General features: G+C 35.3%; 2 protein-coding genes and 1 long non-coding RNA gene across 9 annotated transcripts in view; all 3 read right to left on the bottom strand.

Annotated features, from left to right (window-relative positions):
• Window positions 1-624, bottom strand: part of LOC111512194 (receptor-type guanylate cyclase Gyc76C) — a 343,637-nt gene extending 343,013 nt beyond the window's left edge. For all 5 annotated transcript variants that reach the window (XM_074170390.1, XM_074170389.1, XM_074170393.1 and 2 more), the window contains exon 1: window positions 23-624. Coding sequence is in view for 1 of the 5 variants with exons in the window: in XM_074170398.1 (XP_074026499.1) it covers window positions 23-25 (3 nt within the window). In the remaining 4 variants the exon portion in view is untranslated. The remainder of the gene's footprint in view (window positions 1-22) is intronic.
• A 36,081-nt stretch (window positions 625-36,705) lies between these two features.
• Window positions 36,706-65,136, bottom strand: srl (PGC-1 family member spargel). 3 transcript variants are annotated; one of them, XM_023168421.2, is made up of 11 exons: window positions 64,920-65,135; window positions 64,574-64,859; window positions 64,418-64,509; window positions 64,252-64,363; window positions 47,674-48,556; window positions 44,193-44,761; window positions 42,763-43,502; window positions 42,600-42,704; window positions 37,765-37,974; window positions 37,371-37,516; window positions 36,706-37,131 (listed from the first exon to the last, which is right to left on the bottom strand). In XM_023168421.2, exons 2-11 carry the CDS (start codon window positions 64,637-64,639, stop codon window positions 37,025-37,027), a joined length of 3,030 nt encoding a protein of 1,009 aa, XP_023024189.2. In that variant the 5' UTR covers window positions 64,640-64,859; window positions 64,920-65,135; the 3' UTR covers window positions 36,706-37,024. The 3 variants fall into 3 exon arrangements, with proteins under 3 accessions (XP_023024189.2, XP_023024188.2, XP_074026489.1); XM_023168420.2 differs by having other exon boundaries at window positions 64,574-65,135; XM_074170388.1 differs by lacking the exons at window positions 64,252-64,363; window positions 64,418-64,509 and having other exon boundaries at window positions 64,574-65,136.
• Window positions 50,155-55,565, bottom strand: LOC141480441 (uncharacterized). Its single transcript, XR_012464343.1, has 2 exons — window positions 50,355-55,565; window positions 50,155-50,299 (listed from the first exon to the last, which is right to left on the bottom strand). It is a non-coding gene; the product is annotated as an uncharacterized lncRNA (long non-coding RNA).
• Window positions 65,137-72,089: the final 6,953 nt, after the last annotated feature.

The raw sequence follows: 72,089 nt of genomic DNA, 5'->3' as shown, positions 1-72,089 counted from the left end.
ATTTACAAAATGAAAAACTTACCATGTGTTGAAAAATGCAAATTTGCAAATTTTTGGTTTGGTGTAACTTTTCAAATTATACACAGTTAGGTATGACAATAAACTGTTAACTATCCTTTGTATATTCACGTGATCACCACTTACGAATATAGGCTATTTTTAGCTCTGTTATTTGTACAAGCGATAAAAAACTTTAATGTTTTATTTACCACTCTGTTAACTGCAATACTACAGACATGTATTTCTGAAGTCAGTATTATTTACTATTTCTTAGTTTCTTATTTTTTCTTCGAACACAATACACAATGAAGACAGTCGATGGAACACTTTCAAAACTGTGAAGAATGTTTTTTGCAAAAAGTTCCACCAAGAAAACTGATTTTAATAACAATTATAATATTGGAGCACTCACGTTATCATTATGATATCAAACACATCTCTCACGAATTAATTTTCTGGGTAGATAAGTACAAATCCTACATTTTTTTGGACATTTGAATAACGCAGGAAAGACACTTATTTATTAATAAAATTTCAAATTTTCAATTCGAAAATGTAATACGATTTATGTCACCCGTCCGGCTTCGACAACCTCACACCAAACACTGATATGAATCTGACTGCTTTATGTTTTCAGTCAGTTCATCTAGCCTGTTGAATGTTGTCTTAAGATGTTAAAACGGCATTGAGTGTCTACATCTTTTTGAAAGAAATGAAAACAGATAGAATCGAAACGAAGCTTATATCGACACCTATCAGTCGATAGCCATACCAACACATCTGAAATTGACATGAAGGAATTATTATAAATTTTATTATTTCTATTTACCACATGATACAACTCGTTAGGTAAGCTGGCAGCACTCACTTTCGTCAGTTTTGATCTAATGGAAAAACACTAGATACAGATAAACAGGGTGTTCCAAATTAAGTCGGCACCATTGCCAACTCTTATTATTGATGCTACGAATTCGGTTAAATGAGCAAACTAGTAGCAATTTAAATGGCCTTCTCGATGCCGAAAACAAAAAAAAATGACATTCGCGTTTTCAAAATTTTTCATAAAATGATGGAACACCCTTTATTTTATCATGCATTTCGATTTGTAATAACAGGCTCAAGAACAAAGCTCATATCCTTAGAAATACAAGGCGGAATGTGCCTCAATGTTTGCGTATAACCTCAAATTTGTTTTTGCATAAAAGTGTGTGGATGTGTGTGGAGCGAGAGGATGGGTTTTCATAAGAGCGTGTGTGTAGAAGTGGAGGGGTCGGTTTGTCATATGAGTGCGAGAGAGATGGAAATGGTATCGAGCTGATCCGCTGATAGCAGCGCAAACAGTTCGGTGTTGTCGGATGTAAAATAAAGCGTTGTTTATGGGGGCGATGATTAGCAGGGTCTAATGTTTCAACGTGCGATCCGACATGTTAGAAGGGTAGTAAGAGCTGTCCAAGTTGTCGCGTAAAAAATTAAGCGTGATAGCGACACGGTCGAATTATAAAAATAATGGTATAATAATAATAATGAAGGAAAAATCGGCTTGAAGAAAAAACATGACGGCAGGCATTCAGTACAGCGTTAAAGAAAAAAAAACATGGCTACCAACGTAAAAAATGGCTGCCATCGAGGTATACAGAGTGTATCCTTTAAGAAAAAACATGTCAGTTTAACGGGGCTCTTTCGTTTTAGCGTGCGATCCAACATGCCAGAAGGACACTGAGCTGCATTTTCGTTAACCAAGTTAGCATCATCAGGAGAAGTTAATCAAAACGAATATAACGGAAAAATTCTACAGGGTGCCTCAAAACATATCGTTTGATAAAAAAAGAACGGTAACGAGGGTCTAACGTTTCAACGTGTGATCCAACATGTCAGAAAAACACTGAGCAGCATCTTCGTTAACCAAGTTGACATCATCAGGAGAAGTGGATCAAGAAGATTTTAATTTTGCTTACATACAGTGTCACCGATAAAGTCCGCATCAAATGGGAAACTTTTTCATTTATCGTTTTATGTGAAATTTGATTTTGGCAGTAGATTTTGCTTAAGAAATAATGTCAAATGGCGTCTACAAAATAGGTCACGTGATTTCCTTAACCTGTCAAAATTGACATTTAAAAAAAGAAACATCGAAAAATGACATTATTCTTCAAAATATCCCAAAATATCAAAGGATAAAAACATTTTCTTTTGTAATTTTATACCCACACACCAAGTTTCAAACCCATAGTAAGTATTTTATATTTTCACTATTTTTCCACATTCCTGCTTTTTCTACTTATCAAAATTTAAGCACACCTGTACTAAATCATTTATTTCAACTAAAATCGTCACCGAATTTCTTTTTTTGTAATATAATAATATTTTAAGAGCCTCTTTGATGTTAAAAACAAATTTTGAAAAATAAAAGTTGTCAAACTTGATGCAAAGTTCATCTAGTTTCAACGGGGCTTTCCAAACTATACAGTACTTGAGTTTTTTAATGAGCAACTGGCCTCACAATATGAATTAGAACAAAACGGAACATTAGGAAATAATATCTTAGAGTGTTTATTGTTTTTTTAACAAAAAATACAGTGGAATTTAATCTTAATTAAAAGGAACTGAAAATAAACATGTACCTATACCTAATAGCAAAAAAACACGAAAAAAAGACTCACGACATTAAATACACTACATTTCTGTATGTCTTCCATCGCGTTCTATGCAGATAATTGTCCTTTTTGATACATCTTTTATTGAGTTGCTGATACTCACAGGGTTTATGTTTAAAATAGAGTTTCTAATAACAGTTTCTAGGTGATTCACGTCACGAAAAGGTCTTTGTTTAAAAACGATTTGTTTTAAGTAACCCCACAAGAAAAAATCTAGTGGGGTTAAATCTGGCGACCTAGGCGGCCATATTTGCTCCATATTTCGCCCAATAACTTTGCCCCTAAACATTTCTAATAGTTTCTCTTTGACTTGTCTTGAACTATGAATAGGAGCCCCGTCACATTGATACCACAGACTGTGTCTTATTTCAACCGGCATATTGTCCACTATATCACTGATCTCAGTATTTAGAAATTGCAAATAATCCTGAGAAGTTAAATTGTGTCTAAAAAAGAATGGTCCCATTACCTGATTATTTAAAACACCGCACCACACATTTGTTTTAAATGAATATTGGTCCCGACATTCTATCACAAAATGAGGATTTTCCTGAGCCCACCACCTACAATTCTGGGAACTGACTACGCCGTTCGATGTGAAGGTAGCTTCGTCGGTCCATAGGATTTTGTAAGGAAATTTTCTGTTTAATTCTACTTCTCCTTGGTACCAGGAAGAGAAATCTAGTCGAACATCGAAATCTCTTTCCTTTAAGGTATTTATAAATTTGGGTTTGTAGGGTTTGAATTTATTTTCATGTAAAATTGCTCTTACGCTTTCTCTTTTAACGCCAGTTCTATCTACAATATTGGTAATACTTGATTTTCCCTGTTCGATAACATCCAGGCAGACAGCCAACTGAACCTCATCATTATTGCGTGATGGATTATGACGTTTTTTAAAAGTATTTTCAACTGAACCAGTCAGTTTGAATTTTTTTAAAATCCTACTTACAGTGGATTGCTGTACATGTCTACCAGGATGTCTTGCGTTAAAAATATCAGCCACTTGTCGATGCAATGTGTTTTCACCACAAATTAGCACAATTTCAATTTTTTCTTGTGAAGATAACATATTATTTTAATTTTCATACATTACATTGAACTAACGGGCATTAATTTATTCAGTGACAGTGACGTTTTCTAAAACACATTATGTAGTTTCATATTGTAATGAATCTGAAGCCGGCCCTGACCGACGCATGACGGAATACCGCGAAAGAGCGGGAAGGATGCGGATGAGGGATCCGGAACGTTCGTTGACAATATAAAAACGTCGCTCATCGTCCCGAAGAGTAGTCTGTACCAAGAAAGCGATTCGAGCGGTTAACAAACGGTGAAGATAAATTAAGCGTTAGTTACTGAGTGGTGTAAATAAATTAGTTGTGATAATGAAGTATTGTTAAAATAAATTTGTTTAAGACAGGTAATTCTTTAATTCGTTACAATTGGTGATCAGAAGTGGATTTTTAAAATAAATTTGTGAGCGCTTGGTGGACAATTTTTGTATTACGGTGAAATTGACTATAAAACTTTCGCACTTTCGCGCAGATAGACTGGTGATTCATTGTGTTTCGCGAAGCGGACAGTACCGGACGACGGAAATATAAACTTATAGACCTTTCTCGCGAAAAAATAGACTTGTGAAAATAAATAAGTGTTTCGGACTCCATTAAATAAGTGGACATATTCAGTTTTGAGTAAAATAGACAGTAAGAGATAAAATGTGTTCAAGGAAAGTGCGCCTAGTGGACTTGAAAGTTGCCGAATTGAAGCAAGAATTGGAGGAGAGAGAACTGGATTCTTCCGGAAAAAAATCAGTACTCCAGAAGAGACTATGGGACAACTTGATTGAATCAGGAGAAGATCCCGAAACATATTTATTCGAAGTTTCTGGGGGTGATTGGAGTTCAATAATGAGCAAACTCGATGAATTTCAACAAAATTCGAAGTGCCTGGAGGAGAAGCTTCTGGAAAATTCTAAAAGTTTGGAAGATAAATTTCTAGAGAATTCGAATAGCTTGAAGGAAGAACTTCTTGAGAATGCAGAAGGCTTGAAAAAAGAGCTTTGTAGTGTGGCGAGCCTACTCGAAGAAAGAATAGGAACCATTGAGACAGAGATAGATAAAATCAGGAAGGAAATGAACACAGAAGTAGAAGAAATCAAAGGCGGAGTTCAGGCAGAAATCAGCGAGATAAAGAAAACAATTAGCAGGTTGCAAAACAAAATTGTTAATTCTGCCCACCCCACAGAAACGGTTACTGAAAACTCAATTCCGGAACTGAAAGATGTCAAACTCAGTTCTGAACCAGGAAAGCTCTCCATGAAGCCGCCCCAGTTCGACGGAAAAACTCCTTGGGCAAATTACCGCCGACAATTTGAAGCTGCGGCCAGAGCGAATGGATGGAATGCAGGAGAAAAGGCGGTAGCATTAACATTGGCGTTGCGTGGAGAAGCAACGAATATCCTGCAAACCCTCACGGCCCAGGAACAGGAAGACTATGACCAACTTGTAAAGCATCTTGAACTGCGGTATGGACAGGCCCATCTAGAGCACGTTTACCATTCACAGCTCAAGAACCGCTGCCAGAAATCAGGAGAATCCCTACAGGAGTTTGAAGCCGACATAGCTCGATTGGTCCGTCTGGCGTATCCTGCTACACCCGAAAATGTAATGGAGCGGTTAGCAGTTCAGACATTCTTGGATGGACTTCGCGACCAAGAAACGAAGCAGGCCTTGACGCTAGCTCGTCCCAAACATCTTGTGGATGCACTGGCAAGAGCTCTGGAGTTTGAGGCTATAAAACAATCCTGCAAAGGCCAGAGCAAAGTTCAAACTATGGAGGAAGATGGGCAGGGTTCTGCTGATATTGAGGCCACTATTAGAAAGGCGATAAAAGGAGTTTTGTCTGAAAGAAAACAAATAAGATGCCTGAACCGTGGAAAATTGGGCATGTGCGTAGCAAATGTCCAAGCATTCAAAAAACCAACACCAAATCAAAAAAACTAGAGAGGTTCCATGAGAAGGTGCAATCGTCAGCCGTTATCCAGCAAGCCCCCGTAATAAACGCAGATGCCCTGTCACGGAGACCATGCCCCGATGACTGCTCACATTGCCGACGAGCAGAAGAGAAGGAAGCAGCCATTTGTCGAACTAGAGCTGTAGACGACAACTGGGAGGATAATAAGATCAGGGAAGACCAAGAGAAAGACCCAGATCTTGGTTTAGTCATCGACTGGAAGAAAAGTAATCAAAGACCAACGTGGCAGGAGGTAGCAGGTTATTCGCCAGCGGTTAAGTCCTACTGGGCACAATGGAACTCCCTATACTTTGGAAAACGGAGTTCTGAAGCGGGTGTTGGAGTCTGAAGACGGTGCAGAAGAAAGGCACCAGACAGTGGTACCCAGGAGCAAACGACGGGAGGTGCTCAAAGAAATCCATGATGGAGTCACTGGAGGACATCTGGGAGTAACGAAGATCCTCCAGAAAGTAAGACAACGGTTTTACTGGGTTAATTGTCAAGCCGACGTCAAGGACTGGTGCAGAAAGTGTGCTGTATGCGCTGCCAGTAATGGACCTAGGATACGACCGAAAGCTCCAATGCGCCAGTATAACGTGGGTAGTCCTTTCGAGAGAATCGCCATCGATATCGTCGGCCCGTTCCCAGAGTCCCACCATGGGAACAAATACATACTGGTAGCCATGGACTACTTCAGCAAGTGGGCAGAAGCCTATGCCCTGCCCAACCAGGAAGCCTTTACCGTCGCTGACATCCTGGTAAAGGAATGGATATGTCGATTCGGTGTCCCATTGGAGCTGCATTCGGACCAGGGCAGAAATTTTGAGTCCAACCTGTTCCAAGAAATATGTAAACTGTTGGACATTCGAAAGACCAGAACCACAGCCTTACATCCACAGTCCGACGGAATGGTGGAACGAATGAATAGGACTATAAACCGCCACTTGTCCAAGGTAGTCTCTGACCATCAAAGAGACCGGGACCAATACCTCTACCTGTTCCTGCTGGCTTATCGTTCGGCAGTGCACGAGTCAACCGGCCAAACCCCTGCCAGTATTATAATGGGACGAGAGCTGCGGCTTCCTTGCGACCTAAAATTTGGGATGCCTCCAGAACAAGACACTGCGGGGGAAGACTATGTCAGCAAGCTTCGGCAGAGAATGGACGACATTCATGAACGAGTCCGTCTGAACATCCTGAGTGCCAGCGATAGAATGAAGGAGGCCTATGACATCAAGGCGAATGCTGGAGGATTCGAAATCGGCGACCTAGTTTGGCTGTACAATCCTAAGCGCCGCCGTGGTTTATCACCGAAGTTGCGGAACTCGTGGGAAGGTCCGTACAAAATCATGAAAAAGATTAATGACCTCGTCTACCGAATCCATAAGCCACCTCGAGGAAAGCCTAGGGTCGTCCATTTTAATAGACTGGCTCCTTATGCTGGAAATCACGACCAAGTTCGCGCCCTCAGACCACCAGAGGATGAAATGCCGTTCCAGCAATTCATGTCTTTATACTCGAACGGACAGAAGGTCGTACATGGGGTAACTCGAGAAGAGCCACGAGACCTTTTCAAGGTTCCAGTTGATTACGCCCTAGCGCACTGCGTGGCAGAGGATCTCCAAATGTCCAAGGGCATCGCTGTGGTATTCAACAAGAAATTTGGTCAGCTTCAAACGTTACGAGAACAGAATCCAGAAGTCGGAGGAGTGCTACAGTTGAAGAAGGGTCATAGAAACATCTTCTACTTGGTGACCAAAAAGCATTCTCGAGACAAACCATCCTATGAAGATGTCTGGAGGAGTCTTACTAGACTGAAGGAGACGATGCTCGACCAAAATCTCGTGGAGTTGGCGATCCCGAAATTATCCTCTGGGCTCGACAGGCTGGACTGGAGAATTGTGAGAAGCATGTTGGAAACGATCTTCAGATCCAGCGGCATCCAGATTCTGGTGTGTGGTAACCATCTTCCACGACCGAGCATAAAGACTGTGGAGTGTTACTTCCATCGAACTTCACAGTGCAAATATGGAGAGTTCTGCAGGTATCGACACACGCCAAGGATGACATTTCGGGGCGAAACGTCTTTAAGAAGGGGGCAATGTAATGAATCTGAAGCCAGCCTTGACCGACGCATGACGGAATACCGCGAAAGAGCGGGAAGGATGCGGATGAGTCCCGAAATCCGCAGAGGGATCCGGAACGTTCGTTGACAATATAAAAACGTCGCTCATCGTCCCGAAGAATAGTCTGTACCAAGAAAGCGATTCGAGCGGTTAACAAACGGTGAAGATAAATTAAGCGTTAGTTACTGAGTGGTGTAAATAAATTAGTTGTGATAGTGAAGTATTGTTAAAATAAATTTGTTTAAGACAGTTAATTCTTTAATTCGTTACAATATTTTTTCACAGCCTACCCAGTTTTTTTTAAATTAGTGTTGTTAGCGGAGTAGGTAAATGTAAATACTATGAGTTTTTTTCTTTTATTGAATGGGCTTCAAGAATCACGAAATGATGTTTCCTAATGTTCCGTTTTGTTCTAATTCATATTGTGAGGCCATTTGCTCATTAAAAAACTCAAGTACTGTATAGTTTTGAAAGCCCCGTTGAAACTAGATGAACTTTGCATCAAGTTTGACAACTTTTATTTTTCAAAATTTGTTTTTAACATCAAAGAGGCTCTTAAAATATTATTATATTACAAAAAAAAATTCGGTGACGAGTTTAGTTAAAATAAATGATTTAGTACAGGTGTGCTTAAATTTTGATAAGAAGAAAAAGCAGGAGTGCGGAAAAATAGTGAAAATATAAAATACTTATTATGGGTTTGAAACTTGGTGTGTGGGTATAAAATTACAAAAGAAAATGTTTTTATCCTTTGATATTTTTGGATATTTTGAAGAATAATGTCATTTTTCGATGTTTCTTTTTTTAAATGTCAATTTTGACAGGTTAAGGAAAGCACGTGACCTATTTTGTAGACGCCATTTGACATCATTTCTTAAGCAAAATCTACTGCCAAAATCAAATTTCACATAAAACGATAAATAAAAAAGTTTCCCATTTGATGCGGACTTTATCGGTGACACTGTATAAACACAGATGGCGTGACGTGCAGCACATCAAAAGGAGGAAAATTATTGTGTAGATGGAGAAGAAAAGTATATACAGGGTGTTTCAATAGAATTTTTTTTGATTGAAAATACAAATAGTCATACAGTTTTTCATAATATTCATAATAATAATAATAGTGTTGATTATAACATTTAAGCTTCTAATATATATCGAAATATGAATGCGCATTCACATGTATCAGGACCGCATTGGGTATTGGGATTCAACCAGGGGCAACTTTTGTAGTGTTCACCACATTTAGTTGTAGACGTTTCAGCAGTAGTTATGAAATTCATCAGTATCTTTTTCCGATTGGTCCATTTTTCTATAATCTCCGCATATATATCATAGCGATCGATGAGTTTATCGATGAAATCATCGATTTTTTTTCAAGCGGATAATATATCTGAAGCTGTCGGAAGCATATTGGTAACTAATGATTTTGCATAGTCTCTTCATGTCAAAAACCATTGGCGTAGACGTTCCACATTTCTTTCAGTACACGAAAATTGTCCAGTAGCATGACATGGATTCACATCTTTTTCAAAGTTTCCAGTTGTATAATGTGTTCCATCAAATTTGCAAACATCAATGATTATAGGAGAAGCTCCGGAAGTTATACATTCCTGTCGCAAAAATTCTGATTTTTGCTCACCACGAATGTAAATGTAGTCGGCAGCATTCAGCAACTTGGATTGAAGTATTTTGTTTAGTTTGAAATAGTCGAGTACCGAATACCATGGATAAGATAAGATGCGGTTTTCTTGTCTTGATTATTTAATGCGGCAAACGGTTGTGGAGGCATGAACATGTAATAGCTCCGTTTAAACCCAATTTCGATGGTGAGTTCCTTAGGGATGAACAGTCCATTTACAATAAATCCCTGAATATCTACGAATGCAACTCTCATGATGACAACTTGTACAGTACTAACACTCCATACAACTAATTTTGAAGTTTCAATATTTTTGATTGAGGTGTGGGAGAGGGAGTGTTATTTGGATTTCAGTTCCACTTTTTGATAATTTCGCTGAGTGGGAGGTGCTCGATGACAGTGTCGTGCACAATGATGCAATAGGCTCGTGTATTTTGTGGAAATCTCCCAGATGCTTCGATTTCAAGTTTTACATCAACACTGGAACTTTTGATGCTTTCGTCCCTTCCGGAACAATTGATGACAAAGAGAGTTTTTTGTATAAAGTCGGCGGTGTTGATGAGAGGATTATGTTGATTGGTCATTTTGTAGCTGAGACCGAATTGTGCGTAGTTGAAATATATTTGCAAAAAATTCATTTTCCCAAAATTCAGATGCATATTTTCTTTGGGGTAATTTTCACCGATCAGAGTCAACGTTATATTGGTGATATTTATATGGTTGGATTGTGTTGGATCATCTTTTACTTTGGTGTAATCACGATCTTACATACAATCACATAGCGAGGGCTTTCGAGAAACGAGGAAGTCTTGACGGCCCATATTTAATTTTTTGCACCTTGTGTGAGAGCAGGCAGCATATGGAGTTCCCATTTTCTGAACGGTATGAGAATAGGAGTGTCGGCTTGGATAGCTTTTAAAAGTTGCAATTTGATTTGATTATGAGGAAAAATTCGTTCAACTTTCAGTTCGATATTTTCAATTTCCAGCTCAACTTCAGTCTTTGATGCTACTGTACCAGTAGTCTCATCTATTTTGAAACAGTTGCTACCATCTCCAGCTCATACTAATCGGATGGTGTGTTTACCATAGGAAACACATTGAATCATTGAAAATATTCAAGAAATGCTTGATAGGTATAAGTATGTTGAACGTTAAAGATGTAATTTGAATGATGCCGAAGCTTGGGGTATGTCCATCCTGAGATTGCCAAGTGTTTGATATCTTCATCGGTGTAGGTGAGGAAGCCTCTGACAGTACTAACAATTCCAACTTCACGAACTGCTTCCATTTCGTACCATTCTGCTCATAGGTAGCAGATTGAAACATGAAACCACAAGCATTGTTCACGAAGATCACATGACCATGTTCCTTGGTCCTCTCAACTTTTCCGCTGATGAATAGCAAGCTATCGTACAGAGCATCATAGTCATCGAATTGATTAATGTTGATTTAAATGACGTTATTGTTGCGGAAAGATTTGACGTAAGGGTAGTAGGTCCGCCACACTACCTTTTGTATAGACTCATCGTTTTGCGGTTTTCGGAAAATGTTGAACACCTGATTGGATAACATGATCACTCAGAGATTTCAGAAATAATTTATTTTCTGTTGTTAATAGTTGTCGACTATTAAAAGTTTTGGTGAAGACTGGCGACGCGTATGGTGATGAGTTATTCTTATAGATAGTCAGTACCATACTTTCGTTTCAATTCCTTTCGAATTATTATTTCTTCGTTACGAAAATCAATGAGCCTGGAATGTTGGTCGAGCACTCGCAGCGTAATATTGTTTATTTCGTCTCTATGTGCAATAGGTAGGTATATGAGGTGATTAGGCGTTTCGTCAATTGCGTAACCTGGATCTACATCAATAGCAAATTCGTATATCGTATGAGACGGTGTGTCGTTGTAGAAGGCTCCAAACGTAATGTTGCTATCTACAGGTAGATCGGATGCGTAATGTAAGTTAGGTTTGAGAAGAGTAGATGAAAACCCCAAAATACGAGCCAAACTATTTGCAGGTCGGAAATCAATCGAATGATTCAGACAGAATATTTCACTTTTTAGCGTATTATGATTCGGTTTAAGATAAAAAATTTCTCAGGGTTTTCCTTATACGTTTTAGGTACAATATGTTTGCTTATCAAATTTTCGATATCATCAATTTCATAAGATCCAGCAGGAATATCGATACTTTTTCGTTTAGTCGTGTAACCGTTTTCGTAATAATAAAATTTTGTACCTTCTTCAATGTTTGGTATAGTGTTGTACGAATGGAAACTGGGCAAAGCTCAACCGTATTCGGAATCGGAATCCAATCGAATGGGCGGATTGAAATCGATGGAAAGCGTCGAAGAACGACTCGTTAGCGTTAATATCATAGACATGACTGATATAATGTCAATACGACATTTCCTTTGATAATGATTGAAACAAAAAAATTTTGAATGAAAATAATTTTTGTAGGTATTATGTAGCAGAAACTGTAGGCACAGATGTCCACAATTACTTTGATAGAAATTTTGATACCGATCATCGTTATATGTAATCGTTGCACCTTTTCCAAAATATCGTATCAATTCCATTGGAGGTTTGAGATTACCAAAGCTATCGAAATATTGTACAGCATTAACGTTTTTAATGTAAGAGCTTCCCAATGAATGCCTGTATTCAATTGAGAATCCAAGTTTACAATAGCACATTCTCGTTGCCAAGGACCACAAGTTGGCAACGTATCACGCATAAAGACTCCACGAAAATGCGGAATTTTCAATTGATAGGCATATTTTTGAATTTCCGAATCATATAATGCTCTATGGGGTAGCTTTAACAGAATTTTTTTTTGCTTTTTCAAGTAAAGACCTCTTCCTTTGCGTTGATGCTGTTTTTTTAGGAACAAACCATATTCTTGTGGTGTTTTGCGTAGGTACAAACCAGAACCCAAATGTTCCATATCTTTATTGTGACGTTGATCTTCTTCGAGTTTTTTTTGGCATTTTTTGCATCTATTACGTTTTTTGCGATAGCGCCTGCTCCACCTGCCAACGAACCCAAAGCTGAAAGGGCAGCGAATATAGGTATGAGTGGCAGGACTCCGCCAGATTTTGCTTCGATTGGAATTATCCTAGGTATCCGTATGTTTTTTCGTCCTCCAGCTTCATTCAATATGCCATTTTAGCAGCTCGCAAAGACGAAGCACTAGATTTTTTAATATTAGAAGAATGTGGCTTCCAATTTTTAGTAATTTTTTGAAGTATATAACGTCAAAAGGTCGCCCCCATACCAAGCTTACGTTTCGCCTTCATTGTTGTAGTGACGAGCCAAGCTGCAGCTTTTTCCCCAAATTTAGCGTCTTTCGATTTAACGCGTTCCCAAGCTTTATTTTCCAACACTTTATCAGCTCCGTGACGATGTTGTATAGAGCTGTTTTGAGAGTATGCAATATCGTGTTCTCTACAGGCCTCGTCTAATGGATTTACACCGGTTTCACCTCGTGCAAGACGTTCTTGTAGTTTCGTACCAGGACCGCAATATTGATAGCCTGGTAAGTGTAATTCGAATGGCAGCTTATTGATTAGCGTATTGACGACACCTTCTCCGCGATAAGTCAACATGAGGAATGATGGATGACGTCAATGCGCACGCTACATATTAAAGTGAATCCCTCAACCACCAATCAGAACATGGAGGTCGTTCCACAAGACAATACGTTACCCATAGACAACTTGGACTATTTGAATGATGGTGTCAAGTATCGGAAAAAACATGGCAAGTTATTACCCAATTCGTTTCGAGACATCATATGTGGTCCATCGGGGTGTAGAAAAACCAACGCAGCATTATCGATATTATTCCATCCGAATGGAGCCAAATTTGAAAATGTCTACGTGTACTCAAAGTCACTCTATCAACCCAAGTATCATCTGCTTCGAGAGATATTGGAAAAAACCAAAGGAGTCGGTTATTTTCCATTTCAAGACAACGAAATTCCATATTCATATTCGATGATGTAGCCTGCGATGGCCAGCAGAAAATTCGTGAATATCATTCGATGGGTCGTCATAAGGGCATTGATGCCATGTATTTGTGTTAGACGTATTCCAAGATACCTAAGCAACTGATACGTGACAATTGCAACATGACTGTATTGTTCAAGCAAGACGAAATGAATTTCAAACATGTATTCGACGAACACGTCTCTCCCGATATGTCTTTTGATGGATTCAAGAGAATGTGTGCCGAATGTTGGCGCGACAAGTATGGAACTTTTATCATTGTCAAGGAATGCGATTTAAATGAGGGGCGATATCGAAAAGGCTTCGACAAATACATAAATGTGCGTGAATAAAAATGAAAACGTTATTTGTCAATATGAAAACGCTCAGTAAAGAAGTTGATGTTGTGCGCAAGAACAAAATTAACAAAATTTCAAAAAGCATAAGAAAAAAGTATCTAGCTTTGAAATTGGAAAAGTTTGAAGAGGATGAGTCGTTGCAAAAGTTTTTTCAACCTATATCGAAGCCGCTGAAGGATATTTCTGAAATCTCTGAAAAATCTGGTAATATTACAACTGAAGTACTCTCCTTCAAAGGAACTCCAGGACTATATAATTTGATCTTTCTCGATGAAACTGAAGACTATAATAAAGAGGATCGAGCCTCTTTAAAAGTTTGTTGGAAGTAACACAAGCCCACCTGAATGCCAGAGGATCCATGACGGGAACACAAAAATGGAAATGGTTAGATGTAATAAGGCCCATGTTTCGTAATCAAACACTTGGTAAGGGTTACGATAATGTAGTGAGCAATGATGTAGTTGGTTCCAGCATTCTACAAACGAATGGCATCAACACTCATCGTTGGATATATAATGACAAGCCCTTCAAGTATGTATATTGGGATAATCCGAGTTATGCGATAGATTAAAGCTGCTTATAGCTTCGAAAAATGCTGGAAATACGTCACATAACAATTAAATTACAGCTATATTCAATGAACTCAGAGAAGCCAACATTATTCAGTAATCAATCATTCAAAATGACATGAATTTTACTCCAAAAGTTCGATGCGATAGTGCAAAATTTACAAGAAAATCGCAACGAAAAAATATCAAAAATTCAATGCGATAAAACGATCATTTCTGTCACTTTAATCACAACGAAAAAACCATCATTTCATGCAAAAACCCATATAATTCACATTGTAACATGCTACGAAAAATAATGCAAAATTAACAAGAAAATCGCGTCAAAAAATGTCAAAAATTTGATGCGATAAAACGTTCATTTTCGTCACAAAAAACGTATCAAAAATTCAACAAAAACTCAATGCGTTGAAACAACCATTCTCGGTCGCTTAGAAAAAACGCATATTATTAGAATCTTATCGATGTATGTCACATTTCCATCATGACTATCGACAAGTTTGGACGCAGCTCCAATAGAAAGCGAAAGCAATTTGCAACATCAGCAGTAGGCACTGGTGGAGGTTTGCTACACACACCCGACGGCAACATTGATTTCGATAATTTGAAATTGTGTAATGTGAAAAGACCTACGAACGCATCAGATGCAGTCAACATATAGTACATGGATAAAGTTGAGAAAAAAATTGATGCACCTATACAGAATCAAAGCGGTCGACATAAAAAACAAATGACCCAAGTAAATGAAAATCTAGCAAAAATGCGAGAGCAAGTCGATCAATGTCAACATTAAATAACTCAAGTTAATGATAAAGTAACAAACATGAGTAATGACATTCAAAAACAGGAGAATGTGAACAAACGATTAGACGCTAAATTTCAAAAACTTGATACCAATTTTATTCAAATGGTACAAACAGAGATGGTACGCAATAACGAGGCGGTGGCGCGTTACAAAAAATTCAATCAGCAATATGTAAGTAATATTGAAAATATTCAAGCAGATTTGTTAAAGAAAATAACAGAAATTACCTATTTGGTTCATTCGCATAACAAAACTTTGAAAATTGAACAAAACGACATGATGGAGCACTTTCAAGGTGATATCTCCAAACAAATTTCCAAAATAAATTCGGATTTAGCGAAGGTACAATCTGATATCAAGAAAATCAACAAAATGTAGTTCATAATAAAATAACAAGTTTAACATTCTCGACCATCAGTCCGTCACATGGCTTCCAAAGACAAGATTCAACTTGTTCATGAACTGCATAAACCTATTAGAAAAAAATTTCCACGACGTCATACCGTTATCAAAGGACTGGATGATCTGTGGCAGATGGACTTGGCTGAGATGAGATCATTCGCTCATCAAAATCGAAATTTCAATCTCATTTTAGTTGTCATCGATTGTTTTTCGAAATTCGTGTGGATACGGCCGCAAAAATTGAAAACAGGAGAAGAAATCGTCAAAACATTTTCAGATATTTTGGAAAATACGAAACGTTGCCAAAAAAATCTACAAACCGTTCAGAGGACGGAGTTTTACAATAATAAATTTCAAACTTTAATGAAAAAACATGGAATAAATCACTACAATACATATAGCATCATGAAAGCTTTGGCTGAACGTGTCATAAGAACGTTAAAAGAAAGACTTTTCAAATATTTCAGTTTGAATGGCACCTACAAATGGCTGAATGTTTTGCCTGAAATCACAAAATCTCACTCGCGGCACTCAAAGAGGGGCGCGAAACTTTCGGAAGTCAACAAAAACAACGAAAAACAAATTCTCAATTCAACATACTCCTACCTGAAAATAGCTGGGCCAAGAAAATTCAAAGTCGGTGATGTGCGAATCAGTAAGGTGAAACACGTTTTCGAAAAAGGCTACACACCCAATTGGACTACAGAATTATTCAAAATTATCAAGTCAACATTACTAACCCCGCCACTTTTATGCTTGAAGATATGCATGGTGCACCTATTAGAGGTACTTTCTATGGGGAAGAATTGCAAAAAACTGCAAATCCTGATATATATCTCGTGGAAAAAGTGCTGAGAAAAAAGGCAAAAGAATGTATGTGAAATGGCTCAGTTTAGATAGCAAGCATAACAGTTGGATAGAAAAAACAAATATTTTGTAACTACTTTTTCGATGTGCGCGTATGAATTCAATTCTGGAAAGCAGGTACATTTTGATGTCGAAGATTGGTGAGGGGTTATGTATGAATTGAATGTATATTGAAACAAGTTTGTACTTTTTCAACATCAGTGAGCAGTGTGAAGTCCGTCACATACACACATACATCAACATGAGTTCTGAATTTAGTGGTTATTTTAGTGATGATACCAATATGTCTGAATACAACAAAGAATTAGATAGAATTTTAATGAAATATGAAGTGTCTGCCAAAAATGAATGCCATTTACTGCTACAAACTGTGTTTTCACTTGGAGGTTATGAAATAGTGGTAGGATTATCTCCAGCTAGAACATTCAGTGCGACAATTGTTGTAAAGCAACCTTTCAAACCGAATAAAATATCGTTCAGCATATTCGAATGGGCTACTTTAATCGAGCTACTCATACAGAAGAAGACTGACTTTTTCGAAGAAGACCTTTTAACATTTCCAGATGAGTATGATCCTACGATATTCCCTTGTGGTGATTATTGTAAAGTCACAAAATTATTATATAATGATACGAAGTGCTTTGCGATTGCAAAACACGGTACCTATTGAATTCCTGTTTTCCGAAAAAGAAATATACCAAGTAATACAAGCTGATAAGAATTTGCTGTCACATCGAATGGACTTATTGGAAAACAGTAACTTTTGTGTTGATTATTATAGTATAATAGATAGTACTGAAAGATAAACCAGACTTTAATTCCGGAAAGTTAGAATTATTAGAAAGATCTTGTGAAATACCAAATACTTTATTTTGTAACTCTCTCAAAGAATATATTTTTTAGTTATTTTTTTACAACTTTGCTGCCCTCCCCTTTCTTTACGTCACTCTCAAATTGTCAGATTACTGGAATATACACTTTTTAGCAGGTAATTAACTCACCCTACCTTAATCTGACGCGCTCGAGAATTTCTGATAATCAATTTTTTTTTACTAATCTGATCCTTGATCCCTCACAGGCGGCCTTATATATGGGGCTCATATTTGGTGGAGGTACTTAACCGGGTACAAGGTATACTAATCTGCCGCGCTTTAGTAAATCCCGAAATCCCCGCTTGGGTTCCCTTATTATCATATCAGTGTGTAATATATGTTCTTAATACAAATATTCCAAATCTAACTTTAAATGAAAACATCAATTCACAAAGCTCATGATTGAATCACAGTACGATGTTTATGGATACGCCATGAATTGCCTCGATAAATAATCGGTACTTGCAGAATCATGATAAAAAAATTGTCGTTGGTCTTGTTTACTCCATATCACCTTGGGTATGAATGGAGAAGGTCAGTTAACAGCATAAAACATATATGTCCCTGGACAGAAGGAGGGGCGGACCGGTGGTGGGAGCGTGGGTGTGGTTGGTACTGTAGTGGTGAGGTGGATGTGAATTGCAGCAGCTTGGTTTGTAATATTGAGACAAAGGTTCGGTGATGTTCGACCAGTAATTATGGCAATGATTTCCATGAATGCTGTTATCTTTGTGATTCATTTAATTTTTTTTTGGTAGTTGGGACATTTTTCAATTTCAATGGTTTTGTGGATTGTCCTGGCCTGGAGAGAGTTTTTTCGCTGACAATAGTTTTGATGTTTCCAAGGCTTATTTTGTGACATGTTTCAAAATGGGGTTTGAAGAGTAATGGCGCTGCATCTGACTTACGGACAGTAAGCTCTTGTTCAAAGATTCTGTGTGTGTAATGTGAGATGTGCGGCGTAATATTTCCTCATATATGCGGTATTCTTTGAGAATAATCTCGATTGAGACAGTTAGGACATTTTTCAATTTCATTAGCCATTATCCGTTGTGCTCAGAAATACTCGAGGGTATAACTGTGGCACCCCCGGAAACCGGAGGCACAAGGTCACCTATCTGTTTTATATGGATGATGGAGAAAAGGATCTCCATTAGTCCTTGAGGGTGGCGAAAGAGTACACGCATGCTATCGGTATGAAATTCGGGATAGACAAATGTGCAATGGTCCATCTCAAAAGAGGACGATGCGGGGACTACGAAGAGGATGTGCAGATCATAGATGGAAGCATCCTACACCATCTTGATGCCGGAGAGACGTATACTTACCTCGGGGTGGAACGACACTCACAAGAGGTTACATCAGTGAAAAACTCTCTCCGCGGCAAGTATCAACACAAACTTCAACAGATCTGGTCATCGGAACTGTCGGGGAAGAACAAAGTTACTGCAACAAATATGCTTGCCGTTCCAATCTTACTCTACTCATTTGGAGTAGTGAAGTGGACTCAGGAGGAGCTGTATCAACTCGACGTAGAGACCCGAAAAATGATGCATCTCTATAGGAGTTTGCATCCCAAATCGTCCGTTCCACGGTTGTACTTCCCCCGACAACAGGGAGGCCGTGGACTTTTGAGTTTGGAGTGTCTACATGACAGAATGGTACTGGATACAGCCTGTAAAATCGTCAGGAGTTCGGATCCCCTTCTCTGCATGGTCTGTGGCCATGAGAGAGCAGGAATTGAACATTTCTCTTTAGGGCAGCTGCCCGAGCAGCTGATGAACTCGGTATAGTTTTCGACTCTGAACGAGGTGACCACAACTCTATCACCGAGTTGGAACTCGTTCAGCAAAAAGCTCAGATAAGAGCCGCAGAGATCACCTTACATCTGCGGAGACAGAAGGATAAGCGAATAATAACATTGGAGACCTTGGCTTATCAATGTGCCTGATGTTCGCTTTTCTCAGGTCGAGTGGGCTGGAGTCGGAAACTGAAGGCTTGCCAGGATGGTGTCTTCAACACCTTAGTCTACGGCAGTCGCGTGATGGGTTATAGAGATTCCTGACACAAGGTGCAGGGCCTGCCTCGAGGCGACCAAGACCCTAATGCACTTGCTATCAGCCTGATGTAGTCCTTCTCGACCACCAGAGCAAAACGATATTTGTCGTGGAGTTTTCAGCTCCTGGCGAGACGAATATCGTCAGAAAAGAGGAGAAAAAACGGATAAAATATCGAGATTTTCTCTTCGAACTCCGCGGACTCTATCCAGACAGAGTTGTCAAGATGGTTGTTATGATTATTGGAGTCATTGGTGAAATGATGTCCTCTCTACTCTCGAATCTTGAAATCATACCGGCTTGCCGCACTAAGGCAAAAATCTTAGCCACACAGATGCAGAAGGCTGTCATTCTTGACTCACTGCGCTTGCCCAGGGCACATGATTCTTGGACTCAATGATCACTAACCACACGGTGTGGGGAGTGGTCATTGGTTGATAATGCTGGCGCGCCCTCTCGAATGTATCGGGGCTTCGGGGGATAGGGCCTGACCGGCGCACACTACGGTGAAAAAAAAGAAGATCATTATTCAGTATTTAATATTACATAATAGACAAAGTTTAGCTATTAGCTACTCTTACACTTAACTTAATATGCATTGTAAGATAAAAAATTAAAAAGACTGGACCAAATAAAAATAGATTGTGTGATGAAACAAATTGTTAGGAGTATACAACAAGATCATAGTTTAATGTAAATATTCAATTATTCTGATCACATATTGAATTTTGCTTTCAGTTTCTTTTTTAATGTGGATTTCGAGAATTGCATGAGAAAATGATTTTCTGAACATGACTGACGAACGACGAGGGATGTGTAAGTTTTCATTAGTTCGAAGGTTGAAAGGATGGAGCTCTAAACTCTTTATCAATTTATTAAATAGAGAAACAGGTATTTTAGATTTCAGTACTGAATAGGTGATATTGCAGTAGTTATATTCCCTGAGAACGGACATTGGTACCCAACCAAGGTTGGCACGAGCTTGGTAAATATGTTCAAATTTACGTATTCCCAAAATGAAGCGAACACAAGAATTTTGCACACGTTGTTTTTTGTATTGATTAGCGGAATCCAAGAAGAGACCATAGACAGGGTCTCCATAATTGATTTTCGAAAGGATAAGCGATTGTGAAAGTAGCTTTTTTGTGCTAAAGGACAAGCTCTGTCTATATGGATAAAGAACTTTGAGAGTGGCATTGGATATGGTCATAAGCTGTTTTACATGTGCTTTGAATTTTAAATCTTGATCGAAAGTGATTCCCAAGTTTTTTGCAGAGTCAACCGATTTGAGTATTTGGTCACCTATCTTGAGTTCCATATGATCTTTAGCATATTGTCTTTGGTTTATGTTGCCGAAGAACATGATATGGTATTTGCTAGGATTCAGCTTCAAATTGTGTTTGCTCGACAGAGTTTTTATGACTTCAAGGTCATCATTTATTTGATTTAGGGAAACTAAGATGTTATTAGTTTCGATACTATGATATAACTGGGTGTCATCCGCAAATGCTTGTACCTGGTAGTCTGGAAGAATGTTTTCGGATATAATAAAGGCTGTTAGTTTAGTGTGAATAGCTCTTTCAAGAATTTTAGAAACGGCTGATAAGATACTAATTGGGTGTAAATCTGAGAGAGTAAGAGGATTTTTCAATTTAGGTAGCGGTTCAACAATGGCTTCTTTCCATACTTCGGGAAAATAAGCTTTTTCTAGGCAGTAATTGATAATATGAGTTAGGTAACAATCAATAAAGGGGCTGCAGTACTTAAGCATACATAAAGTAATACAGTCGGATCCACACGCAATGGATTTTAGACTATTGAGAATGTCGTTCACTTCAGAAATGGTGACAAATTGAAAATTGAACTTGCTTTCGATATTATTGAAGCGATTATTATCATAGTGATGAAGTAGGTCGCCGTCGGACTCTTTATCAACAAAGACAGAGCAGAAGTAATCATTGATTCCGTCTGGATTCTGGAGGTGACTGGGGATAGCGACTGGTGCTTTATTCAAAACGTGACGGTTGAGTTCTTTCCAAAGATGTTTGGAATTATTTGTGCTGAGGACTCGATCATGAAATGCCTTTTTCTCGCGGCGAATTGCGGCTAAAGTAAAATTCCTGAGCTCTTTATAACGCTCCCAATCAGATAAGTAGGTAGTTCTTTTGTATTTAGCCAACGCATCATCACGTTCTTTTATTATAACTCTTATAAATCAACCGACAACTGCGGTAGCAGAAATTTGGGAAGTTAACCTGAAATGCCATCGGAAAACGAATCCTCGTGTTTCTAGAAATGATATGGAATCTAGAAAGGTTAATGCAGTCAAGCTGATGGATAATAATTCCATGAAAATCAAAAATTAAGTACTTATCTATTTAATAATGCAATTGCTTTCCTTTTTGATGAAATTCCGTTATGAAATGGGTGGTGAACAAGTGGCTGTTGTTAAAAAACCGGGGATAACATCTACAATGAAAACTATGATCTCGTTTGGGCCATCGCATGCAAACACCTTATTGACAACTGGATGGGGGCTTTCCAATCAAAACACGATATCTTGGATACAACTAGTCACGTATTCAGTGGAAAATTACCACTGAAATATTTTATGGGTTTTGCTGAAGATTACACCATAAGTGTCTTGAATGCGTAACAAGAACTAATTCTAATAATTACTCGATCTTTCAAGAACTCATATATTGGTGAGATTGATGCTGATTTGGAAATTTATAAAATCGAATGGAAAATAAGACATATAGTACCAGATGATAAACATAAACTGAAACTTCTGAATAGAATCAACAAAAGCGGTTTCAATGCAAAAAATCAAGCTAGCTTATCGTATGTGGGACCTCTATGAACTTCCGTCATTACGTGGAACATCTTCAGATATATGGGCCATAAAAACAACCAACGCTTTGGAAACACCTCGTTTTGTCATCATCGGATTCCAAAGTACTACCACATCTGAAGATAGAACACAGGACATCACAAAATTCATAACTGCAGATATCAATAATTTTCGAGTATATTTGAATTCTGAAGTATATCCATATGAGCGTTGAAATTTAGATTTCGACAACGAACTCGATTGCTCAGCTTATTATGCTTATAAGAACTTTCAAAGAAGTTATTATGATAAGGACATCTGTTTAAAAAAATCTGTTTTTCCGTTAACCAGCTGTCGCACCCCTTCGAACGACAACCCTCAGAAGTCGAAACTTGTGCGAGCTAAGGATTAACGAGGTCTTACCTTTTAACGTGTGATTCCTAACATGAGTGAACCTTTAATGGATATCGGGCAATTTCGTGAGAATCCACTATTCATCATCGATTGTTCGCATCAACCAAATGCCACAAAATCATCAATTATCGATATAAAGGTTGAATTCGAAACCAGGAAGACCAAGTTTCCAGATAACACCAAAGTATATGCACTCATTTTGCATGACACATTTCTAACATACAATGCATTGGATGGCTCAGTTCACAGCAGATATTGACACTTTTTGATACTATTATATCATTGATTGTATTTTTTTCACTATATCTTATATTTATTTTTTATCTTTTCTTCATTTATATTTTGTAATCATATTTTTTTTAATATTATATAATGGGAATTAAAATAAACAAAACATGAAAATCATATCAATGTGTTTTATTTAATTTTTTGGTACATATAAATAATCCAAAATTATTTCTTCCTCATATTCATCATTTTCTCGACCGTCTTCAATTTCCTCACGATTTTCGTCACTCAATTGGAACTCTTGAATGATCCATTCTGATAGATGTGGTTGAAGACGGTAAAGGAATCTCCTCAGGTTCAATTCAATCATTGCTTCACAAAGATGATTCAGATCCAAATTCCTAGCTAGAAATTTGTCGCAAACTTCCGCACCACTGTTGTAGTTCTCAGCATCACGAAGACACAATTCAATATTTTCTTCATCATAGCACACACTCAGGTCATAATTGGTTGCATGCTCAGCATTCTCACTTCATGCTTTCAATTCGGAAGACAGTTTTTGGATGAATAAAGCGAGATCCTCAACTTTGATCAAATGTTCACTAGCATACTGCATCATCATCTTTGATGGATTGAACTGAAAACAAATGAGGAAAAAAACATTAGATCAACCATGAAGTCATCATTAATAATACTCACTTAAGACTTTATCATCTTTCGAAGAAGTGAGTGTGTTCAACAATGTATGAAAATGTTTGTTTCCTTACAATTGACATCCAAATAATCTTATGTACAAATAAAACACTAATACAAATGATTACTACTAATGCTATTCAATGCAATTGAATTCGAAGAGGGATTTCGTTTTCATGCCAGCAAAATTTTGTGGACTCTGACCTAAATATACCAGAGTATATTTACCACTGGATGAATTGATGTAAGTTATATATTCATCACCAAATTGCATTGAGATTCGTTTGGGTAGCCATGTTTTGAATAATTTATTCCATGGTTAATAAAATTGACTTACCAAACCGAGTGGAAAAAAGGGTCATATTTCTTATTATATATGCTTCATTTATTGTCAATGATGATAAGACCCTTTGCTCCAACAGTTCCACCTCCTGTATAATCACACTATTGATTTTTTGCAAGTCTACTTTTGGAACAGACATGATGAATAATTGAATGGAAGATATAAACAGTTTTCGAAAGAAAAACACACTCACACAACTAACAGTTGTAGATATGGCACTGAATAACTAACTCACGAACAATTTCTAACTGATGCAGCTTCTTCTAATGATTCCATATGAAAATATTCATTCCTTATATAGTGGATACCACCTCCCACCACAGGGCAACAAATGCGCGCCACTGGACACTCGACATGGACAACCCCACTACCAATGCATCGACAGAGACGATACGATGGGGGAAGTGGGGGATGGGGAAAGTGTGAGGGGAAGTGGGGAAAAGGGATGGGAGAAGTGTGGGGGGTGAGGGAAGTGTGGGGGGAAGTGTGGAAGTGTGGGGAGTTTTGGGTGCGGTACACATCTCACCTATGCACTAGACCTATTTTTCAAGGTCATATGCACCAGACATATTTTTCAAGGTCGCATGCACCAGACATATTTTTCAAGGTCGCATGCACCAGACATATTTTCCAAGGTCGAGTCGGTTCAGGTCATTCACCCCACGTGACGTCATAGTGGTGGGGGGAAGCCTAGATCCGGCTCAATCAAGAAGAAGAACTCGGGTAAAACCACAAAAATATCTATATAGTAGGAAGCAGATTGTAAATAGTAGGAAGCAGCACAGTCTACTTCCGAACACTCAACAGAAATCGCCAGAATATGACAAATGAAACTTTGTCGAAACGTCGTGAGATCAATCCCATTAAGGATAGTAGCACAGAACACAGATTAAAACCCGGAAATTAGATTCATAATTTCAAACCTTTACGGGAAGAAGAGGTCAATCAAGGAGAAGAACTCAGGTAAAAACCAACAACAATATCTATATAGTAGGAAGCAGATCGTGTAAGGACAGTCTACTTCCGAACACGTAACAAACATCCCTTTCCAGTAGGGAGCGGATCGAGTAAGGTCTGTCGACTTCCGAACACTATACAGAAATCGCCATGTTGAAACGTCGTGAGATGAATCCCATTGAGGATAGTAGCACACAGAACACGGATCAAAACCTGGAACTCAGTTCATGTGTATATATCCATGCATACATATACATATATATATATATATATATATATATATATATATATATATATATATATATATATATATATATATGTATATATATATGAAATCTGATAGATAATGACAAATGAGATTTTGTCGAAACGTCGGTGAAATTAGAGATAATATCACATACACGGATCAAATACCCGGAAAAACCAGTTCAGCATATTCCTATCCGTGAAAACTTCAGATTTCATATTCGATACCTTAACGGGGAGATGAGGTCAACTAAGAAGAAGAAGAACTCAGGTAAAACTCAACAACATGTAAGTAGTAGGTAGTAGAGAGTTTATGGACTACTCTATCTCTGAACACGTAACGAATACCATTTTACCAGTATAGTAAGAAGTGAGTTGAGAAAGGTCAACAAACTTCTGAACACGTAACAGCACACCTAGATAATGACAAATGAGATTTTGCCGAAACGTCGGTGAAATTAGAGATAATATCACATACACGGATCAAATACCCGGAAAAACCAGTTCAGCATATATATATATATATATATATATATATATATATATATATATATATATATATTCCTTTATTTTCAGTATTTTAATATTAATATATGTTACAAAAAGGATTTGAAGCTTTATACCTCTTATTTAATTATATGTGAGCGCTTTCGACAGCTGGTCGTGCTATCATCATCAAGGCTCTACTCAGTTTGAGTTTCAATTTACCTATTCCTCAGCGAGGACTGTCGGTCCCTAGAGTCTGGTCACAGTAACTTTTACTGGGGTACTGTGCTGCTGATCAAGTTTTTTTGAGGTTGTTTCAGTGATTTACAATGTACATTTATGTATAAGGGGCCGCACTACTACTGGCTTGTGCGTCTTCAGGGTTACAGTTATTTATGTTAGTGTTTGTGTGTTTTTCCTTTGTTTGTTAGGGTGTCCTGGTCCATAGCTGTGGTCGTTGTTCGAGGGGTATCGGTTTGTGTTAAGCCAGGGGTGATGTGGTTGAGTCTTCAGGGTGTTAGGCCGTGTACTGTCCGCTATCTGATAGCCAATAGATATTCCTATAGGATGTTCTGGATCCACTCCGAAGGATCTTTCACTAATTCCAGGAGTCTGATTGGGGGAACAGGAGCTTTTTCCGAGGTATCCTCTTGGCGCCTCCGCGGGGCATCCAGGGGGTGGTCAGGGTGCCGATGGCCGCGGTGTTGTGGCTTCTCATGGTTCACGATGCGGATCGGCCTTGGAGTTCCTGAAATCTCAAGTTGATTGGGGTAATATCTATTCGGTTATATGAATGGTGGCGGGTGAGTGAAGGACTGTGTCATCTGTTTATTGTAGATTAGGAATAGAGAGGGTGTTGAAATGAGCCCTGGGAACTCTGGCTTTGGGGGTGAGAGGAGAGGAGAGGGCTTCGGCAACTTTGAGCGGATTTGTCGGTTGGTAAGATAAGAGTCTACTACTCTGATGAAATGAGGAGGAAGTCGGATTTGAAGTTTTGAAGTTTCCAGATCAGGCCCGCCTATCAGTTGTTGTCGAATGCTTTTTCGATGTTTAGGAGGATAGCGACAGTACCGAAGGAAGAATTAATGTTTTGGGTAATGTGTGTATTTAGTTCAATTTGTGCGTTTCGGATGAAGTGTTAGCGTCTGAAGCCATGTTGGTGGGGAGGGATGATGTTGTCATGAATAAAGTTATATTTAATCTGTTACTGATTAGTCTTTCTATAAGTTTTCAGAGGACATTGACGAGACTGATGGGTCTATATGAGTCGGGTTCAGTGAGGTCTTTTTGGGGTTTGGGGATCAAATAGTATTTGCCTGTTTCCAGGGGCCAATGGGAAGTATGCATGATGTAAGCATGCGCTAGGACGTGTTTGAGGGGTATCAGGGCGGAGTCAGAGAATTTTTTTTTGGATTCGGTGTTTTATTAAGTTTTCATTTTCGATGATGTGATATGTGAAAAGCAGGATATTATTAGATCATATTTCTGTATGGGACGTCATAAGGATGTTGATTTTTTTATCTAGCACAGACATATTCACGGGTATCCAAAAAATTAGTGCGTGACAATACCAATTTCATCATAATGTTCAAACAAGATGAGACGAATTTACACCACATTTATTCAGATCATGTTTCACCCGATGTAACATTCAAACAGTTCCAATTGATGTGTGTTGAATGCTGGGAGGACCAATATGGATTTCTATTCATTGATAAGGATAGAAAAATAGATGAAGGTAGATATCGCAAAGGATTCGATAGTTTTATATACCCATGATCTTGTTTTTGAAACTTATTCGATCACTGAATATTGTAGAGGTAACTTTATCAGCGAATTGAGCTATAATTTAAAAAGGCCATTATGAATACAAAAAACGATTCTGAAAATAAAAACAATGAAATGAATTTGAAACATCAACTAGTAGAGACAACAGAAGTTGTCAGGCAGAAATTCAACTCTATCAAGAATGATAATATTGAAAATCGTACGACACTTGAAAGATTGTATGAGCCCATAATGAAACCATTGAATGTTTTATCATCAAACGCTACTTCTAAATCAGCAGTGTTATCATCAAACCGTGGAAATGTTCAATCTACTTCAAATTATCCCACGAGTACTCCAATAGGAAGAAAACAATATTTTGATAGTGTATCATCTGTGAAAAGTGACACGAGCACACTTCAAGACGATATGAGAACAATTCTATTCGAAACACCATCATCGTCCCACATCGATTCCCTCGGATCCTGACACCTCACCTGATATGAATGAAAGTGGTGAAGATGTTTTGGTGAAACATTTGAATAATGTAAAATCTAGAAATCCAGCATATGATGGAACATTTGGTGTACGTATGGATCCTATTACAAAAAAGCTGAAAATGGGAAGTCTAGTGGTACATTTCAAAGATGGAAACATTTCATTTCGGGATGCTAATAAAGTGAAAAAATATGAATGCGCAGGTAGTCCAGAATTGTATGATATGATCTTTTTGAAGAATCCACAAGATATTGATAATGAAGAAACTCGTCAAGTATATTCCAAAATATTGAAAATAACGAATGCTCCATATAAACAATATCATCTGAAGAATGGTTTAAAAAATACAAAGTCTAAAAAATTTCGTGAAGTTATCAAACCTCTATTAGACTCACGACAATATCCAATAAGAAGTAGAAGTAAAATTGCTGGAGCACTCAAACGAGTGAAAATGGAGAAAACATATATAATTCTAAACCCGTGAATTATGTGTACTGGAATTCACCGAAAGAGTTAGTTGCTCGCCTACGACTATTGGTAGATTCAAAGTCAGCTGGACATACCGGACATGATAATGAAATAATTTCAATAATTGAAGAATTACGTACGTGAAGAAGGTATAATATATTAATATATATCCACAAGTAATGATCACTGTAACATCATCATTCAGTGCAGTAACATTATCACTTTTTTTCTCTTTAATCATATTGAAATAGAATGACTTATGAAATAAGTGATATCAAACCACAAGTTGTTAATGAATTACATAGACATGCAAGACGTAATTTTCGCAGAAGAATAACCACCATCAAAGGTTTTGCAGATATATGGCAAATAGATCTAGCTGAACTACAACCTTATGCAAAAAGTAATAAAGGATATCGATATATACTTGTAGTGATTGATTGTTACTCAAGATATCTGTGGACTGTGCCAGTTGAAGATAAAACAGGTAGTACAATAACTAATGCAATGAAACATGTGCTGAAAGAAGCCAAATTTTCCCCCAAACATATACAAAGCGATCAAGGGAAAGAATTGTTTAATAGAAGCTTCTCATCTCTCATGCGAGAATATAATATTAATCATTATTCAACATCTAGCACAAAGAAGGCGGCTATAGTAGAAAGAGTGATTCGTACAATAAAGGCATGGCTCTACAAGGAATTTTCGATGAGAGGTCACCAAAAATGGCTTGATATTCTTCCAATTATAACTAGTAGATATAACAATAAAGTTCATCGTACAATAGGTATGGCACCCATCAATGTTGATTCAACAACAAAATTGAAACTCAAAGGTATCAATGGAATTGGAGGAAAAAAGTAAACCCAAAATCCAATTGAATGATATTGTACGTATAAGCAAGTACAAAAATATTTTTGAAAAGCCTTACACTGCGAACTTTACCACGGAGCTCTTCAAGATTGTTAAAATTAATAAAACTACCCCCACGACCTATAATCTTGAAGATATGAATGAACAACCTATTAAAGGATGTTTTTACGAAGAAGAGTTATTACGAACCAAAAATCCTGACGTATATCTGATTGAGAAGGTGTTGAAGAAAAGAAAAAATAAAGTATATGTAAAGTGGTTAGGCCTTTTTAGCGAACAAAATTCTTGGATTGATGAATCAAATATGATTTAAATGTATCTACTATTGTATTTATGAATAAAGTAATGTTAAAGTTCATTATTGTTTTCATTTCAATTATGAGTATGTGAATTGAAAAATATTGCAGCGGTAAACGTTGCCCCAGCCATTCGCAACGTTCTGTGTATACCAATCCAAATTAATTGTATACTCCATTCCCGCTTATATTTTTCAACTCACGATATTGAAAACACATTATCATTCCCAAAACTAATCGTCGTCACTTTGGAATGCATTCTCCAACTCTTTTCGCCAACTATCTCTCACTGATAATGCCGTCTCATAAAGTTGAGTCGACTCCTCAAGCTGAGCCTGAGCTTGAATTCTCGAACGTTGATTGAATTGATTAACTTCAACAATTTTTGAACGGAGTCCATTGCATCTTTATACATTTTATCCAATTCAACCTTCGTTAATGCAATCTTGGCATCTAATGCTTGAAGAGTTTCCTTATCAACATTAATAGCTCGCTCATCATTGTATGAATATTTAATCAAATAAGTAAATGAATAAGGCTCATGTTTGAATGTCTTGATCGAATACGAGTATTCAGGATTTGGCTTAGTGGTTTGAATCGGCTTAAGTACTAATTCAAAATCAGCATACACTACAAAAGATACCTTCATTGGTTTCTCGAAGTTTTCAAACGTTAGTATATTTTCAGGTACCATTTTCCCATATTTATTGACTTTGAAATTGGTTGATGGTGTTGTAGTACTCAAGTGATTACAATCATTTATCTTATGACGTAATAGTAATTGTTCATCACAAACATATTTCTTATGTTCATGAGCCGATAATTGGCTTGAAACTAATCTTGAAAGATCTTTGATCCAACAATAGTGACTATTACCGAAATCGTCTGTGATAAGTAACAAATTGACATGTCTCCTAAGTCTTCTCTAAGAGTAACGTAATAGTCCAATTATTTCATACATTATTTTACCCATCTCGAATTTACTTTCTAAACCGTACACATTTACTGAAATATCATTCTTGTCTTCAAATTTCACAATATCCTTCAAATTTACCGGAAAATTCATACCTGTTACATCTATGACTGTATTGAAATGTGGATATGATGAAACTTCTGACATTCTATCGATTGCAAGATGTAGTGCTGAAGTGATAGCCCATGCAAAACAATGCTGATCTTCATTACAGACATTAACCACGGCCTTCCTACGCTCGATACATTCAGGCAGCTTCACATATGAACATCCACTGAGCGGGTTGTATTTATTAATGTTCACCTCCAGAAACATAATTTTTTCACAAGTCCAACCTTAAATACAAAACAAAATTACTGATCCATCCAATTAATACTTGGTAGAAATGCTTACCTGAATCACTTTCCTGGAATTCTGTAGTTTGAGGGATAATCCCATTTCGAAATCCATCAAATAAGGAATTCAAATCAGTAGATTGGTCAACTGTTCTATACTGTGAGTTAAATGATTTGGTTTCCTTCAGGTCTTGTGTTTGCAGAATATAACTTCCAAATACTTCCATATTTACTTTGATGATTTTGTGAACCCTGATGGCTGATTCCAATAATTCTATAACTTTCTGCCTGATTTCATTAAAGAATAACATGTAATCGGTGGAAACAATGGAACTCTGCACCCTGTATGTAGCAATCCGACGTTTGAAGGCACTCTTTATAATTTCAACACCATCACTCAATTGAACACATGCATTATTCTTATGTTGCAGACTTCTATTGTGAGAATTCACTTGAGTCAATGGAATCATCACATTACAACAATTACATGTGTACATAGGTGCTGCAGCGTCATCTCATCTCACTCATTTCGCTGATGGACCTCCTTGGCAACTCTGGAGCTGATGACGACGAAGGTTGTCACTACGAGTAAAAGATTTACCACATTCACAAGAATACATTTTCTATGATATGTTCTTAGTAACTCACTCGATGAAAACTGACATAACCAACACTCACCCGCTTCTTAAATACCATAGTCCACGCCGCCTGCGCGTCACCGTCGAGAGTGAGGGTAGAGCCATGCGTTGCGTCATAGCCATCGCCACATCGAGGGAGGTAAGGGCACATCGATGAATACGCATTACTCAGCCAAACGCCGTGGAGTGCACATCTAGCTCTCCTACCGTTGAACGGTTGCTGCTGGGGATAGAGCGATGCGTTACGTCACAGCCTTCACCACATTGAGAGAGGTGAGGGCAGACCGATGAATACGCATTACTCAGCCACATGTCGTGGAGTGAACATGAACATGAATGAGTGAACTCTCTAGTCGTTGAACGGTAATTGCTGTGACGTCATACCACTACTAACTTAGTGACCTCACACCGATGGAGCATTCATTACTTGGAATATCTTCGAACTATGCAGACGTATGTTTGTACATAGACAAGCACATGATGAAATCCTGTACCGTGCATTCTCTCACACACACAAACAAAATCTCATATGAAAAAATTCTGAACGATCCATGCACCAGACACTTCAAGGTCACATCGCCTTGATTTCACTAAACAACAAAAAAAAGCAATTAATACGTCATAGTGGTGGGGGGAGGCTTAGAACCGGCTCAAATCTCCTACTACGATATGTTTAAAAATTCACAATAGAGATTACTTCGACTATACTTAGCTTGATTGAGTACCTGAATTTTGTTTACTAGTGACAATGTGGATATGCTAATTTGAAAACCGGTGAGTAAACTGAATCGATTTGATCATTTAACAGGTTGCACCCGCAATGTTTATGCTTGTTTTCAACCCTTCCTTGCATAGTGCAAAATTTTCTTATCGTTTAGATTCGGGAACTTGTGGTTGCATGCCAAGGAATGGTTTGAAAATGTCGAATCTTTTTTACCTAGTCTGAAGGACCTTTCATGTTCAGTATACCGTTTTTGTAAATTTCGACCACATTGTCCGATATAAATACTATTACACTCCGGAAACTTGAGCTTATAAACTCCAGATTTCTCCAACTTGTCCACTTTATCTTTGACATTGAAAAGAAAATCAGATAACCTGGCATGTGGTCTGAATGCCATTTCCGCATTGTTTTCTCTCAAGAAACCCGCAATAGGGAATGTTCCTCAATTTGGGTTATTACAGCAAATGCAAGTTTGAACAAAATAAAGTTGAGTTTAATTCATAAGTTTTTCAAATTCACTTTGAAAAGTATTAAAATTGATCTTTCAAATGTTGGGTTTTAATTTTTAAAGGGATTTGTTTCTAATTCACATATTGGCAATAGCGCCTATATCAGGTTGAAATAATGTATACGTACCTAGATATTCTACTTTAAAAAAGGAAAATTATCTTTATAAATTAACAATTAAGGCAAAATATAAATTATAGTTCAATACCACCTCCACAAGCCACATAAACAACAGTTGTTTTGTTATTTATTTATATAGAGGAAGAGAGGTTAGGTGCACAAAATGTCATATGTCACAGAATGGATCGGAACATAAGTAAACAGAATAGCACGCCTCTGAAATATGTCATCTTTGTTTGTCTCATACAGGAAACAGATTCATTGTCCTTTATTAGCTATAACCGATGTTGCCAAATGGTGAAATAGAAACGAATCCCTTTGAATGTTGAATGCATTATTTCATTCCTCTTTTTTAAGTATTTAAATATTTTTTTAAAGAAAAAGGTTGAAATGCGTTGTTTAAGACCTCTTTTATGAAAACTACTTGGTTTTCGTCAGGAGGAACATTCCCCAATATCTCTGTTCTTCAGGACAGCTTGGTTTCTCATATTATTGTCTTTTTTTCAGGTAGACCCGTCGCATTTCGAACAAGAGAAGCAGATAGCAGTTGAAAATAAAGTTATGAAGAAGCGAGGTGTCCTGGTATCCCTTAAAGAGAACCGTAAGAAGCTCATTCAAATTATTTGAAACGTTCATTTTATGTGGTGCCCAAAACATATCCTTGAGGGTACACAGAGATAATGGTATTATTGAGACAACGCTGGGAGCTCTTTCAGCAAAGGAAATTTCAGAACACTGCTAAAATTCAAAGTTGACGCTGGTGATGACGTTCTAGCTCAACATATAACAAAATATGGTTTAAAAAAACTGTGTGAAACAAGACGGATAGAAAGGCACGAAGCCGTTTTTATGTTCATGAAACACCTACCTGCACTCCCCACTGTCCTCGAAGCAATTGCTAGTTCACCAAAAGGTAGAGGCAGTAATGCATTTGCTTCCTTGCACTCTATTCGGTCGTCAGAGTTTCTAATTAGTGTAGTACCTAGAGTTGGCTGAGATACTTAGAGTAACTTTACCTTTAGCTCGCAAACTCCAAAGAGTATACATAGATGTGCTGCAAGCTTCGTAGCTTGTAGCAGCTACAATACAAAGCTTTATAACTAGGTGGCTAATTTGGCGAAAGAAATGGGCACAGTAATTCAAATGCCTAGGACAACAGATCGATAAAAAACCGACCTAATATACAAACGCACTCACTTGAGGTCTATTATTATCGCTTGTCAGTGTACATCCTTGATTTCATTATAAATGAACTGGCGGTAAGGTTACCCAAAAATAAGATGCAATCAAATGCAAAGAAAATTTACCATGCTTTTTGGTCTTGAAAGGTGAGTTGCAAATTTGGAAACAAATATGGAAATCAAATCTCGAAAATAAGTTGCCTAGACACCCGACGCAAAATTACAAGTTTGCCAATTCTTTCCCAAACTTCTGGATATTACTGCAGCTGTTGTGTACTCTTTCTGTGACTGCAACAGTACAGCAGCTATTTTTTTCAGCTTTGCGCAATTTAAATACATATCCAGGCAATACAAAAGAAAATCTCCAAGGACTCATTGCTTTGAGGAAGGGTTATGTACCCCATACTCTGAGTTTTAAACTGTGCCTCCCAAATGATTTTCTGGATCCGCAACTGGTCGTAGCCAAGGTTTTTCACATATGATTAGACTGGAAGGGTTTGAACATACAATCGTTATTCCAGAAAGATTAGGAGTGACTACCTTTCTAATGATTATACCATTGTTCTCCAGTATTAATAGAATCCTCAAAATTTTGAAATTCACATTTTTCAATATGTTATTTACAAAGTAGAAACCAACAAATAGCAAAATACTCTGACACCTATTTACTTGATCTTTTCAAAATATCAGCGAATAATATTCAGCCATACTCATACAATAGCAGAATTCTAAAAAGGGGAAAATATACCCTGTATTCATAAAACTGTGGAAGGTAGAAGGGTGATCCTAAGAAAGTGTCAATTGACGTTTCCTATATTACATAAAAAAGAAATTTGTGTAAAAAAAATCTGTTTAAAATCTGTTTTTCCGTTGATCATCTGTCGCCCCCATACGAACGACAACTTTCAGAAGTTGAGAAACTTGTTCGCGCTAAGGGCTAACGAGGTCTTACTTTTTAACGTGTGATTCCTAACACGGTAAAGGAATTGATAAAGAAATATTTCATCTGGACAAGTTCAAGAACATGTCAAAAAATTAATTTGACCTTGTACATAGTCGCATTTTTTAAATTAAAGTTTCATTATAGCCCCACTTTTTGAATTGTTTATATTTTATGTGAACTGCTGCATAATTTAAATCAGAGTATACAGATATTTGATGAAGGCTAGTTTCCATTAAAATACCATAGACTATACAGGGTAATTCAAATTCGACCCCCATCATTGGGATCTCATAAACTACAGGAGATGCTTCGAAGCTTAATTTGGTGCAAAGTTGCCTTTTTTGTGCTTAACAAAATATTGTTTTGGGACTTGAAATATCCGGAAAAACTGAAAATCGGTATGTTCGTTTTTATTTTTTTCTAGCGTTTTTTGACAACATAGCTCAAAACCAAAAACACATTTTCATTGATACTATTTTTCAGCTACACATTTTCATGTTCAGATTTACTATCCGACAATATGGAGACCATATTGTATTTTTATACAGAAAAATAGTGCTTCTCATTTTGATTTCATTGATGTATAATTAGCTATGATTTGCTCTTCTAAAACCACAGGTATTAAAAAAACAACTTCATCTGAGATGGTCATGACTCCATCGAATACCATAGACAACTATAACACCTATAGGTGTAATTGGAATCTTATTTGACATTTGCATTAGAGTTGCCTACTACACCCATGGTTCTAGTTCAATAAAACTGTATTTTAATAAAATTGGGTCCACTATACTTTATATAAGATAGTGGTACAGCTACAAAAATTTTAAATATAGGTAGACATTGAACATATTACAAGTGCTGAGAATTACTCCCAAGAAGCTTTCATGGAAATAGTAAAACGAAGGCAGTGGCAAACCCAATATTAATTATTGTATAAGTAATTTGACTGAAACTGATGTGAACTGGACAGAATAATGACAGTGTGGATTTTTAGAAGCTTCTCTATATGGGTCAAATAACTATGATGTCGGCAGTCATTGAAATAGTCTATTCATAATTGGGAAACAAAATTTCAACCTATGAAATTTTTTGGTTGTTGAATGTTAAGTTGTATAATAAAAAAAACGTGATACATAGATTCAGGCTTTTGTTCTCAGATTAATTTCTAATGTTTCTCAACATTTTGCCAATATAAATGTTAGTACCTATACAATATATTGGTTTTTCTTCTCCCGGAGATATATCTTTTCAAAAACTGCCTAATTGCTTCTGTCTATTGAATCTTAGAAATAAAGTAATTTCCATATTATTTGAGAAGACCCTGGTCAGAATTATTCAGCAAACAGCAATTGAGTGCCAGAAAATAGGTGTACTTGTTACTTCTGAAGAAACCAATTACTGGTGGTGGTGAAATGTTGAGAAACAGTTAATAATACCGAGAAACAACAAAATGAATTATTTTTATGGCTTTTATTAAATGAAGGAACTAGGAGAGTCATGAAAAATGAAACTTTCTATATCTCTTACTACGTAGTAACATTTACATCAATCAATTTATTGAAACTAGGAGAGTATCACTTGGAATAGTTATCTCTGTATAATTGTGAAACCTATGTACCCACTTTGATATACTTTATATAATTTGTAAGTTATATTTCTGTATCTGTGGTGTATTGACCTATGTAAAAACTTAATGTTTATTTTAACACCAATAAAATATTATATTCTATTCTATATTTTTTTTCAAAACATATTTTTTCATTCTTGGTAGGTAGATAGGATACGCAGAGGTGAATTTCAGAAAAAAAGTAATATCTGTTAATAACTTTACTGAATTTTCAACAAAAATATTTACATAATAATACAAAATACACAACCCCAATATGGGGTAACATCAAAGTAATAAAAAACACATTGATAGGACTAATAGTGAATATAATAATAATAATAATAATATTAATGAATGAAAAATTTCAAAATAATTGTCATGAATTAATTATACTATGATAAATAAGTAAATACATGATTCCAATACTGTTAAAACAAAAACAGTGAAATCAAATTTGAATCCCTAAAAATATAAAATTAAAATACAAATTTGGCCTAAAATTTGGGTAAAGCATAATAACCGTCAAGCTTTACGTTTTCGCAACTTCTCCTGAACATCTTTCAACAATGCATCGAAAGAATCTTCACTAGCTCTTGGAGCAAAATATCCACTTTCATCACGCATATTATCTGAAAAAGAAAATTTTTCAAGCAAAAAAACAATTGTTTGGCTGTCTTTTTAGATTATAACGGGTGTTTGTTTACAGTTTTTCCCAGGCACATTTTCAGATTAGTGAGAAATATTTGTAGCTTACACTTTTGACCATAAACACAGGTAAATTTGTCATCAAATCTCATCTGAAAGGCTTGACAGAGTATTTATTACCATGATTGAGTAAAGAAAATCAAAATGTTGAACGTAAACTTACCTAGATCTGAATATGTGGTTTGACAGAATATTCTACGACCTCCAAAGCTCAAGTCGTATTTAGGTTGCCATGGATCATCATTACCGTGCTCTATAGCCTCATATGCATCTAATTTATTGGCAAATGTAACAAAACCATAGTTGTCTCTAAAAAAAATATACAGTTAGCCAAAGATACTAATTTGTTTCTAAACAGTTCATAAATTTCTTTATGAGCAAATATTTTTTTCTTGCTGTTCTAATGAATGTCATAAAAACCAATAATTGAATATTCATTTCTTAAACTGAATAAGAATTTTTCTTGGTTTCCTTTATGCCAATTTTGGTTTCAATATATGATAGTTTTAGTTTCAATATAGTTCTAAAAACTAAAGAAATACTAAAAAGTCACTTACAGATACCCATGGTCACGTGCATGGAGACTTATATTCGTTATAGGGCCAAACCTGTGGAATCTCCTTCTCAAGTCATCTCTTGTCGTACCATGAGTAATACGCCCCACATATATTACACGACGCTCTTCAACTTCTAGTAAACGTTCTCTCTCTTTACGAGAGTATCTTGGTGACGGGGATCGCGATCTTGTTCTTGAACGGTTGGAAGATCTGTTAATTCATAAGAAATGCAAATGATTTAGGTAAAATATAGTTTTAAGGATATAGTTACACCATTCAAATTCATGAAGGATAATATGTTACCATTTTTTGAAAATGTTCTAGTTGAAATGTTAGTGGTCCTAATTTCTTTTGTGTGAATATTGAATGGGCGAAATCGTGCACTGTTAACTGAAAGAATGCTGCCGCTGGTAATGGATGCTCAAAATATGTATTTGTTTATTATTATTTGTTATTATATTATTATTCAACACATGAAACAATTGACACATTAAATAATTTTTCAACTCAGCCCTGCAAAATTTTATTGATGAAAAATATCTAGTGAAGCAATCATGCGCTTTTATGAACAATTAATATTTCATTTTCAAATTATCATGGTGGAAATTACTATTACAAAAAAATTGTAAAAATAACTGCCAAGAAGTCAGTGGCGGATTTACAAATTTTTAAGGTGAAGGCTGAACAGTTTTGCCGCCCTTGCCTCTACAATTGTCAATTGCCCTACATTATTTTGACAATCCCAACAATTTCGTTGAAATTGTAGGTAAAATAGTTTTGGGTATATTTTTGAGCTAATCAAAGCTCAATCATTTACGAGCGGGGTAATGTTTTCTACTCACACAATAAGATACATTCGGTAAACGTGAATAAATATTCTTTATTGCGCTTCCAAACAGTTAAAAAATCAACTGAGTCGAATTATAAAAGTCCGTTGCAATAACTTCTGTTGTCAAAATCATCGATGATATCGTCATAAGTAATCTTGTTCATTAATTCCGACTCTATGCAAAAAAGAGCAAAGGTGTACAATTAACCGTGTTACGAATCACACGTTAAAAGGTAATACCTCGTTCGTCCTTTGCTCACTCAAGTTTCTCAACTTCTGAGAGTTGCCGTTCGTATGGGGGCGACAGCTGATTAACGGAAAAACAGATGCTCAAGGTCGATCTCAGATAATTTTTTAGTCTTTTCAGACAAGCAAAGCTTCTCTCGCTCAAACAATTCGTGAGAGGAGGGAAGTCATCGGCAAAATTTGTTGCAGACTTTTATCTGCAAAACATCAGACAACCGTCATGCCAAAATATTTTTAATTTCCATGATGTAGCAAAAAAATCGTTCCCCAAATTTGCCGCCCTAGGCTCAAGCCTACTCAGCCTGCTGGTAAATCCGCCACTGCAAGAAGTGTTTTGATTATTGGGTGGTATGTAAAGTAGATCCTCCACTTCAAGAAGTGGTTGATGTGATAAAGTGTCTCAAGACATTAGTTCCTGCTATATATAAGACCTAAATAACCAGATGATAAAATCAGTGGTAGACATATTCGCAATCCGACTAATATAATTATCAAAACTTTTTTGAAGGGAATATTTCCCGATGTTTTTAAATTTGCTGAAGTGATACTTTTAATTGAAAAAGTTCTAAATATCCACAGGATAATTACCGACTACTAAGCATAATATATACAGTGCTTTTCAGATAAAAGTATCCACCTTTAATAACTTTTGTAATACTGGTATTTAGGAAAAATTCAAAAACACGTCAATTTATGTTGGAAGGGGCAAGCATTATGGCTTATTTAAACTTACTGGAAAAGCCACCCCCTCGCCCCTAGCATCATCATCCCTTTTTTTTTTTTAAATTACTTCTCATATTTTTTATGTAAAATTTGGATGCTCCTCTTTGAGCTGATTTCAAAAATGTATAATACTTGTAGGTTAAAGTGGTTAGTTTATGAGATAAACAATTTTTCTTTTAATAGCACAAATTTGACTTATTTTTTACTTTCACCTTATTTGCCTGTAATAAAATGGGTTGTACAACAGTTCGAACTCTGTAATCTTTTTAACTGTGCTATTTATTATGAAGTTACAATAAGTGTTCAAAATGAGTACCATTCACTTCCATACAATGGTATAATCTATTTTGACAGGCATAGCATAGTGTGGGGGAGCTCCGTCTTGTTGAAATACCAGTAAATCTTCGGAAAGGTTATCATCATTTTCTATTATTGTTGTAATACGTGGGTCAACCCCTTCCCTGAGTAACTCAAGATATGATTCACCATTTAAATTTCCGTTGATGAAGAAAGGTCCGGCAATGTGGTCACCTAGGATACCACACCAAACGTTTAACTTTTGGGGATGTTGTGTATGGAATTCACGCATAATATGTGGATCACTTTCAGCCCAATATCTACAATTATGCCTATTTACTAAGCCATTTAATGAAAATGAGCATTCATCAGAAAAGCAAATATTGTTTAACAATTGTGGATTGTTATTGATAAATTGCGTCATTGATTCGCAAAACTCTAGACGACGATCAAAATCATCTTCATTCAACTCGTGCACCAACTTAACTTTGTATGGGTGGTACTTGAATTTATGTAGAACTCGGAAAACTGTAGAAGATGAAACATCGATCGCTCTACTTATTGTTGACAACGATTGGGGTTGTTGAGCCTCTAAGCTGACTTGCCCTAAAATTGCCTCTTGGATTGCTTCGTTATTTACGAGTCCCTCTCGCTTATGCACTTTATTGCAAACAGACCCTGTTGTGGTAAATTTCTCCATCAGTTGAATTACATACTTATGAGTTGCATGTCTTCTGTCATGTAATTCGTTAAATATTCTAGCAGCAGCTCTTGCACAATTATTATTTTGGTAGTATAAACCTACAATTTCAATTCTTTCTTGCAAAGAGTAAACCATTTCAGTGAAACAAAATAAATAATGTATCAAAGTACACTATCAATAGTGACTACAAATTCTAGTTGACAATGTCAAACTTTAATGAAAAGTAGAGCTTTTTGTTGTTTGGATTTTTGAAGTAGAATAAATAGCACAGTTAAATAGATTAAAGAGTTTGAACTGTTGTACAACCCATTTTAGTACAGGCAAATAAGGTGAAAGTAAAAAATAAGTAAAATTTGTGCTATTAAAAGAAAAATTGTTTATCTCATAAACTAACCACTTTAACCTACAAGTATTATACATTTTTGAAATCAGCTCAAAGAGGAGTATCCAAATTTTACATAAAAAATATGAGAAGTAATTTAAAAAAAAGGGATGATGCTAGGGGTGAGGGGGTGGCTTTTCCAGTAAGTTTAAATAAGCCATAATGCTTGCCCCTTCCAACATAAATTGACTTGTTTTTGGATTTTTCCTAAATACCAGTATTACAAAAGTTACTAAAGGTGGATACTTTTATCTGAAAAGCATTGTATATAACTGGGAAAGTAGTTGAGATAATTTTGAAGAATCATTCTTATCCTTACTTTGAAAATCGTTTCTACTTAAACAGTTTTCAATATGATTTGCGAAGAAATAGATCTACTACTCAAGCAGCTTACAAACTAGTGTTCAACATAGTCGAAGGTCTTGTTCAGTAAAAGCATTCTTCTTTGACTATATGTGATCTGACAAAAGCTTTCGACTGTGTATCGCATACTATTTTGACTGGAAAAATGAGTTACTATGGTGTCCAGGGCATGGCTCTGGACACCTCACAAATACGTACCGATATGTTGAAGTGAACAACTTAAAGTCAGACCTCAAAAAAATGAAACATGGAGTTCCTCAGGGCTCCGTTTAAAGTCCACTATTGTTCTTGATCTATATCAATGATCTATGTAGGACTTTAAAATATGTTCTAGCAAGACTTAACCAGATTAAACTAATGACGCGAGATAGCAAAATATTACCCATATAATTGGTTTGCTGCTAATGAGCTGACTATGAATGAAAATAAAACTCCAAATATAGTTGTATTTTCCAATCCCAATATTCATCAAACTAAAAGTATACATTTTTTAGGATTCATTAATGATAATAGATTGAGCTGGTCTGATCATATCAAAACCGTGACTAGCAAGCAGACTTTCTACTGTTTTGTTTGTTCTGAGACGATTAAATAATTTTTTAGCTTGATGAAGCTCAAAAGAGCCAATTATGGATTATTCTACTCAGTTATGTCATATGGTATTCTGATTTGGGGGTTAACTCCATTAGTATTTTTAGGTACCAGAAAAAGGCCATAAGAATAATATCCGAACACGTTTACAAAGAGCAATGTTGTCTTTTTTTTTATTCAACTTGACATTATGCCACTTCCAATATTAAATATGCCTCTGAAGGCACTAAGCCTTGCAAAATTTAAATCTACTATTAAAAATGTCTTCTCCAGCGCTGTTTTCATAGCAGGGTTTCAACTTGTGAAAGACCTATTAAATCACCATTTTATTGATTTTATATTTGTGCTTTTAATCAACCTACACTATTTACTTTCATATTTTTTTTTGTAGAATATTTTATCTTTGTTACTCCGAACAAGGATTTATGTTTTCGTGACTTGCCATAAATTTACTACAGTATGTAAATGGTCAAATAAGTACTCTACTCTCTAAAATTCAAAAATAATATTTAAAAAATTAGTTTAACTTAATTATTATTATAAGTAAAATATCCAGAGAGCTACGAATTTTAAATATAATAAACATTATAAGAATGTTTACACAGCAGAAAATCAGTTGAACCTAATTTTTTTGTTGGTGCCAGAATACAAACAATATATGAACAGTCTATAACAAAATATACTAAGAAAATGTTTGATACCTGGATGAAAATGAGGATGATGACCTGTGAGAGGCACTACTATGAGAGCTTCGTGAACTTCTAGAACTCTGTGAACTGCTTCGTGAACTCTCAGTACTTCTCTTTCTGTAAGATAAATGATCAAAACATAAACTATACCTTAGCTTGTGTCAGCCAAACTAACCTGCTGGGTCGATTGGAAGTCTGACTTTCTTGGCTCTCACTAGAAGAATCTGAAGAAGAGGATGAAGAGGAAGAAGTCCTCCTCCTTCGGTACCTACTAGCTTTCGTCTGTTGGATAAGAGAAATATTTGTTTGGCATTCAATAGATCTCGTTTGTACAGTAGCCCTATCCTTAGGTAAATATACAATTGTTTTATCTTCACCATGTTCAAATTTGTCAACGGGAACCTCTGCTTTCAGTTCTTGTTGATCACAACTGTCTATAACCTTTGGAATATTTTCAATGACAGAAGTTATGAGAGAGTTTGAATTAATTTTATCACTGACTTTTTGCAACAATGGTTTTATTTCATCAAGTTGTTCTACAGGAGCTAAAGGATCCAATTTTTTACGACGTGTCTTGATACCAGTATTCACACCCACACTAACAAGTGTCTTCTTCACCATGTCAACTGGGACTTTTACTGGTTGAGGTGGAGTTATCTTTAGAGGTAATTCTGCCTTTTTCTCAGGTCTAGGTGGAGTGTTCAACACCTCCATTGCCATTTTCATGAGTTTCTGTTGATGACGAATTCTTTTTGTGTTTTCATCTTCTGGTAAAGGAGAGCTACAACTACTGGTGTTAGGCGAACAGTTCTGGGAATTATTTTGGTATTTCAGGAAGCCCTCTCTTCGTTTCTTGTATTCCTCCAAGTTGAGCTTCTTCTTCTGTGTGGATTTGTTATTGTGTATGGTATTAACCTAAGGAAATTCAGGTCATTTGAAATAGAAAAGTCTGTTAGCTCTATGACCTATGAATGTTATAAGTGGCGAATAATTATTTTCTTTCAAGATTATTATGATAGATTAAATGAATCAATGCAAAAACTGGGTTCATCACATCTTGCACATCATATCAATACAGTATACCTCTATAAAGATGTGTAGATCATGCATAAAAGTTACTTTCAGATACAAACTGGAAGAAAAATATCTCTTGAAACAACTTCTTCTTGTATCTGAAAGTAAAGAGTTATCTTTGCAAACTGATTATTTTCAAATGAATTGCTATCTTCCTTTCTTCGAAATTTTCCCTATTTTTTTCTGTAAAGATGGAGAAGTAGAAAGCCAAAACCTGTCTTTCCTAAAAATATACACACTCCAATTTGAACAGTATACCTGTTAAATAGAATAACTTTTGAGTGCACAAGTGTGAATATATATATTTTTAGTACTTTTGAGATCACAGATCTAACAATAAGAATACTATTATACAACTGACTACTTTTCCCCAGAATACATATTCTGGAAAAAAGTTGCAAAATACCGACAAAGAAAAAATATTTACTGTTAAATGATTCCTTATTGCCTAAGAAACAAATCTTTTCCATTTTTAAAATTAAACGAGCCCAAGATTTCATAATAAGGATTTATTGAAAAATAGGCCCATACCTTCAACAGTGATACCATCAACTTGCCATCAGCATTTTTGACAGTTGGTTGTTTACCAATAATAGGTCGATCATCTTCTTCTGCAGATTCAAATCCAGAATCCTTCTTTGGATGTTTGGGGTAAGGGGTAGCTAAACTACAATAGTCATGATCAAGTTGGACAGTGTCCGCCCTACTGGTGTTTCTATTCTCTTTGTTAGACGCCATCATAGCGTCATGCATGCGAGGTCCCCCACGTTTTTTGGCAGGCATCGGGGGAATTACAGATATAGTTTTACGTTTTCCAGATTCCTTTATACGAGCTATTAATTCTTGGGGTAATGAATCCATAATTTGTTTATTTCCAGCTGGATCCAATTGTGACGGAGAGGTAGTTGATTCGGGATTTTTGTGAATTTTTTGAGCACTGTTTTGTTGTGCTGATGACAGCGATCTTGATAAGGTGGTCTTATTTGGAATTGCACAGCTGAAGTCATATTTAGTTTTTTTTCCACTATTTGAGATTTGTAACAATGTGTTTTTTCCAGAAGATTGCTTGTTATCTTTATGATTTTTATTAAGTTGTTTCACTGAAAACACAAAGCAATTAAAGAACAATAACTCAGGTATATTAACAGAAAATTTGGCTTCAGATGCTTCTTGGGAAAAAGTTTTGAATTTCATTCTTTAATATGGTTACACTAGAAGTACTTGAAAATTAAATAAGTTTTTGTCTGGCAATCCCAATGAAAGTTTCACAGCGACACTGATAAAAACCAAAAACCCTTCTATAAGAAAGTAAATATGTTTGGCAATGTTAATAACGTAATTATATTGGTTTACTCAAAACAATATGCTGAGTGTCCAATTGCATAGTAATATGACTTGTAACGAAAACGTTGCTGGATTATTTGCATAGTTTCTCAGAAATGAAAATACTATTTCAAACCACTACATACCTTTATTTCTTTGGGATTATTACACTTACCAAACATACTTAAAAAAATGTGATTCACCTTCAATCGGAGATTAAAATGTTTGGAACAACATTGAAAGTGTTGAACATAGAAGTTGCAAATTTTCTAGGGATATTTTCATGATGAAACACCCAGTATAATTTTTGAAGTTCAATTTAAACTCGGGGTTATGCTTTGAAACCTACAAATACTTTTCTTGCCAAATAAATAAAATAATATTCAAGATTTCATATCCATATATTGTTTTTTTTATTAGATTGACCATTATTTTTATGAAATTCATATTCTTCCGACTGTTTCTGTTATAAGTTAAAAAAAAATGATGCATCATAATATTTCATTATTAATTGAAATCCTCCACAATATTGTGTAAAATATTCATACAAACGAACACTTCTTAGGTGTTACAGGTTTTTGTGAAATTTTCTTTAAACTTTTACAATGTCACAAAAATATTCAACCATCATCATTATAGAACTATATAGTTGTATGATGTCATCCAATACTGAAAAACATAGTTAGTTGTAACGAAAGTTAAAATTCATTATACTTAGTAGTTGTGATTGGACCAATCTATTTGCTAATTTGTGCTCTACTAATTGGTGGAGAAAGGATGTTGAAAGTATTGAGCAGTCTAGAGTAAATCTAAGTTCAAACCATTCAGCCCAGAAGAATATGATACTCTTGTGCACATTATAGAGTGGAAACCAGACGCATATTCCAGTCCAGAGCAAAGAAAAGAATAATAATGTTTTGAAAACGACAGGGAAAAGATTTTATTATCACTACATAGTATAAAACAAAGTCGCTTCCGCAGCCTATCCCTATGTCGCTCTTAGGGATAAAATACAGGACATAGCGGTTGCGGCGGTACCGGCAACTCCCATTAAGGGTGGTTAAATTGATCCCAGGCCCTGAATAATTCGAGAAAGGCGAAAGTCATATATGCTATGGTTTAGAATATAGCAATGTTACCATATGGTAAAAGAAACGGCCTATATATGTTTAGATAATTGGCAGTAACTGTATTATGTATACAGCATTCAATTCTGATAAAACAAGTGACTTTAAATTATAAAAACATTTTGAAAGTTGAGCACTAAAAAGTCTCCTAGTCAGTGACAATGAAAAATTGTTTTCATTTTTCAATATCATAGGTCAGAAAAAAATACGACTAAATTGGCGAATTCCAATTCTTTCCGACCAACTTTGGAATCAATCGGAATATTTATTTAACATTATTTGAATAACCTTCTGAAATGGTCAATCTTGGAGACAAAGTATACACTTACCAAGCAAGTATTTATGAACAATTATTGAAAATATGGTAAATTTTCCCGACCAATAGATTTGATGGAAAAATTTCATGTGAATTTTTCCATAAAATAATAACCAAAACATAAAATTTCAAAACAATCGAAATTATTTACAGTCTGCCTACTATAAGAAAACAAACACTGGATTTATCAACAATTTTACATTCCTTTTCTTGATATCTATAAGATCCATAATAAGTATTGAAAACAATTACATGTGTGTTTGAAAATTGTCAAAACCAAATCATTTTATTCATTTGGGAAAAAAAGTTTTTAGCTTTCGACTACTCCATCTGATACAAAAAAAAGGGGGAGTAGTTGAAAGCCAAAAACTTTCTTTCCCAAATAGTTACTGAACATGGACAGTTTCTTTGTATTCTAAAATATTTGACACATTTCTTAGACTCTACATCCAATTTTATTCTCATGTGAATAAGATAATAAAATAAGACAGTGCACATGTATGAGATTCCAATTTTAGAATTATATATCATTCAGTTACTGGACTCTGTGTCCATCTTTATGATGATATATTTCCTTGGGGTGATATTCACAATGAGGATTTTCAAGGGTACTACTTCCAAGAATTCCCTTTCTCATATCTGTAATGCAAATAAATTCACAAAACTTACCCAAACTAACTACCTTTATCCTTTCTTGTTGCCTTAAATATTAGCAGGTAGAAAAAAGGCTCTGTTGAAAAGATTCAGTGTAGTTACAAAATATTTGCTTTATGACCCTTGCCAAAACCTATATATAGTACAAAAGCCACTAAATTATAGATAAATCAAATGATCCTTTTTTTTATAATACAATTTTATATGTGCATATAATTATGTTTAATATTATTATATACATATAAATACCTATAAGGACAACCATTTTTATCAATTCTCTTTTTAGAACTTTTCAATATTGATAATGGTACACAAAAATGGAAGTCCAGAAAGAAACCATTTGTGACTATGAAATTTCACCAAGATTAAATTTCTTTCAAAACATTTCTAAAACAATTCCCTAACAATTACCATTCATTGGGCTACATTAAAATTCATTCATTGAAGTATTTTGTTACAATGTATATCAACATTTTTCAAGTTCCAAGATTTATTTGATGTATAGATTTAGACATTTTAATTTTCATGAATTTCATAGTATTTCATTCTGAATAAAAAATAGTTCTAGAATTTATGAAATATAAGAACTTACCTTGTTCAGCTTTAATGTACTTTGTTTCTGAAAGAGGATTATTCCCCTCAACATTAACTTGAGGAATTTTATGATGATCAGAGGTTCCTCTTTCTGTTTTAACAATTTCTTTGTTTGGTTTCAATTTATTCTTTATGTTTTCTTGTCCACATAAAGGCTCATCTTTCACCTTAACAATGCTGGAATAGTTACACTCCTCTTTCAAACCCTCAATTTCAAGTTTTTGAAGAGTAGCTTCAAAATTTATTTCTTGTTTCGCTACAAAACTACCCTTCTGTTCATTTGTTTGAATTTCTGTTTCTTTTAATTCTGTCCCGATCATATCAACTTGTTGAATTTTTCCCACCTGTTCCACTGAAAAAATGTCTGGCATCGTTATTGAACCAGAATCAGTTATATTATTTTCCATCAGTATTTCTTCAGGTTTTATTGAAATATTGGGCAGTTCATATGGTTCAAAATCATTTTCAATAATGTTGATAGGTAAATGAGGAACAGTTGCCTCAAATTGTTCAAGTAAACTATTGAGATCACAAGCCTCAAGAACGGTTGGATTTTCCTCTTTGTGAACCGCCAAATTCTCCTCATTTTCAGATATAGTCTCAACATCCACCTCATCTTCATCATCATCAACAATGTAACGCTGAGCTTTCAGATCAATTTTTTTGACAGGTGCCTTTAGTTTTTTCTCTGAACTACTGAATGTAGGGTTTGCAGGAGGTACACTTTCATCCTGAACTATATAGGAGGTTAAATCAAATGATTCGTCAACAGGTAAATTAAAATAATCATTTAAGGGTGAGTTACTTTGTTGTACCATTTCATTTTCTGTTTCTTCTGGAGTAATTATAGGTTCCTCCATCCGGAATTCATCGCTAACAAGCTAAAAAATGTAATAAGTTTTTTTTCTTGTCAATGCAATAAAATAACATCAAACAAACAACGCAGAATCATAATTCAAAAGGGAAATCCTAATAAAAGGTTGTAGAAAACTTTATCACAGACTGACATATTTTGATATAAAACAATGAATTTTGAGGCAAATATTAAAGGCCTAGGTCCCATTTTTCATTTCTCTGATTGTGAATTCTATTCTAGTCCAGTTTATTTTAAGTTACTGTTTAAGTTTCTAAAACTATTTTTATTTATTTTATTAAAATTCATTGAAAGTCAAATGAATCTATTCAAGTATGTATTCATTTTTCTTAATTTTATAGGGTGGATAAAAAAAGCTGATCCGACACACAAAAACTAGTTCCTAGGTACCTCTAAAAAGTACTTACCACCAAATCTGAGCTCTTAATATTAATGGAAAGATTATCCCCATCATAGTTATTCATTTTCTATTTCTATTTCATATGAAAATGGTCATATCTTTTTAACATTAGATCGTTAAAACAGTTGCATACTCAATATTTATAGGAAATTGAACGCTCTACAAAAACGATCTCTTATACGCTTTTTATTGATCTAACCATTTAAAAGATATTCAAGGTCAATTGAATTTTGTAACTTACTGAAAAATAACTATTGTCAAATGAATTTCAATTATTTTTATAGGAAATTGAACGCTCTACAAAGGTCTCTTATGGACTCTAACCATTTTAAAGATAATCACAGTAGAATTCCAATGCCTACTGATTTTTAATAAATATTTGTAATTTATCCATTTACTTTACGAGTTTTGAGATAGCTTATGATCTATTAAAGTTATTATTTAAGAAATATCATCAAACATGTCAGCAGAAAAAAAAATGGAAAACGGTCCTAAAAGCCATCCCTGTAACTTCTTGCAAATTCTTGTTAGGTTCTTTGTTATTTTGAGCTCTCGGAGCTCAAGATGGTAACTGTTCTATACTTTTGAGCTCATCGAGCTCAAAAGTCTAATAAAAGTTTGATAAAACTTGTGAGATAGAAAAAATCAAACTAATGGAACATTTCGGAGTTATTACAAAAAATACTTTTTTCGATTTATTTTCGTCAACGATCTCGAACGAATCAACCGATTTTGAGCGGACCGGAGGCGGCCGATGTTTGTTTTCTGTTGATTCATTCAAAAGTTACAGCAGTTTGAAAATTGAAAAAATTGTGTTTTATCGAACTTTTATCAGACTTTTGAGCTCGAGGAGCTCAAAAGTATAGAACTCAAGAAGATAAATCTTGAGCTGGAAGAGAACATTGCTATGGTTTTTGCTTACTTTCTTATTATCATTACCTCAACGTGAAATAAATTTTGAGTATATTGCAATAATTTCTGAGTGTATTTTATCGAATTTCGGTAACCACATGATTTTAATTTATTTTATCTTAATTGTTGCAATAAACTTGAAAGCGATAACATTTTTCAATAGAGAATAAAGAGACCTTTCCTATTTAAAAAATTGGGGGTTGCACCTGTCATTCGAAGGGAGTTAAAGGTGGGGTGACATTTTTACGTTGAAGAATGTCAAATTTCGGGATTTTTTTAAGTATGTACAGTAATCGAAATAATGAATTTATTCCATTTGGCTTTTACATACTGTATAGTGTGACATACTTTAGATGAAGACACCCCTGTATTTTAGTCAGCCTACAGAGTTCCAGCGAAAAGGGCAAATTCTCGATATTTTGCTTCGCGTTGATGATACTGAAATGAGTTAATTGAAAAAAGTTGCTAAGACATTATTTTTCACTCTACATACCAAATTTCAACCCAAAATTCGAATATTGAATTTTGTTTTTGTGATTTTCATATGGAGGTCCGATTTTCGATTAATGGTTCTGAATAAAAAGCAATGAAAATCATAAATTCGTTATAATGTAAGAATAAGAATGAAAAGCTGATTTTCATTTTGAAAATATTCAAATTTTGATTATTAGTTACCAAAAAGTCACAGAGACATCTGTCAAAATTAAATGACAATTAATGAAGCGAATTCAACAAGAAATGAAATAAACACCAACATTGGAAGTCAATTCCAAATATTGTCTCTCTCAACTGGCCCGACCATAAATCTGATACATTTTTCAATTCTTTTTCTATTATTATTATTGGCCATTCTCCTGAGTTCTTATTTCATGGCAGGCTTGCCGTATTCTCTCACCCAGATCTTGTTGATTTCGTAGCCTAGACTTATGAATCCTATTCTCGATAATTCCCCAGAAGAAAAAATCCATTGGAGTTATGTCAGGAGAGCAAGTTTTCATTTGGGCTATTTCTAACGTAATGGAAATGTTTGTTTAACCATTCTCGAACAATCCGAAAATTATGAACGGAAGCTCCGGCTAGCTGAAACTACATCTCTTCTCGCACATTGAATAGAGTTTCAATAATTTACCATAATTCATTATCAGAAAAATTAATGGTCGTTCAGCGTTAATGGTATTACTGATGAAAAACGGTCCAATGATTCTGTCGCTTAAAATACCACATCATACATTAACTTTTTGAGAGTATTGGTCGGTCGGTAGCCGGTCGGTTCGACGTGGGTGCTTTGTTCACTCACTCAAATTGACCGCCGTGTTGGTCGGTGGTTCAAGCCCTAGGCGGAACGATCGATTTTCACTTGCTTTCGTCCAACTCGTGTTAGGAATCACACGTTAAAAGGTAAGACCTCGTTAGTCCTTAGTTCGAACAAGTTTCGACTTCTGAGGGTTGTCGTTCGTAGGGGTGCGACAGCTGGTTAACGGAAAAACACATTTTAAACAGATTTTTTTTGCAGTTTTTAACCCAGTGGGGATTTTCGGTAGACCAGTATCTGCAATTTTGAGGAGATACTATTTCTTCGGTAGTGAACGTAACCTCATCAGTAACAACATTTTTCTTAGTAAACTTTCAACATTAAAAAAATTTCTTTGAGCTCAATAGGAGTAATCTAATCGTTTATATTCGTCACCTTCTTTCAATGTGTGCAAGAACTTTGGTTTTAAAAAATGTTTAATTTTATTTTAAGAACGAGCCATCTTCTGATTTCCTCTCTACTTAAATTTAATTACTCAGACCTTTCACGCAAACTGATTTGAGGATTGGCACGAATTGAACCTAAGACATTTTCATAATCATGGTACCTTCGATTTCGATGTGGATTGTCAATAGCTGAACGATTTTTTTATACACTTTCGGTTTGAGTAAAAAGTTTATTTACTGACGCTTTTGTTCCATTTCGAATACAATGTTGAATTGGTGAGCCAACTGTCTGCTACTTTGAGCACTATCACCAAATAAAGTAATTATTTCAAAATTTTCTCTTAAATTAAAACGTTTAATGGGCATTTCGTTACTATTTTTGACACATTTGCTCTCGGACTGACATTTGTGTTATAAATAGTTAATTTGTTTCTATGACACTCTAGCCCAAATTGAAAACTGTTGAAACACAAAATACGAGAGTGCTTTAAAACATTGAGAATGACGACTTTCCTTCTAACATTAGGCATATTCTACAGAAAATTGACAAATTCCTCAAAATTGAGAAGAAGCCAGTAAAGGAGACTAAATTCGATTAATTTACATTTGATAAAATAATAATTTTCAATTTTAGTTATTTTTATATATTTATTTTGACTATTCCATCATTTCTGTAGCTTCTTATTCAGAACCATTATTTGAAAATCGGACATGGAATATGAAAATAACAAAAAAAATCAAATTTGGAATTTTGAGTTGAAATTTGGTATGTAGGGTCAAAATTAATTTCTGAGCAACTTTTTCAAATAACTTATTTCGGTATCAACATAGCGAAGCAAACTATCGAGAATTTGCCCTTTTCGCGGGATAAGTATTGCGAAAAGTGCGGCCCAAGAATGTCTACGCCTGTAACAAAAACAAATCTCTGCTTTCAAAAATAACTAAAGTAAAGGGGTACCTTCATGTCAATACATAGAAAATCGGTGATCGGGGGCAATTGGTGCCTAAAATCATGACATATAGCTTGTTTCAACTTTTTTTCTGTGGTTGGGTTCTACTAGCTTAACGTTAAGCTAGCACAACCCAGGATATCTCCATTGAATGAAGATAAAAAAATTCTTGAATATAGTTGAATACTAGACTGAAATGATGGCAAAAATAATTATAAAAATTCAAAGTGGTTCTGCTGACTTAAGAGGTGTGTCATAACCAACTTGAAAAATACGTACTGCCCTACTCTTTAATATTCACTTGGGAAAAATATCCACGGCTATAAATATACTCCACTACTCTTCAACCAACACTAGTAAATGAATATTGTTATGCGATTATGAAATAGACACCAAATTTCGTTTTATATACTATAGAGATATAATAGTTCATATATTTTGATTAACTATAATTGGTACTATTATTTTAAACTGTAGATTAAAATCTGTAATTTATTCTATATAGACAGAATTAAATGAAATATCATACGATACGTGTTCGGTTAGGTTACAGTACTCGTTTATATTCTGGACTCAGCTCCTACGTCACCTTTTCCGTAAAACAACTTATATAATAAGTCACCTACCAGACTTGAAACTTGAAATACTAATTTTCACTAATTTTCTCAACATTTTTCCAAAGCGAGAGATTAACATCTCCAAGACCTTTGTGTTATTCTGTGATATATGAACATATACATAGGCAAAGTTGTATTAGAATATGTATTCCAAGCAGTATCTTTGGGTGAACAGCAGAATGAAGTAAATATACTCTCATAACACAATTTATTGCAATATTTCAATAAAATTTTGAAATTTATAAGACGAAGGTTAAACTTACTGTTGTACAGTCAGATGGGCCCTGACAAAAAAACATGTAAAGGTATAAGACATTGCAACTAATTCTCCTTTATTTTCGTATTTTAATAATAATATAACTGTTTGAGTAGAGTCTTGATGATGATAGCACGACCAGCCTACGAAAGCGCTCGCATATAATTAAATAGGAGTTACATATATTGAGCCAGAACCGAGCGATGAATATATCTGTTCGAAATCTGTAATATGGTTGGTTTCAGTGGTTTAATAACACAAAAATTATGATTACTATTTTGCGTCCGATATATGCTCAATGGCTTCAGAGAAAAGTCGAACAACATCCGCAAATTTTATAAAAAATTCTCTTCACAGATGAGACTAATTTTTCAAGAAATGATATCATGAACTTCCATAACAACCACACCTGGGCGGAAGATAACCCACATGCGATAACGCAAACACATTTCCAAGACAGATTCTCTTTCAATGTATGGGTAGGCATAATTGGGGATTATTTAATTGGGCCCTATTTTTTCCCCTTACGTTTGAATGGAGATGCTTACCTACATTTTTTGGAACACGAGCTTCCCCAACTTATGGAAGATGTTTCCATTGGTCTCCGAAATCACTCTTGGTTTATACAAAATGGAGCTCCTGCTCATTTTAGTGTGACAGCAAGAAATATTTTAGAGGTAGCATATCCCCAAGGATGGATAGGAAGAGGAGGCACTGAGCATTGGCGCCTGAGGTCACCGGACCTCAATACCGTCGATTTTTTCTTTTGGGACACCTAAAATCACTAGTTTATGCTAGCCCCATTGAAAACGAGGAAATGTTGAGGGATCACATCATAGCTTGCTGCGAAACGATAAGAAACACTCCGGGCATTTTTCAACGGGTGCGGAATTCTTTGATGAGGAGAGCAGACGCTTGTATTACTGTTGGGGGTCGTCACTTTGAACAGTTGTTGTAATAGTTGTTTCGTTGAATTTTTATATGTTTTTTTCCTAATAAATAACATAGTACTTCTCCGAATTGTTTTTTTTTACAAACTCCGAAATGTAGCACTTTCTAATTGAATAATTAAACCTGACAATTTTTTAAAATTTGGATTGAATAAGCAGTTCGATAATGCTCAGTTTAGAAGAAGTCTGTACGGGTGGTATACTGTGTATAAGGTTTGATGAAAATAACTAAAATTGCAAAAACTTATGACAAAAACCTACCATGCTTTGAAAAATTTCAACAATCTGTATTTCGAAAACGAATCATTCTTCGTTAAACATTTTATAGGAAAAAGTTGTTTATTTTGACGAGATCCACCTCATACTTAGTTTTTGTAATGTTCTCAGCAACTTCACTTAGCGCCCTAGGAGCTAAGTAATATGCATCGATACAGAAAATTGTAAATACCTATCTCGAAAACGATTACCTCCAGCGTTGTTGAGGAGGTGTACCTTTTTTACTTGGAAAAGGTCTGGGAATTAGGTTTTTTCATGAAAAGTACCAAAAGTTTACTGTCAAAAAAGTTAGGGCAATTTGAAATAAATAATGACAGCGTACGCAGCGCCCTCTAGATGTTACATGAAAATTAATACGAAATTATGATTTCCCACGTCAAAAAAACCCCGGGTATCGAATTTCGTGCAAATAACTTATGTTTTGCAAGAGTAATTTTCAAAAAGCGAACAAAAAAATTCAATTTCAACACCCCGTATCTCCGAAACAAAGTATTTTCGGACAGAAGTTCTTATAGACTTTTTTTCTTAAAATTGTCTCAAGAATACGTCACTTGAATATTTTAACGTACTTATGTTACACCCTGTATAATGAGGTGAAAAAAGAATATGATAATCGCTTGAGAAAATTTAAAGAAGATGAATATTTGAATAAAATAAAGACTTCTGAAAATAAAAATAAATGTATGTGGACAATATGCTCGGAATTAACAGGAAGAGAAAAAAAATGCGAATGTCAACTACAAGGGGATCCAGAAAAAATTGTGAATGACTATAACAAATACTTGATTAAAATTGTTCCAGAATGAATATCAAACCTCCCAAATATTCCTTTCAAATGTTGAATAAAATTTAATTTTGAATCAATGTTAGCAAAGCCAATATCTCCTCAAAAGGTAATAGAACTATCAAATAAAGTTAAAAATAAACACTCTAGTGGGTACGATGAAATTCCCACTTCTTCTTTTAATTTTGATAAAAAGAAGCATACCAAGCATAAATGAAATTATATCATAAATAACTCCATGAAATTTGGCGTCTTCCCTTCAAGACTAAAACTATCCCTAGTGAAACCTATTTATAAAAAGTGGGATTCTGAACTTATGTAAAACCATCGACCTATAAATATTCTACCAAGTTTTGCAAAATTATTTGAGCTAGCTATGTGTAATAAAATCACAAATTTTCTATATAAATGTAATATAATTAGTAATAACCAACACGGATATTTACGAGAGAGATCAACAAACAGTGCAATATTTCAATTTACTCAAAATACAACTTAATGGAAAGAAAATATTTAGCACTTGGTATGTTCTTAAATCTGTCAAAGGCATTTGACTGCTTGAATCACGAGATACTTATAAAAAAAAAACTAGAACTATAGATATAAGAGGAAACTCACTGAAATGGATTGAATCTTACCTAACAGATCGCCAACAAATAGTAACTATTAACAAACATGGAGGAACATACAGATCTGAGAATGCAGCAGTGAAAGTAGGAATACCCCAAGGAAGCATTGCGGGTCCCTTGTTATTTATTATCTACATAAACGATTTATGTTATCATTCAAACACACATAATTCAATTACAGTCTTTGCTGATGACACTAATTTATTAATAGGCCGTGAAACATACCCTGAAGTAGTAAAAACAGGTATGGAAATGTTTAATGATACAAAAGAATGGTTCACTAGGAATAGGTTAATTTTGAATGAATCTAAAACTAATCTTATACTTTTGAGAACTAATCAATTACAGATAGAACGACTTCAAAATTTGAATATTGAAAACATTACTATAAAATATTCAGAAGATACCAAATTTCTAGGACTTCATATTGATGAATTCTTGAAATGGAACAAATAGATTAATTATACAGCTAACAAATTGAGTAAAATTTCGTATGGACTAGGGGTGGTTCACAAATATCTCAATAAAGAATCATTAAAATTTTTATATTTTTCCAATTCTGAGTCTGTAGCTAGATATGGAATCATATTTTGGGAAAGCAATAGTACTATAAATAAAATATTAGTAATTCAGAAAAGAGCAATCAGACTGATGAGTAATTTGAAGTATAATCAATTGTGTAAAAATGTCTTCAAGAATAAGGGGATAATGACGATATATGCTCTTTATATTTATGAATGCTTAATGTTTGTATTAAAAAAATAGGCATATGTTCTTCAAAAAAATTAATCAATATTCCTATGGAACAAGAAATGATTTCGTGCTCCCTATACATAGGTTAACCATAACAGAAAAAACTCCTCATTACATGTCAATGAAGCTGTACAAAATTCCTAATCGAATCAAAGGTTTGAGGACCATAAAGAAATCTAAGGAAGAAATAAAAAAATATTTAATAAATTTAGAACAATATGTGTTTGTGACTATTCAGACCAAACCGAATTATATAAATGTATATACAGGGTGTAACTAAATAAGTGTAAAACATTTAAGGAGGTGAATTCCTCATCGAAAAAAAGGTAGGATCTTTCATATAAAGAAATTTCATTGGAGCTTCCCTTATTAAGATACAGCCGCTTGAAGGGGGTACATAAAATTTGTATAACAAATTTTTTCACAAGCACTAAAAAAGTTACAATATTGAAATTAACCTGACGTTTTGTACTACCAAAAAGACACTTAGCCAGAAATTTATTTGATTTACCCCATGGTTGTAAGGGGTGGAAAACGCAACCCCTAAAATTTATTTCCAATGTAACCTGTTGTCTTATTATTTGTTTACCATTTAAAAATTTATTTCCGATAGCCTGTTTCATTCTAAACAAAAAATGTCTCTTGGGTTTTTTGCCAAAAATAAACCAGTTCGCAGCAAAAAATTATTTTAGGAACAACTAGAGAGATACATCGTCATAAATGCGAAAATACGAAACTAATCTATCTAGTAGGTCGCTAGGTGAATTTTCGAAACTGAATTATTACTAATTGTGTGTTGTTGTTCTGTTCTTAATTTCTTACTTTAATAATTCACTTGTTATTAAAATGGCATACACAAATGAGAAAATGGTTGATATGCATTACGTTTACGGTCTGTCGCAGAGGAATGGGTTAGAAGCTTCTAGAAGATATCCTGAAATGTGTCCTCAACGGCAGCATCCTTCACATATAATATTTGCTCTACTTCATCAACGATTACGAGATAATGGTTCATTCAACAAAAGAACGCAGGATTGTGGTCGCCATCGAGAAGTACGAACACCACAGCTTGAGGAAGCAGTACTTAATTTGATTGAAGAACAACCTACTATCAGTACTAGAAAGATTGCTTTCCAGCTGAATGTTGATCATATCACGGTGTTTCGAATTTTAAAGGAACAACTCTCATACCCTTACCATCTGCAACGAGTACAGGCACTGTTACCGCGAGACTTTCCGAACCGTCTTGAATTTTGCAATTGGATACTGGAAATGATTAGAAGAAATTGTGACTTTCTGAAGACGATAGAATTCACATAAGAATGTAGTTTTTCTCGGGACAAGATTATTAATTTTCATAATTACCACATATGGGCTGATGAAAACCCTCACGCTATTGTCGAAACTAACCATCAAGAACAGTTTTCTTTTAACGTGTGGCTCGGAGTTATTGGGGATGATTTAATTGGGCCTCATTTTCTACCTCCTCGATTAAATGGTGAGGCATACGTTCAATTTTTGAGAGAAGTGCATCCAGTTCTGCTGGAGGAAGTTCCTTTGGGCGTCAGAAGGGATATGTTTTTTATGCATGATGAGGCTCCCGCCCATTTTAGTCAAGTAGCACGTCAGCATTTAACTGAAACATATGCAAATCATTGGATAGGTCGAGAAGGACCACAGAACTGGCCCGCTCGATCCCCGGATCTCAATCCTCTCGATTTCTCTATTTGGGGCCATTTACAGCATTCGGTTTATCGTACTCCTGTTCGCGATGTAGAGGACTAAGAAACCGCATCATCGATGCGTGCAGGGTAATCAGAGAGACTCCAGGAATATTTGAGCGAATACGTGGCTCAATGCGACGACGTCTAGACGCATGCGTAATGTCTGAAGGTAGACATTACGCATTGAACATTTACTATGATTTCTACATGTTGTGTGTTTTGTTATTAATAAATTAGTTTTGTTTATTACCCTTTAATCATTTAATGCAGGTACTAACTACAAAATAACAATAAATCCAGTTCGCATTTATGACGATGTATCTCTGTAGTTGTTCGTAAAATAATTTTTTGCTGCGAACTGGTTTATTTTGGGCAAAAAACCCAAGAGACATTTTTTGGTTAGAATGAAACAGGCTATCGGAAATAAATTTTTAAATGGTAAACAAATAATAAGACAAGTTACATTGGAAATAAATTTTAGGGGTTGCGTTTTCCACATCTTACAACCATGGGGTAAACCAAATAAATTACTGGCCAAGTGTCTTTTTGGTAGTACAAAACGTCAGGTTAATTTCAATATTGTAACTTTTTCAGTGCTTGTGAAAAAAATTGTTATACAAATTTTATGTACCCCCGTTGAGCGGCTGTATCTTAACAAGGGATGCCCCAATGAAGTTTCTTCATATGAAAGATCCTATCTTTTTTTTCGATGAGGAATCACCTCCTTAAATGTTTTACACTTATTCAGTAACACCCTGTATTCTTTTCGACACGGCCTACCTCACTAACAGTAAGTTGAGACTTTCATAATAAAAAAAAAATATATTGTATCACCATTTTACAAATTTTGTAGCTTTTCCCTGAAGATGATAATAAGTTTTATCGAAATATTGGAATAACTTGTGTTATAAGATTACACTTCCGTTCTGCTGATCACCCAAAGATTTTTTTCTAAGGCGAACCACATTCAAATCATTTACTCTCAACGGATTGAATAAATTCATATACAAAATTTATTCTTGAAAAATCTCATTCATAACAAACAAAATAACATATCTACTATGACAAATGTAAAAATATGTCCAGTAATAACCAAGACATTTTCCAACAAATAAGTATTTAGACAGGATTGAAGAAACATTGTTTTTGAAGGCGATATAAATAGATATTCCTTTGAATTATACTGTCAACAGACACACTGTACCCATCAATAGGACCACGAATTATAACTACAAATTATAATGTTTTGATTTAAATAGGCTGGATGAAGAAAGTGGATAGTCTTTAAAACGTCACCAGATGCTACATATTTATTTTTATATGCAATATTATATAAATTTAAGTTACTAACAAATAATTTTTTTTTTCAAAAAGCTAATTTATCAAATGCAGTTATTTTTTTGCTCTTTCTTCATTTGCATTTATTTTACAATTTAATATTCTGATTATTTTATAGATTTGTAGAAGGTAACAATCGATATAAACTATTCAGTTAACTAGTTTAGTGATCCAATATTTTTTCTGAAAAAAAGTATTTCGAATATAAATTGTCCTCAATAAAAAATATTTAAACAAAATTAGTTTTCACGATATTTCAATTATCTTCGCATCATACAGAATATATCATTGAAAAATTTATATTAATACCCGACGCCTATTAATACTGTCTTTAACGCAATATGATAAACAGCATCACTGCCTCTTTTGAAGTTGTTTGTTGCAAGTCACTACCTTAATGGCTAGTTACCGGCGTCCTCAAGGGGCCATGCAGGTAGAAATATCTCAGTGACTAAATTGCAGTGCCAATTGCTTGAGACAACTATGTTGCTTTCTTTGATGTACCGGCATGTTTGCATTCTTGAAATTCTTTTACGCTCAGGAAATACCAATAGTATATGAAACGAAATTTGGTGACTATTTCATGACCACATAACATTATTTATTTACTAGGATTGGTTTGAAGAATAGTTGAGTAATGTATAGCCGTGGATATTTTTCCCTTATAAATATTCAAAAGTTGGTTATGACACCCCTGTCAAGCTAGCAGAACCACTTTGAATTTTTATATTTATTTTCAGGCCATGATTTCAACCTGATTTTCAAGTCTATTCTAGAATTTTTTAACTTCATTCAAAGGAGACATCCTGGGTTGTGCTAACTTAACATTAAACTAGCAAAAAACTAGAAAAAAAGTTGAATCAGGCTATGTCATAATTTTAGGCACCAATTGTCCCCAATCAACGATTTTCTATGTGTTGAGATGAAGACAACCATGTATTTTAGTCATTTTTGAAAGCAGAGATTTGATTTTTGGTATAGACGTAGACTTTCAAAGGCCGCACTTTTCTCTAACTTAACCGTTAAATTGGCAGAACTGTATCGAAATAACTTACTTTATGGAAAATAATTTTAGGCTCATTTCATGTTCCTTCGTTAAACTGTTTAACAATTTGTTGTTACCCGTTTGAAGCAAGTTCAGTCTCTCACTCTGCAACCATGGACTTCTTGACCCAACTCACTGTACTCATAATGTGAGTAATATTTTTGATTAAATTATTTTTTGTCGAATTATTCTAAAAAGTTATTTCTGCTTCTCACCACGTGTGCTTAGGTAGTCACCTAAATATTTAATTCAATAGAGGAGGAAAAAATTGTTCAATATATACTATGTAAGAGACTGAAGTTATTGCATGTTCAAATTTTCCAAGAAGTGAAGGATTTCCATTAGGTTCTGTCAGTTTGTAAACCTATCGATAACAAAAAAACAGCGATGGGGAGAAACCGGGACCTAAAATTTTTAATATATTTCTATCTCTCCTACACTTGTCGAATTATTCTAAAAAGTTATTTCTGCTTCTCACCACGTGTGCTTAGGAAGTCACCTAAATATTTAATTCAATAGAGGAGGAAAAAATTGTTCAATATATACTATGTACGAGACTGAAGTTATTGCATGTTCAAATTTTCCAAGAAGTGAAGGATTTCCATTAGGTTCTGTCAGTTTACTGGTAGAGTTAGTAGAACACACTTATCACTTAAATGAAATGAATAAAAACACTTTTGTCTAAATACCACTGGAAAATTTTATTTTATGACCGGTTTCGATCCCAGTATCAAGTATAAAACTGAAATCTAAATTTGGAACATCGATTTTATAGAATTTTCAGGTATGCTGCAAGGCCAGGTATTTGAGAGACAGGATGCCAACTTAAAACACCATCCTGAAAATTCTAGGTGTTGTTAAACTCATAAATTCAAGAGAGGAGACCTACATAAATCAAGTTGCTCATTTAGAGGTATATGTTTCTGGATTTTAATTGATTTGTTAATTTCCATGGCCTCCAGTGGTATTTAGACAAAAGTGTTTTTAGTCACTTCATTTAAGTGATCATGAAATACAATAAAGTAAACAAGTCATCAGTCACACATATTAGAACACACTTATGTTTTTCAGTTAACTCATGGATAGTCTAAAGTCCTCAATATATTTCTATCTCTCCCACACTCAAAAAATTATTAACGCACCTAACACAAGTGCGGCAAAGTAATGATGGAGTCTAAAATAAGCCTAAAATTATTGCAAGATCAAAATATCCAGAAAGTGAGGGATTTTGATTTTTTTCTGCCATATAAAGTCAGTAAAGTCAGCAGAACCCACTGATACAACAAATAAATAAGCAATGGGGGTTCATAGGAGCCTAAAATCTGTCACTAAAAAAAGGAGCAAAACATTTGTCAATAGAGTAAAAAAGAGCCTTAAATTATTGTACGAGCAAAATTTCCAAAAAGTGAAGGATTTTCATTTGGATCTGCCAGCTCAATAGTAAAGATAGCAGAATCCAGTGATTTCAGAATAGATTTTTCCATTAAATGAAGAAAACAACAGGTCAATATTAGCCTAAAAATAATCATAAAAATTCAAAGTGATTCTTTCTGCTAGCATAACAGGGTTGGTTGTGACTTTGCATTATGAGTTACTGTGGATATTATTAAAATCTTAGTTTTCGTCAATATTGCGAAAATACTGTACACAGTTGGTACAGTTTTTACCCTTGTAGTGAAATTTGTAATAAAATAAATCTAAACTAAAACATCTAGCGTAGAACAAATCCAAAAAAAAGTACAATAAGGAGATAAAGTTACTGTGAGTTCACTTCATCTCCTGAAGATGCCAACTTGGTTGGTGAATCACGTCGAGTAGAGTAGTGTAGTTTTTATGTTTGGGAAAAGTTCTTGTTTTGGAAATTTCTAATAATTTTTGAGTGAGAACTGGTCAAAAGTCCAAATTATAACATAACTGCTTTCAGAAATGAAAAGTGTTGCTAGGCATCACATTAAGTTATCAGTAAGGAATTCTTTCTTCTTGTGGACTCGGATCATTCGAATGCCAAAAACAGGTTGAGAAATCAAGAAAGCAGATTAACTGAACTCTGTCCATCCAACAAACAAATTTGTATCCATTGGATAAAATAAACAAGCCTCCTTATGCTAGCCAATCAAATTTAACTGCAATCAGCTGGCGGCTGGGGGAGTTCCTTAATAATATGGCTACAGGGTGGGACTGGTGAGTTACGTTTTAACGTCTGTAGTGTGTATATTTACGGTATTTTAAAGTTTGAAATTTTTAAAATGTCAAGTAACTGCTTATTTCGGTTCCTTCACTCCACCAAAAAAAAAATTCTATACCCAGCGGCATATTATTGAAAAACAAAAATGTTTCCTTATCGCGACTCTGTATAAGCAGCATTATCTGGAATATCACATTCACTATGTATGATAACGTTCTGGAGCACTTTGTTACTTAGAAGGACAGAGTATCGTGTTTTGTATTGAATAACAAGGTCATTGTTCACTGTGGTTCTGGTGTTGAATCTGGTTATTATTACGCCTTGGTCTAAGGCAAAACGGACTGGTACAAGTTTGATGATAGTCGTGACACTAAGTGTTCTGGCAATGCATTGAATTTAGTGGAGCCTCTGGAGACACCCTACATTTTGTTTTATGAGAGAGGATATTGGCAGATCAAGATCTTCAGATGATGTGGTGCTGCATGTTTTTCCGGGTTTAACTGCAGCAGAAAACGCAAATGCACCACTGGAATTAATGAAGTCGCCCCGGAGCGCCAATCAATTTTTGTTGTTGTTTTATAATTTCATGATTTGTATTTTAGAATTATTAAAAACAATTGCAATCATAAATATAACTTAGTTATCAAAAAGCTACATTTTGCTTGTTTTGGTAATTTTACGAAATTCAGAAAATTTATTTTCATTTAAAGAAAATTATATTTTGCAAATACATGTTTTTTATGTATCTTGATTTTTGTATCAACATCATTGAATGTTAAATTCAACATTAAAATTGATTATTCTTGACCTACTCATTACAATATATCAGTACTGGGAATAGTTACAGTCTCCATTCATGGCTTGGGAGAGTTATCAACAATCTAGACATAACACAAGACTAATAATAGTTGTCAATATCTACGATATGACAATTATTTTAGATGTTCTCAATATCAGTATCTATACATCTCAAATCGATAACTGTGATGACAGATCAGTACCCTTTTTTCAGGAACATTGTCCCATTATTCACCAGATATCAATTGGTCATTTTAACCAATGTAATGAAAGTAATTAGTAACTTCCGTTGAAAATGGAACACAGTTATAGATTTTTTGACAAAATGAGATAAAAATACTTTGTACTCTAAGAACATTTTCATGGATTTTATCAGCCTGTACTTACATCCGTACTAATAAATGTCTGCCAATCATTCATGATTTTTTGAAAATCGTTGGGAGATGAATCATTTAACCTCGAAACAGTCATTGGAATTAGTGCTATATCTCCATTTATCCTAGACAATAAAAAGTATTAGCTTTATTTTAGGGTGAATCTTTTCATTACTTACTCCCTTTCAACATCCATATTCCATTCATACATGTCATTTTGTCCAAAGTTGGGAAGATTGTCCAGACTGGTCGAATCGTCTAGATAGTTTTCCTATATATATATATATACACACAGGTTAGTACAATAAAAATTTATATTTTCATTTATTGCTTACCACATAATTGCAAGTATCAAATGTGGAGAATTGCTCCCCATCTCTGAAAGAATCTATCATATCCATACTGAGTAGACAAAAAAGCTTTAATCCAAATTTCTGCAGATTATTTCAGAGACAACATTTACAGACTCTCCTGAATCTCCTAAACAAATGACTGTACCGGTTTTCTTTGAAAAATCACAAATTTTACGTAATATTGTCCTTCTGATAGAACTAATATTAGTTATAGGTTATGAAGGGAAAGCACACATATTCCACCAAATTTAACTCAAGTACACCAAGTCTGAAAAGTAAATTCAATTGAATATAACTGCCGATAACTTCCGAACTTGTTTTTGTTTACTTTTGCCTCTCAGCCACTTTTATTTCCAACTATTTTGTTATTATTCCAAAATTGTCACATGTGGAATATGAATCAACTACCTCTCCCCTGATCACAGAACACCCAAACACTTGAATTCTTGACGCATGCTCAAGTCATTCTTGAAAATCTGACCAATCACAGCCAAGCGGTTGGACTCCATCGTTCATTGAACGGCGCGGCCTGCGACCTTACCGAACCAGTCGAAAGACTTTACAGAACTGTGGCGTGGCATTTTGGTTGAATATAGGAGGGAAAAAAATCGTGTCATAATATGATGGAACACAAAATATTTACAAGTACGTTCGCGAAAATATTATCTACCTCATTTTCAATTGGATTTGCTGAATTCCCAGAAAAACCCTAGCAACTTCGATTATAATAATTGTAATAATAAAATGTTTATTGAGGTTTCATTTTTACAATAATAGATTCTTTCATTGATGAAATATGCTATAAGCAATTACATATGACACAATATCATTCATAGAACATCCAAAGAATATACGCTGAAAATATTTGAATACCTACTCTCAGAATGTTCTGAGAATATGAAACGAATATTTTAGTCATATTCTATGAACATTCAGAATGGACTGTTTTAAATATTCTGGGAATATTCCCGGTATTTTCTACAAAGTGTTTTAGAATATTACGCTAGAATATTCTGATATTCTCAGAACATTCTAGGTACGTTCTACGTGCACATTCAAATTTATAAATATTCTGAGAATGTTCCTTAGAGATGTTCCTTAGAGTAATATTCTATAAAGGATATTATGTGAGAATATTTGAATATTCTCAGTACATTCTGTTAAGAATCTACATAAAAATCTGTATTGTTACGCTAAAATGAAATTCTGTTTACGTCTTAGTTTGGTCCATTTTAAATAGATGGCGATACAAATCAGATTTCTAAGTTTTCTACATTAACGATATATATTTTTGGATCATGTGTGTGATGCATAAAAATGTCGTTGAGTTGAATATAAAACTTTGTTAATACTCTGTTAAACAACGTGGAAGTCGTAAATAAAAGTCGTTTTGTGAAAGGGAAAGAGTAGTGTTTTTATCAATAATACAACACATTCTAGGTATATTTCACTTGTACATTCAAAATATTTCGAATATCTACTGGCATATATAGGGGAATCATGAGAATGAACATGAAATATTTTTGGATAGGTACTGCAACAATAAAAAATCCTCAAATACAAAATAAATTCATAATCATTAAAATAGTCATTTTCCTGCATTTCATCAGTTCGGACTTCTATTGTTTAATATGATAGGTATACATTGATTTGATATCCGTGAAAGAATCTGTAAAAAAACGAAAAAGATTAGCTGAAAAAAATAACAATTTGATTAATGAAAAAACTGAAATTACAATGAAATAACATACAAGCAACAACCAACAAAAATATAATTAACTGTCAACACGAGTTGAAAATTGAAAAATTGTTAACAAGAAATGAAAATTAAAAATTGAAAGATTCCAAACCAAAATTACTTCACGACATTTCAATTGTTGGTATCCACAATCGTCTTCGGGTGATAACTGTTATCACCAAAAAGATCATTTGAAGAACATAACAACTGTAATCATTTCTCTAATTGTAACTGTATTACCTTAGTCTTACTCAACATTAAGTCCCTTCGGAACAAAATAGATGCACTTTTTATATTTTTAAGTGATTTGAATTTTCCTACAATAGTCTTGCTTACGGAACATACGTGTAATAAGGTCGAAACAATAAGCAAACCTTACTATACTGTGTGATATCTAAGTAGGTTCTCCAGAAACTGTTCTATTGATTAGGAATTCGGCTCTTGGTGAATTGACTTTTGTTCAAGTTGATAAGTTCCGAAACTTGTCCGAAGACAAATCGATTGAGTTTTCCGTCTGCTACAGCAAAAAAAATCTGTACATTTTATGTATGTATTCACCTTTTGCTGATGAAGATATATTTTTTAATAACCTAAGCTATTTATTATCTGTCAACTCATCTATATTATTGACTGGTGATTTTAACATAAATTATATCAATGAAGAATCGACAGATACCTACAGACTCACTCAAAAATTTATATTTAACTTTCGACTTGAATATCCACGTTGATTCAGACACTCGTGTTTTCTAATTCTCTAGCTCTTGTATTGACTTTGTTTGTAGCAATTTTGATGTACAGAATATATCATGCTCAGTGATACCATCAGGTTCATCAGATCGCAATTACTTGTTCTGTACGTCGTACGTCGTGACTCATTAATTACACAAGGTAAACTTAAGTTTGGGAGAATTTACAGTAGAACAAATTACAATAGGTTTTATCAGAATTGTCTAAATATTAACTGGGGAGGTACGTAGTTCCAAAGTGAACCTTTTCTCGCATTTCACAACGCGCTATTGAATGTATTTGATGAATCATTCCTCATGCAAAAAATCAAACAACGAAAACCTTGGATTACAACAGGATTGAAAATGTCAACGAAAAATGTATGTACACTGCATAATATACGAAAATTTACTGACAATCTTCACTTCCATGACTTCTTCAATAACTACCGCAGAATATATTGTAAGAATCGATCACCCGATGAGGAATATTTCGTCGAGCCGCCGCCGGTCATGGGAAGCTAAGATGATGAATTATAATTACAATATCGAAAGGTTTTGTTTATGTGATTATTCAACACAATATTGTTAGGAAGATTAAATTGATGGATGTAGCCGTTATTACGTGGTAGGAGATCATGATGAAAAGAGAAATGAAAATTTCTGTTTTTTACCACTTTTATTTGTAACTAACGTTACTGCAGTTTCGTCCTATATGGACATTTTCAAACTTAATAAATAAACCCAAACATAGAAATTTTTATTTCTCTTTTCATCATGTTAGGAAGATTATGAATTCCTTTGGTGTCTCTCCATGCTCGGATACAGACGCCGCTCTTGTTTAGTTAGTATATGTGAAAGAGAATAAAGGGTGTTATTCAAAGTGCGTCCAGTGTTTATTTCTATCGTCAGAAGTGGGATTGTGCCTGATGCTCACAGTGAACTCGCAAGTCCTGTTGTTTATTTATTGAAAAACAGTGTTGGGTTCTGGTGCTTTACGCAATTACGCAAACGAGAAATACTTTACTGAGATTATTATTTTTATGTTGCTGTTGTGGAGAATTGTGAAAATGACTTCCAAGGAGGAAGATTCGACTGGAATACTTTTAGCTGAACTGGTTAAAGCTTTGACGTCACAGCGATCTGGTGAACAGGTAGATTTGCCCTATTTTACACCTGAAAATAATTAATCCAGCAAATGGGTAAGTCAAGTAGAAGCAATTAAAATTGAAATTGGCTGGTCTGATGTTCAAACAGTATCAAGAGTTGGTCGATTTTTACTAAACGAGGCAAAAAGATGGTTTGAACGTTGGAACCCTGATAACAGAGACTGGGTAACTTTTTGTATTGATTTTATTGAAGCTTTTCCACCAAAAAGAAACCTTGGTCGTATGCTAGAAGAAGCAATTAAATTCTCAAGTGCTTTTGTAAACACCTATGAAACGTATGTGCATGAAAAATGTACAATGTTGAAAAGTGTACGCGCAAAATGGTGTGAGATTGACTGAGTAGAATTAATCATTCATGGAATATCTGAACTTGAAACACGCAATGTTGCTATGAATGCTTACTGTCGTATTATTTCTGAGTTATTGTTGTTTTTGTCTTCCTTTGTGAAACCTCCTCGTAGCCTCCCACAAAGTGGGACATTTGAAGGCAAATTGTCGTGCCAAAAATCCAAAACCATCATCCGATAACCAAAGTTTCTCTTCCAGTCAATATGAAGTGCCGAGTTCATCGCAAAGTATTGAAACTTGTAGTTTCTGCGCCAAGACGGGTTACAATAATTCGAATTGTTTCACGAAAGCTGCAATTGAGAAACGGCGCAATATAAACCTCTGTACAGCTCTCCAGGAGCCTGTGAGTTCAACGAAAGTTGTTATTGATGGCCACCAGTTCAGGGCTTTGATTGATACTGGCGCTGATTTATCGCTGATTTCTGATAAATTTTTACATCTCTTTGAAAGTAAAGTTATTCCATGTAGCACAGTCCTAAAAGGTTACTAAAAAAGGCTACTAAAAAATTCACAGGTCATACAAACATTTCTGGTATTGATTTTCCAGTGAGCTATGTTTTTATAGCCGATGATTATCTTGATCACGATATTCTAATTGGACGCAATATTTTTGAAGATCCAAGCCTTATATTACCATAACAGATTATACAGGATCTCGTATCATTCGTCGCAAGCTACCAGGCATTCATAGAATTTCTGAAGGATTTAGTTCCGGGTTATCTGAAGTTGATGTTCCTGCCGAGTTCCGCAGTGATCTACAAACAATTATACGATATTTTGCCAGTATGATTACAACTGGAAATAAAATAGGAGCTGTCAATAATATAAGCGTGAAAATACGGTTAGAGAAAAACATTATTGTCAACCGTACTCCCTATCGCCTGGCTATCAGTGAAAGGGAGGCAGTTCGAGAAATAACATTATCAGGTCAAGTGAATCACCGTTTGCAAGTCCTGTGCTGCTTGTTAGAAAAAAAAATGGCTCATTTGGAATGTGCGTAGATTTTCGCAAACTTAAGCGCTTCACAATTAAAGATCGCTTTCCTCTGCCACTCATCGATGACCAATTGGACAGACAGGGCAGAAGACGTTATTTCACATCCTTGGATATTGTTTCCGGTTTCCATCAGATTCCGATCGAGGAAGGATCCATTCATAAGACTGCATTCGTCACGCCGGACGGTCACTTCGAATATCTGCGGATGCCGTTCGGGCTTGCCAATGCACCGGCTGTACTTCAGAGAGCCGTTAACCTTACTCTTGGTAATCTGGAGGATTCAATTGCCCTAGTTTATCTCGACGACATTTTGATACCTAGTGCAACTCCGAAAGAGGGGTTCGATAATCTTCGGCGTGTACTAGAGGCACTTTCTATCGCGGGTTTTTCTTTAAATATTAAGAAATGCCGCTTTCTTCAGTCATCCTTGGAATACCTTGGAAGAGAAGTCTCAGGTGAAGGTATAAGACCCGGAAAAATGAAAGTTGAGGCACTAGTGATGTCAGCGGTTCGAGATGATGTCAAACAAGTCCGTCAATTCAATGCAAGTAGTCTTGGATATGGCGCCATACTCATTCAAAAACACGAAAACCAGCCGAAAGTTATTGCATACATTAGCAGAAGGACAACATCTAGTGAGGCCAAATATCATTCATATGAATTGGAAACTTTGGCGATAGTACAAGCCTTCAAACATTTCCGCACTTACCTACTTGGCATAAAATTCACTGTGATCACCGATTGCAACTCTATCAGAGCTACAGCTACAAAAAAAGGATCTGGTGCCCCGAATAGCCCGTTGGTGGGTTTATCTCCAGGACTTTAATTTCGAGATCGTGTACCGCAAGGGAAGTAGTCTTCCACATGTAGACTTTCTAAGCAGGAAAGTGATTCTTCAAGTTTCACATAACAACTGGGCATACACTGAACAAAAAGAGAACGAAGAGATTCAGAGTTTATTACAAAAACTGAAGGATGGCAACCTCGATACGAATCAGTATGTTGAAAAGGACGAAATGTTATATCACAAACACAACAATGAAGATGGAACAGTTAATTTGCAATGGTTCGTTCCCAGACAAAGTCGTTTGGGCCTCCTTCGCCTATTCCACGATGAATAATGTCATGTTGGATACGAGAAAACATACGAGTCGATTGCTGAATATTTTTGATTTCCACAAATGAGGCAATTCGTCAAATGTTACATCAAACACTGCGTTATTTGTGCTGTGAAAAAGACAAGAACTGGACCTTTACAGGGATTTGTGCAACCGGTCGAAATTCCCAAACAACCATTTCACACGTTGCACTTGGACTGCTTGGGACCATTACCGGTGTTAACAGAGGGCTTCAAACATATTTTGGTAATTGTAGATGCGTTCACCAAGTATTGCATCCTCATGCCCATGAAAACCGTAACTACTGCTGAGTCTCGTGAAAAGCTACAACATGTTTTATCGTTATTTGGGACACCTAAACGAATAGTAATGGATGCTGGTACTTCTTTCAAGAATACAACTTTTCTGAAATATCTGGATCATTGGAACATCGAGTATCAGATATACACAGAAGAAACGGACAAGTTGAACGGTACGTGTGGAATGTTAGAAATTTGTTGAGGATTGAAACCAAAGTGAAATCAGAATGGCCGAGTGGATTATGGAAAATTCAACTTGTTCCTAATTCGACTGTTCAGAAGTCAACAAATTCAAGTCCGCTTCAACTTCTTCTGGGAATACAGGGTTCAACTCCACTAATACAAGCTCTGTTGAGAAACGTGTTTAAGGATCTAACTCCGATACGCAACCGTTCTTTGGACCGACAACGAGTGGCCGAAAACTGTCCACATTACGCGACCTTGATGATGTTAACAAAAAAAGAAGGGACAACGTGAATTACTCAACAGGCGATTTTGTACTTATGCATCGCGACTCCCAAATGCACATCAGTAAGAGCGACTACGAGTTCCTTGGACCCTATGACGTAGTGCAGAGTTTGCCAAGTGGTCGGTACGAAATCAAGAAAGTTGGCACTAATATTATCACCAAAGCAGCAAAGGAACAGCTCAGACCATGGCCTACACAGTGGTCTTTGAGCGTTGACCTGAAGGAGATATTAGAGTTTTTGGAGTCAGATAGTGGCTCAGAGGCAAATGATGGTGAGTGAACTTTATCACTGTCCCGCAGTGGTAATATCAAGAAAGATGAATCTTCTGTTTCTGCTTTGTTTTCGGTATCTACTCCGTCAGTGATAGAGCCGGGTGAAGGCTGAGGTCTTTACATGTTTTAAATGAAATTGTTTTCGGTCTCTACTCCGTCAGTGATAGAGCCGGGTGAAGGCTGAGGTCTTTACATGTTTTAAATGAAATTATTTTCGGTCTCTACTCCGTCAGTGATAGAGCCGGGTAAAGGCTGAGGTCTTCACATGTTTTTCATTGCAGTTCAAGCATTGATTTTGCTTTACAGATTCCTCTTTGAGTGAGAAAGGCGTCGAGAGCGTCGCCCTTGTCAGGAAGGCCG

Source organism: Leptinotarsa decemlineata, unplaced genomic scaffold (assembly GCF_025532065.1).
Source record: "Leptinotarsa decemlineata unplaced genomic scaffold, Ldec_3_MD MMD2_P_RNA_scaffold_9, whole genome shotgun sequence".
Lineage (NCBI taxonomy): Eukaryota > Metazoa > Arthropoda > Insecta > Coleoptera > Chrysomelidae > Leptinotarsa > Leptinotarsa decemlineata.
The sequence above is the reverse complement of the archived record's forward strand: the minus strand, read 5'-3'. Positions and strand labels throughout refer to the sequence as shown.

Excerpts from the sequence above, each read along its gene's own strand:
- srl (XM_023168420.2), bottom strand. The coding sequence starts at position 64,639 with ATGGATATGATAGATTCTTTCAGAGATGGGGAGCAATTCTCCACATTT. Across the intron at positions 48,557-64,251 it reads AGACATTTATTAGTACGGAT|CTTGTTAGCGATGAATTCCG; the intron begins GTAAGTACAGGC and ends TACATTTTTTAG. Across the intron at positions 37,975-42,599 it reads TCATCCTCATTTTCATCCAG|ATCTTCCAACCGTTCAAGAA; the intron begins GTATCAAACATT and ends ATGAATTAACAG.